Source organism: Helianthus annuus, chromosome 9 (assembly GCF_002127325.2).
Source record: "Helianthus annuus cultivar XRQ/B chromosome 9, HanXRQr2.0-SUNRISE, whole genome shotgun sequence".
Taxonomy (NCBI): Eukaryota; Viridiplantae; Streptophyta; class Magnoliopsida; order Asterales; family Asteraceae; genus Helianthus; species Helianthus annuus.
Genome location: NC_035441.2, coordinates 97,029,476 through 97,101,564, shown reverse-complemented (window position 1 = coordinate 97,101,564; position 72,089 = coordinate 97,029,476). Strand labels below are relative to the sequence as shown.

Sequence of the window (72,089 nt, the reverse complement as noted above, 5' to 3'; positions counted from 1 at the left end):
AATGTTTTAAGAAAACACCCATCTAAGCACAATACCTTCCTGCATCCTGCTAAGAAACCTTTTTTGACTCCATCAAAATAAACAAACAATCTAAAGAATGTTTCACAACTGGCCTCTGGATCTAGGTTAATGAAACCTGGTGGAGCAGTTTCTAACCTAAAGGTTGATGATGGATTTGCTTTCTTTAGAACTTCCAGGTAAGAACCAATTTTACTGTAATGATCTCTCATTGAACCATGAAGCTTCTTGTGTGCACTTGATTTAGCCTTGTAAGCTAACCACTTAGTTATAATCACCTTAAACTTCTGTTTAACTGCTGCTTGAATCTCCTTAGCAGACCAATTTGGCTTGGCCTTAAACAAAGGAAGGAACTCATCCCCTAAGAACTTGGCAGTTAGCTGTCTATTCTTGATCATGTTTCTCTGGAAGTTGTGTTTGTTCTTCACACTTTTAATCATGTAACACTCTTTGGCTTTGTTTAGTGAACAATATAGATAGAAGAGACACCCTGGTACACACTTCACAGCTAAACGACCTTCTTCCTTTTTATCACTCTTTGCAATGATCAGATTCCTGCCGTTAGTCACAGCATATTTTCTCACTGCCTCCTTAAAATGATCCCTTGATGCAAACCGTATTCCAACTTTCCATGTAAACTTTTTCCAGTTGGTCTGTTCATTTACACTTGGAGCAGTTCCTTTGTACTTCTTACCTCTTATATCATCATCCTCACTCTCACCAGGAGTAGCAACATCACCATCAGATTCTTCGTAACTACTGTATCCCTCTACATGTGCAATCCCTGCATCATTAGACTCACTCAACTTACCTTCTTTATCATAAGGTTTAGTACACTGTTCAACTAACTTCTTTTTAGCTTCAAGTTCATCCTTATTAGCTCGTTTAATGGCATCTTGTGACTGTCTCCATTCAACATCTTCTCTGTCTGAATCTGAGAAAGCTATTTCATCATGAACCTCATCTTCATTACCATCCTCAAGAAAACCATCATCTTCATCTGAACTTGACTCTTCTGTCCCAGTTAAGTCAGCTTTATAGTCACTGTCTTCATTGTCATCTTCATCTGCACACTCTTCTACTAACACCTCTTCTCCAATAGGCTTCTTTCCTGAGGCTTCTTTCGATACACCCTCTTGAACAATAGACTCCTCATCCAAATCAAATGCCCATGTAGCCTCTTCTACACTAGGCTGATTGTTCAAACCAACTGGTTTATCAGCAACAGCCTCCTTTCCTGAGGCAGTGGATCTAGATCTAGGGACTTCAAGTACAGGAGGGTTACCACTTTTGTCAGATGCCCTACTCACTCTACTGACATGGATTACTTTCTTTTTGGACTGGATTACAAGTTTTTTGGGCCGGCCTCTTCGTTTAATGGGTTGGGAACTGGATTGGGCTTGTGGATTATTGGGTGGTGAATAAGATTGGGCTTGGGGTTTACTGGGCTGGGACCTGAATTGGACTTCTTGTTCATGGGTAATTGGACAAACTTGAATAAATACCTCCATGAATGGTTCAGACCATGTTCGAGCCTTTAAAGCAATCTCCATAACATCATTATCATTCCTAAAAATCTTGAATTCGCCAGTATCAGCATTTAATCCATACATGTAAAAATCCCTACTTTCATAACACCCAGTATCCATTGCATACTCTAACAACTCAAAGTATGCAATGTGATCAACATCCATACGTATCAACCTAGATTCACCTCCAATATATTGAGGTTGATCAAAACTAAAATCCAATGATCCACCATACCATAGCATCACATCGATAACCTCCATCAGTGCAATCAGTGAACAATACCAGAAATATTGACAGAAAACTTACCTCGATCAGATTAGGGTTTGATCGCCATTGATCGCCATTGATGAACTTGAGAGCTTCTAATATGATATTATCTTGGTTAGAGTGAAGTGTTATGATTTTTGGGGATTATAAACTAAATATTGACAGGGATGTTCCACATAAGCTCATTATGCCACGTATGAAATGCCACATCAGATTAAATTGCCACATAGGCTCATTATACTAACCTGGTTAGAGAAGATTTAACGACGGGGTGCCATGACAATCGATGTGTTAAGTTGGGAGTGCTCTGAGACAAAGTGAAAGTTGAGAGTGCCATCGGCCAAATGGCCATAGTTGGGGGTGTTTAAATCCATTAACCCATTATTTTTTTCAACCGACCCATTACAATAAATCAAATTCATTCATTTTCAATTAATTTTCAAATTTTGTTTCAATTGAATTCAGTAACTGTCCCATATGGACTTTATTTAATTTGCTTATGTACCAGCTCAATTTTATATGGTGTACACTTTATTTGGTTGTGTAGTTGAAGAATTTGTTTACCAACCTCTCACCATTTCACTCTCATTTCCTTCTTCAAATACATACAAACAAAATGAGTGCACCAAATCCGTTTATGGATCTTGCAAAACTTGAAGAACTAATGTCAGATGATATTGAAATAATTGCACAACAATTTTTGGAGCTCGACAGTGATGAGGCCATCGGTTCTTCTCGACAAAAGGTGAAACGCAAGTACATTGAAAGGTCTCGTGAAGATGGTGATAATCGTATGTGGAACGATTATTGGAGCTTAGACAATATTAGTGACATAATGTACGCATGCATCATATTGCATAATATGATTGTGAAGGATGAAGGCCATGCCATATCTAATTGGGCACGTGATGATCATGAAGATGACCCACCAAGTTACAATCATGGAGGTGTGCCCGCATTTGAAGCACTGCTCGAAAGGTTCAAAAATCTACGTAGCGAGGAGGCGCATCATGCAATCCGTGGCGATTTGGTGGAACACCTTTGGGAAAATCGGGCAACCCGAGAGTAGTTAGTGTTTATTTTTAAATATGTTTGCTTATTAAATCTAGTTTTCTTTAGTTTTTATGTAAGGATATTTCTTTGGTTTTATATCTATATATAATTAAAAATTTAGTTATATGAACTATTTTACAACCTTCATTAATGAGACTCTTAAATACATGAGTTTCTTAAATACATTCTTTCTTCAAATTAATAAAATTAATATTATAATTGTAACAGACTAGACTTAAAATCTATATATACTTAAAAATTTAGTTATATCAACTTTTTTACAACCTTGCCTCTTAAATACATTTGTGTCTTTCAATACTATATTATAAAGCATTTCACAAGGGTTCTTGCAAAAGTTAAGTAATTACAAGCTATATTGCTTATGGTACAACACTTTATTATCATAGTAAAAACTAAAAAGGGCAAAATTGCATTTCTGCATTACTATTAAATGAATAAAATTTATAAAGAAAATTCTTATTAATTTAGGCATTTATGATAACCAGCGACACTAAATTCATCATTTATTCAATTCAATGTCAATAACTATGAAACCCTTCATCATCCAAACACACAAAATAAGACTTGATAAATCACGTTTCTTTTCTCATCGTCTGTCTCTATAGGGTTGTTGTATTCCAATCACCACAAGGGGCTTTACCAATTTAATCTGGGTTGTGATGGGTTCTTGGTGGTCTGAGGTAACCGATCGACGGAAACGGGTAGAGCACCAGTGAGTTTGAACGAATTAAAATGGATGTGCACAAGTAGGATGGACGGTTTTAGGTTCCGGCGACACATGTATGGTTAGGGCTCAGTGGCGGTTGATGGTGTTCTACGAACAACAGTGGGTGGCGTTCCGGTGGCTATGGATTCCAGCAATGGAAGGTTTAGGGATTTAGGCTTCTGTTGTTTCCGCCATTCTCGGTACCTTCTACGCATGTGGTGTTGGATGATGAGGTAAATTGTTACAACTGCTTACATTCACTTGCATCTATATTGATTTTGGTTATTGCTTCATTAATGTTTAAGACTGAAAGGTTTACTTATGCCTACCAAGTGCTCAATGAAATGTGTCATCCAAGTTTGCTGCAATTTGTATGTGCAGATTTGTATTTATATCAGCATGTATGGTCTTTTTAGTGATGATTCCAACCCTTCACTTATAAAGGGCTGGTTTGCCACCCAAACTTCATTTAAAAAATGTATAGTTGCTCGCAAATTGTTTTATTTAAACAGTTAGAATATTATGTAATAATATAGTTATGTAAATTGTAATGACAGTTAGCATGTCAATTATTGTTGTAGTTCAATTAAAAAGAGCCCAGTAAGTCTTTACATGTTGAATTTGAACATGACAAAAAGTACAACATGTGTATTTCACAATCTCTTATTTTACAATGTTATCCAATGTTTGAGTGTTTACTTTTGAATTTTTTAGGTATTTTGGAGAACTCCTCATAAGTCGTTTAGACAGGTATATGACTTGCCTTTTTTATCGATTGACTTCTTTCTAGAATATGGTTTGGTTTTGTTATATCTCTCTTTCTTTCGGCATGCTTGTTAAGGAGGTTAATATAAGACCATGGGGTATGGTGGGGCTTGGGTTGGGCCATTTGTTGACACGTGGAATGGGAGCCCCCGCACCGCCTGGTTACGTGTCCTCGGGGTATGGCGGGGCGTGGGTTGGGCTTGGGTTGGGTGTGGCAGATTGTTAAAAAAATAATACAAAAAGAGCAAGCTAATAAGAGCAAGCCAGCTAGCATGTCCCCCCGCCCCACGCCCGGCTTGAAAGCCAAGCCCCAAGGGCCACGCCCCAACCCAAGCCCACCCGGGGTGGTGCCTTGGGCGTTTTCCCCCAACCCACGCCCAAACCCCCGCCCCATACCCCATGGCCTAAGATATTATCTTGTAAAGTTTTATGTTTCATTCTACTAGATCATTTGATATAACTACAAAACGGGCGGATCAGGTAACAGATAAAAAATCAAAACCGATAAAAAATAGGAATAAAAAAACCTGGTAACGCATCACTTCGAATGTATAAAGACATATAAGGGGAGAAGTTGGCTTTTGAAAAAAATAAACTTGGTGTCGTTATAAATGGAAAGGCAACAAAAAAACTTTCAACTATAACTGACTGATTTCCATAAACAATGTAATTGTGCATATTTATTTTGGATAACCGTCTACATAAATGTTTCGTGCTTTTCCTTCCCAGGCCTGCTTATGTAGATTCGGATTCAGAAGAAACAGTTGACAGTGACCCACATGAAAGGTATACCGTCTGCACTTAGTGTTAGTAATGAAAACCCGTACTACTTTTCGATGCATATATACGTAAACATAGTATACCATTTTTAATAGTTTTCTTTTCGTTATTTCACTGCAGTCAGTTGGCTGGTGATGGGATTGGGGATGACGGTGGCATGCGTTAGTTAAAGTTTGGTCTATTTGTTATCCAATAAGATAGGAAGGCGTGCGAGAGTTTATGCGTTTTTCCTTCATCTGTTTCATTTTTTTTTTCTTGGAAGACATCTTTTTTCACTTCTTTTTAGCCGGCAAGTTTTGCCAAGGAAACAATTTATGGCCCATGGTTTAATAAAGTTTAAGCACGCCCCTTTGTAGGCGTATTCTCTTACATGTTATGCTTTGGCCGTGTCAGACGTCTTACCACGAACAAACAATAGCTATTATGCATGTCGTGCATCGCACGGGCTTTCTTCCTAGTTTTTAGAAAACTTACGGTGGCCTTATTTTGAATATTGTACCATTCTTGCATTTAATTAAAATCAAAACCTCATTTATTTTCATGCATTCTTTCAACAGAATTAATACACTAACTTCATTTAATATTGGTTTAGGTTTAAATAGACTACTATTTTCATAAAAGCTAGCAGATTCTCTTTCCCATACAAAAGATAACAGATTCTCTTTCATTTTCCTACTTCCTATCACCACCGTAAATTCAGTTTACATTTTATATTATTTAATTAATTAACCAACTTCATTTACTACATTTAATTTACTTACCAACCCATTGAACTCTATTTACCTTATATTTAGTACTATCCATTGAATCACCTAAAGAACACATAACATTCAACAACTATCACCAAATTTCTTCACCTATATCTATTTAAAAAAATGAATCCAAAACCTAAACTTTACTGAGTTGTTGAATCAAGGTAGTGCAGATAAAAACCCAAACTTACCACTTCCAAACTTTGGGTTTCCATAAAAAAAACTAAGCCAACCTATAACAACCCTAACGTAAACCGACACCCTTATAATTTTTCTGACACCCTAAAAATATTTAAAATATCCCAATATGTCCTATAATACACCCCATACGTGAAAATTGGCCCCGAATACCTTAAATATTAATAAAAATAATAAAAAAATGATTTTTGGGGTTTAGGCAGGCCGCGTAAGCCACCCCTTAAGCTTACGCGGGCCGCAAGAGATCAAGAACGCGGCAGAACCCTGTGCTGACACGTGTCCCCTGCGTGTTGAACCTATTGGATGACCCGGACAAGCTACGCTGTTGACCAGCGTTGACGCGGGCCGCGTAAGCCTATGCTTACATTTACGCGGGCTGCGTGGAAGTCGAAAATCAGCCCTATAAGTAGAGGGCATCGGATCTTCAGTCTGCTCGTTCATTTTCATTCTCAATCACAAAATTCTGAATAGTAGGCATTATACTCGGGTATAATACCCCCCTAAATAGCGAGGTTCTGCTCCGATGTAAGTATCATAACCCCTGGAGACGTATTAGATACTCTGCCCGATTGATCCAGGGTTCTGTAACGGCTGTCGTGGTTCTGCCCGACGTAGTCGTTGGAATGCCGTCTCGAGGAGGGTATTACTAATGTTAAAATGGGTTATTATACTAACACGCGTGCATTTGTGTAATTTATAGATTGTCACCAGGAAACCCTTACAGATAATCTAAGACAGCAATGCGAGTAATCTCCTTTTTGCAAACTGTTTTTACAAAACCTCACTTAATTAATTATACGTTAAGAAGTTATTGAGTATTTGTAAGGATACAATTACAGTCGGTAAATTTGGGGTTTTGTATATAAAATTTGTTACTACCTTGCGAGGAGTAACATGACCATAAGTTGGAACAACAGTACCGTGTGGTGGTAATTGATATGACTTGGAAACAAATGTAATTGCGGATGCGCCCTCAATACTGTACTATGGTTTTTATTAAAAACTTGATTAAACTGGGATTCACTCACCAATATTTCCCACTGACAAAATGTTTTTAAAACGCGTTTCAGGTAACAATATGTGAAAGCCAAATAGAAGCCAGCTGGACAGCACTGAATGCTTGGAAAAGTGGCAATAAAGTTACCTAAAAGAAATAGATTTTTTCTTAAATAAAGATAGGATGTATTCCTATGAAAATGTGCATACTGAAAACTTGGGTTTTACCCATGTGTTTAATATTATGAAAATGCGGTATTTTACTCTGATAAAATATTTCCTAACTACGATCCTGATGTAAATTTCGCTGCTAAATTAGACAAACAAGATACCACCAAAACTGGCTCACGGCTCCCGTTCTCAGGGTGGGATCAGGGGTTGTGACACAACCATTACCAAATTTTGGTTCTCAACAGTTTGACCAAAATTCTGGAGTGTTTAAACAACAAATGATGTTTCAGCAGTTCCAACAACAAATGATGTTTCAGTAGTTACAACAACAAATGCAACAACAACAACGTCAGAGTCCTGCTATTCCGAGCACTGAAACATCATTTGTGGAGACGTATCATAACCCCTGGAGACGTATAAGATACTCTGCCCGATTGATCCAGGGTTCCGTAATGGCTGTCGTGGTTCTGCCCGACGTAGTCGTTGGAATGCCGTCTCGGGGAGGGTATTACTAATGTTAAAATGGGTTATTATACTAACACGCGTGCATTTGTGTAATTTATAGATTGTCACCAGGAAACCCTTACAGATAATCTAAGACAACAATGTGAGTAATCTCCTTTTTGCAAACTGTTTTTACAAAACCTCACTTAATTAATTATACATTAAGAAGTTATTGAGTATTTGTAAGGATACAATTACAGTCGGTAAATTTGGGGTTTTGTATACAAAATTTGTTACTACCTTGCGAGGAGTAACATGACCATAAGTCGGAATGACAGTACCGTGTGGTGGTAATTGATATGACTTGGAAACAAATGTAATTGCGGATGCGCCCTCAATACTGTACTATGGTTTTTATTAAAAACTTGATTAAACTGGGATTCACTCACCAGTATTTCCCACTGACAAAATGTTTTTAAAACGCGTTTCAGGTAACAATATGTGAAAGCCAAATAGAAGCCAGCTGGACAGCACTGAAGGCTCGGAAAAGTGGTAGTAAAGTTACCTAAAAGAAATAGATGTTTTTCTTAAATAAAGATAGGATGTATTCCTATGAAAATGTGTATACTGAAAACTTGGGTTTTACCCATGTGTTTAATATTATGAAAATGTGGTATTTTACTCTGATAAAATATTTCCTAACTACGATCCTGATGTAAATTCCGCTGCTAAATTAGACAAACAGGATACCACCGAAACTGACTCACGGCTCCCGCTCCCAGGGTGGGATCAGGGGTTGTGACAGAAGGTGGTATCAGAGCTAAGCCACTGATTCAGCCACAGAAGTTTTCTGCTGACACCAAAATTTAAAGTGTTAGGAAATAAATTACGGGAATACATGTATAATTGTATTTTCTTGTTATGTGTTATCTGACTATTTGTTAGTTTATAGTATGAGCGACCAAGGACCATCTGACGCGTACCGTCAATTGTCTGGTTCGCCTAGAAGCGAAGGTGCCTCTTCTCAGCCTGCCCTCTCAGGGTACTCTGCTGATACGGAAGAAGGAATATTCATATTTAAGGCTCAATCTGAAGAGCCATTTCCTCAGAAAAAGAGGGGATGGTTCAGTAGGGGAGCACATGAGCGTAGAAAGCGTATGAAAAAGTTACAAGACCAGAGAGCACTAGCCGCAGCCAAAAGAGTAAACGATGCTTATGCCCAGGATATGCTTAATAGAGGCATAGCCAATATCCATATTTTAGCAACCACTGCAACTGACCCAAACCTGGAGCAAATGTTAGCACCCCAACCACAACCACCAATTCTTGACCAACCCATGGAAATAGAAAACCCTGAAAACCAAGTAGAAATGCATGATTTTAATCCGGAAGAAATACCTAGGGTACCTGCACCAAATCCCCTAGACCAAAATTACGACCCATGGTGGGACGACAACAGGGACTATGTGCAACATTACCCCATCCATGAAAATTTGCCCATGCCCAATCTAGGAGCCTACCCACGGTTAGATTGTCACACCCCAACCGATGGCGGAATCATCGGGGCGTGGCACTGAGCGAAACAGATTGTCCAGAAGTTTCCACAACAACTATTATTACAAATTCAGTTTAATGATACGTCCCATACCGTATCCCAAATAAATAAACAAGTTATCATAGAAGCAACTAGGCAAATAAATTCCGTTCCGACAACTCAGATTTAATTATTACAAACCAAATGAATAAAAGTATTGCTGGAAGTCATTAAGACTTATCCGGACAAGATCTACAGACAGCTAATGCCATAGACCCCGGATCGGACAACTCCAACGGCTCCATGACAATTGTTTATTTGCTTCTAGAGACCCCTAGGTAGACCTCTACCGAAAACTATTTGTTGGGCTCTAAAGCTTTATTATTGCCTCGTTTTCCTAGCAAGCTAACACCTTAAACACCTGTCACATACGTTAAAATAAAGTCAATACATATAATGTAAAGGTGAGCATACAAGTTTGATAATAGCATATAGAGTTCGAATAGTTTACGCATAACCAGGCACGTACACAGAGGAAACGATGCATGTTAATTATCGACATGGGACCATCAATACCAACGACTGCGGGTTGACCGTCCGAGACGGTTCGCAATACATGATTACCACCGTAATCCATGCAAGTAATTGTCCTTAACAACCCCCGTGTGAACGGGTGCTGAGTCCAAACTATAGTACTATGTTGCTAAGGCAGGTAGATAGCATTCCATGTGTAAACATAACAAACAACATTCATTTAGTCAAGTAGCACATGCAAATGGTCAGCGTTCAAATAGTTTGTGTTTGATTGTGATTTGATAGGTAACGTATGTAACACCCAAAAATGCTAAAAGCAAAAAGGGATCGAGTATACTCACAGTGATGGGTTGTGGATTGAAGGGAGCGCTGAGAGTAAGATTAGCCTGAATAGTTCGATAGCATAACGATAAGTAACGCTAAAAAGTAAACAAGTATGGATGGATCGAATGGGTTGGTCGATCGAACGACAGGTTCGATCGGACGACCTGTTCGATCGGCTGGTATATCCGATTGGACAGTCCTGTTCGATCGGCCGGTTGGCTCGATCGGCTGGACCATTCGAGTGGATTGTTTCTTCCTCTGGTGTGTTTGTGTTTGAGGATTTGAACTTTTGAAGTTTTCGTTGCAGCATTTGAGAACACTGAAGTGTTCCTGCCTTTCAAGTCGGTCGATCGAGCGGTTCGCTTGATTGGCTAGCTCACTCGATCGGCTAGCTTACTCGATCGACTAGGAATTTCAGGAGTGGTCCTCCACTGAATGTCACTCGATCGAACAGTCTGTTCGATCGGCTGACATTCCCTACTACGAACGAGTTGTGAAAACGATTAAGTGTTGAAGCATTGTATCTCATGATCCGAACAGTAATGTTTACCAATCGAGTGACCCATTCGATCGAACATTACTTCGTCAATACTATACTTCAAAGGTTTGGAAGGGTGGGACGCCATGTGCTAGCCGATCGGCTGGCCCGGTCGATCGGCTGGTGTGTCCGATCGGCTGGGCTGTTCGAACAGCCTAGCCGTTCGGCCAACATTTCTGACCTGGTCGGCCTTTCGTCTAACACTTGGCTGTTTGTTTATTTGTCATTCTTTCAAGGTAACTTGACAACGTGTTGAACTATGATAACCTCCGTTCCTACTTGTTTCCTTGGCTCGGACAGGAATCACCCAAGTCCGGCCGGTGAACGGTTCGGGATGTCGGTTTTAGAGTTTAACCCGAAATCGGTGAACCTTGTTTATAGAATCTGAGTCTTGAACTTTTTTAAGTATTTGAATGATTAGTTAGCCGGTTCAAGCTCCGTTTCTACCGGTTTGAAAGCATTGAGTGTAAAAGAGTTGAAAGAAAGTTGGAAATCCTTCTTTCAATCCTTCACATCATGAAAATGTTTAGATCTATGAAGGATCTTAACTTGTTTATGTGGAAATCGGTTAGATCTAAGCTAATCATAGTGGAATGAGGCCAAAACATGGTGTTCTTGAAGAACACCATGATGACATCACCCAAGAACACTCAGATCTTGATGATTTTACGGTTAAAATCCAAGTTTTGAAAGATAGAAAGGTGTAGAATCAAGTAATGATAAAAAAACGTACAAGAATTAGAGTGAAAACTTACCGGTATTGAGAGAAATCTGAGAAAAGGTGAAGAAGATGGCTGGTTCGGTCAGAGCTTTCCAAAAATGGAAAGTATGACAATGACAGCCCTATTTATAGGCTTCCAAAAGAGGAAAGTGGCAGCCGATCGGCTGGGAACTCCGATCGAGTGGGCTGCTCGATCTGCTGGCAAGATGCTAGCCGATCGGCTGGCCTGTTCGATCAGGATGCTTCCTGTTCGATCCGCCACGCACTTCGAGTATTTTGCGACGATTTTCGACGTTTCGATTTCGATGGACGATGATACGGATACGATAGAGTTCCTAGTCAAATTACTTTTAATCCCAACCACTATATCTAACATACAGTCTTCTATAAGTCACGTTTCGATGTCGGTTTCGATTGAGTTCGATTGCTTTTCGAGTTTCGATTCGATTTTCGATTGATTTGCTTGAATACCACACCAAACATAAAGTAAGCACGCACAAGTAACACATAAGGCACACACACATGTATAATAATACCACAATTCGCGTAATTCGAGTCTCGAGTTCGATTGATTGTTAGATCGGTTTGATTGCGGATTAGGTTAACTTTATCGCATTGTTACTTCCTATCATTCACAGTCGTAGATCGGTTCGCATTAAAACACATTCGATTACTTCGGTTCTTGCTGATTACAACACTTACTCCACATAATACAACTAAAACACAAAATCGACTATCTACAGTCAAAGAAAGTCAAAGTTGACTTGGACTTTGACTTTGACTTTGACATTCGAAAACACGGGGTGTTACATAGATCCTCTAGATCCCTATTATGATAACGATGCATTCATTAGGGAGATATTAGAGAATCCTTACTATCACGGCCCCCGACCCGGTTTAACCCGTTTCGGGAGCCGCGGGACAGAAAATCCCGTGGTATTTATTTTTATAGCGGAAGTCTTAACAGGATCGTTTTAAACTTGAAAATTTTTGCCCGAGTATTATTTATTTACATTTCGGATAAACCCCGTAAATATCATAATTTCATTATTTTACAAACATGTTTATTTATTTTATTTGAGCCACCACTTCAAGCTTGATAGTGCTCCGTAGCACGTGTACTTAATTCAGTAGGTCACCTGAAACATGTTGTAAAAAGGTTTTGTCAGCGGGGAAATACTGAGTGAATTATTCATTTTGATAAAATGACACATAGTTATAAATTACAGCATAAGAGCGATTACTATGGCAGTATCTTAATTAATATCTGGTCTTGCCACCCGTGTGACGATGGTCATACCACTATTGGGTCCAGTCACCCAATTAGTGACGTTTTGTCACTGTTAGGTCTTATTAGCCTAACCCATGTTAGGGCTTATTGCCTAACCGTGAGAAATTAGTAATGTGCACAATACCCCACTAACCAGCGGTTAAGATAACCACGACTTAATCCCTGTAATTATAACACTTTGAAAATAATTTGAGGTATTGTAATACTTACTCACAAACGGTGAGAAAACAATTTAAAAAGAAGAATGACTCACAAACTGTGAGAAAAGAGTTTATAAAAGAGGAATGACTCACAAACTGTGAGAAAAGAGTTTGTAAAAGGGGAATGACTCACATTGCAGATTTAACGGGCAAGGTATAAGCCTACTGATTAGCCTTGATTAAACCTAATTTAACATAATGCACACACACAGGTTAGTAACTAATACAGCAATTACGTCAATTCACGAGATTAAACCTTCACAACGATTAATTAGTGCAATACTCGATAATTCAATTGGATTCACAACGAATAACAGAGCATAGTCCGAATTCGAACAGCATTCTAATATTCAAGTCGAAATCACGACGAATAATCAAAGTACAAGCTCAATTGAGCAGCATCTGGACTATCGTTGGATAGTTATAATCGATCGGACGTTGAATCGTAATAGCGATCAAGTTATTATCCTGATTGCGGCAGCAATTCGAGACCCGTGTGTGTTTGTTGTATTGTTTCTGCTATAACTTGACGTACACAGCGAGTTTTTACGTCGTTTCAAAGACAGAATTCAAGTCCCAGACTCCTCTATTTATACATGAAATTTGACACCGTCGCGTAGCGCGAGGGGTACCCCCCATGGGCGTCGCGCTACGCGAGTGGTAACCTATGTTCATAGGGTAGCTACGTGTGTAACTAGGCTTGCTGTGTTGACAGTTTCATAAAATTCGATTTTGATAGAGAGTTATGAAGATAATCGTTGGCTAGGGTTTATCCCCCCCTGAGTTTTAGGGGCCCTGATCCTGATTCTGATTGTTCTGGAAATTTTAGGGTTAGTGCAGAGTTACTTGGGTTTCTCAATTAGGGTTTTCTTAATAGCTAATTACCTTCCTAATTATGGATTTTAGTGACAGTTGTTACATCCTCCCCACCTTAATAAAAATCTCGTCCTCGAGATTTGGATTATGATATTTTCTTGGGTTGTGTTTCTTCTTCTAATTAAGAGAAACAATGTATCGTGGAATGGAATCAAAGGATATTTTGAGGGTATGAATTTTGAAAATAAAAATGACTTATAGGTACAATTGGATTCAATATCCGAAATGAATTTTCTTTGATCAATTAAGGAAGGTTCTGAATTGATAAATATCTTATTTGTGAATGGAAGTATGGAAAATGATTTGTTAATGATTATCCGAAAATCAATATCGTTTACTTAAATGGTACTGGACAATAGAGTTTAGTGTATCATAATCTGAGTACATAATTGTACCAAGAATATGACAAATCAAACGAATGGCGTATGAATAGGGTTTAGCACATGCTACAAATCTATTCGGACGCTACAAAGTGTTTGTAATGATTGAAAGAATTTAATAATGATGACCGAATAAATTCACTGTTTTCGAAATTGAGAGTTTCAAGGAAGCGAATCTGGATATTTCAAAAGATGAGACATTCCGATGAAATGATATAGTTTCCAAGGTGATTATGTTTAAGCCAGAAGATATATGATGTATAGATTTTTAGAATGAATGTGAAGAACTTTTTGGAATTAATAAAATTTCTTTGTCAGAAGAAAACTTACTTTGATTGGTACCTAAGGAAGACTTAAGATTGACAGGTTCAAAATGAAATGGAAACATGAAAATGATTCGTCAAATATTGAATTATGATATGAGAAAATCAATGTGCTGAGATGGGTGATTTGTAAGAATACATGAGAAGACAAGTGTATTTTTGTCTTAATACATAATTGTATTCAGATGATTTTAATCAAAATGTTTTATTTAAGGATAGGTGATATTTTGATTTATTAAATACCTTTTCCTTTTATGTTATCATAAAGTAGAATAATAAATAAATATAGATAGGTTTAAAATATCAAAACCCGTGGTAAATTGTGACAAAATAATGATATATGTTTACCCAATATTCTAGAACTTACGATTACCATTTTTTTAAAATCAAGTGTGTTTAACTATAAGATTTTATAATGAGGTATTTTAAATCATAAAAGTAAGATAATAAATGTTTATTTTAATATCAAGCATACTTAAATATTGGTTTGTGTAAATAACATTTGATATTTTAATATATATATTTTATAAAAGAATATTTCTATAAGATGAACATTTATTTATAATATGTCTTGTTCATGAATACTTAGACAATTATTTAGATAATTTTATTCGTCCCTTTAATTGTTCTATGAAAATATATCTTCTCTTTACAGTACAAAGTATATATATATCTATATATATAATATAAAATATTTATATATATATAATTGAAATTTACTAAATAAGTATGATGACTTAATTTATATATATTAAATAGTTATTATCATTGTTGGATATTGGTTAGTGCTGTCTTGTTTAAGCATAGGTGATCAGTCCATGCCTAACTAAGGCTACGCTATCCAATACCTGTCTTGATAATAACCTTAATACCTAAAAATACTATTAATACCTACTATTATTAATATTTTATTACAAATATTCACCAAAAATAAATAATTTAAACGAGATTAGCGCAATTTTTAAATTTTGTGAAGAATGTCACCACAAGGTGATCGTAATCAAAGAAATGATGTGATGAATTCGAAGACTAAACAAGCATGCTATGGTTCAAGAGAATTGAAGTGCTTGTTGGGACTATTTTGAATATGATGGCTTCAATCCATCATATGGGATTTTGAATTGAATACGAAAATGCGAGCAAGTTCAAACAATTGAACTTTGGTGTAAACAAAATGAGTTCAAGAAAGTTCTGACATGGTTACAACAAAACCATGTATACCATTAAAAGGAAATCGAGTTTTTCAAAGGAAAAATTTATCGATCAAATATCAAAGAGTAATCATTTTGCAAAACGCGGTAATGCAAAGATCAAGTATAATGAAATGATATTTGAGGTTGGATAAAACAATAATTTGGAATGAAGCCTTCCTAGGGTCTTATAACTCATATGAACCACATGCACAACAAATAGTGTATGGATTTACCAAGAAACGAGATAGATCACTATTTGCTATTATGAAAGAATTCTTTATGGTATGATGACCATTACAAGAACACGAAAGTCAACTTATTATAGGCAGAAGTCGGAATTGCTACGAAGGGAATATAAGAACTTTTATCTGAAATTTTGTGTGATAACCGTTGTTAAGTGCCATTATCAAGGAATGTCGAATGAACTGAAATGGAATAGGGAATTTGCAAAGGTATGTGACTCCTTTTTCAGTGATAATAATTATGACTTAGTTTAGACTGTGCACCAATGATTGTGAAATCTTGTTCCAATGTACCTCAGCAAAATGTAGATCGTTTATATGATCACGTGGCAAAGTGCTTCTTTTTGATTAGTAGTTTTCTACTGACAGAATTAGTATTGGTGTCATCGTGCTTAATTTATACTTTTCAAAGGTCTTGCCTTGGAAAGTCGTGTGTGATATATTTCAACGTCTGTGGACGTATATTTTAAGTTTCATGTGTTTTCTTGTGCATTAGCACAACTTTATATGTTTCTTACTTGTGTATTGTAAATTTTTATACTTTCGACGATATCCCATCTTTAAAGGGTTCTCATTGTATGAGTTACGAGGTAAATGATCAAACAAAATAATGTTTGATATTGGAAAAGAGATTCCTGATAAAGAATTCTAGACACGGATGCTTGTGTTTTATTTCAATTTGTCAATTCTTATGTTTTTGGAATTTCCTTATAGATATACCTATCTATATAATCACATATTTCACATGCTGAAATAAACATACCATTTATCAGGTCAATGTATTTAACAGATTCATATTTCCAAGAACCACTCAGGTATTTGGTCATGATACTATTTAGGGAAATCTTGTCACTGATTTGACATATCCTTTACCCCGTCTTATCCGGTTCGCGCCGGAGCGGTAATCTCAATATGTCCGGACAAGCTGGAGAGTCTGCTACTCTAGACCCAGTTTTGCCGGAGAAAATTTTCTATTTCCCATAAATAGTATCTTTTCAAAAAGTGCCTCTTTCATTAGGGCTTTTATCCAGAATCAAGAAAATTTGTATTCCCATAACATATCTTATTCTAGACCAAATAATATCAGTAAGCAAGAATAAATAGCAATTAAGTGCTATTGCCTGCTAACCGTCATACCAGTATCCATTATACTTATATAAGTAATTTACCTTAAAGTTTATTTTAAGGCAAAATTCTTAAGTTCAAGTCTAAATACCATCCGGAGTGCTATCAGATAATATTAAGTTTCTAATTCTCCGTTTCACTTAGGTATTATCATAACACCTAATTGTGTAAACCAGTGACTTAGCTTATACTAAGGCATCTTTTCTTATGTTCAAGTCTAACTGCTATCAGCTGTGCTACCATTTAATAGAAATCTCCTAACTCTTTTTATTTAAGCTTAAGTATTATTATCACAACACTTATAGGCTTAAAGCAGTGGCTTGATCAGTGGCTCTGATACCACCTTTTTCTGTCACGGCCCCCGACCCGGTTTAACCCGTTTCGGGAGCCGCGGGACAGAAAATCCCGTGGTATTTATTTTTATAGCGGAAGTCTTAACAGGATCGTTTTAAACTTGAAAATTTTTGCCCGAGTATTATTTATTTACATTTCGGATAAACCCCGTAAATATCATAATTTCATTATTTTACAAACATGTTTATTTATTTTATTTGAGCCACCACTTCAAGCTTGATAGTGCTCCATAGCACGTGTACTTAATTCAGTAGGTCACCTGAAACATGTTGTAAAAAGGTTTTGTCAGCGGGGAAATACTGAGTGAATCATTCATTTTGATAAAATGACACATAGTTATAAATTACAGCATAAGAGCGATTACTATGGCAGTATCTTAATTAATATCTGGTCTTGCCACCCGTGTGACGATGGTCATACCACTATTGGGTCCAGTCACCCAATTAGTGACGTTTTGTCACTGTTAGGTCTTATTAGCCTAACCCATGTTAGGGCTTATTGCCTAACCATGAGAAATTAGTAATGTGCACAATACCCCACTAACCAGCGGTTAAGATAACCACGACTTAATCCCTGTAATTATAACACTTTGAAAATAATTTGAGGTATTGTAATACTTACTCACAAACGGTGAGAAAACAATTTAAAAAGAAGAATGACTCACAAACTGTGAGAAAAGAGTTTATAAAAGAGGAATGACTCACAAACTGTGAGAAAAGAGTTTGTAAAAGGGGAATGACTCACATTGCAGATTTAACGGGCAAGGTATAAGCCTACTGATTAGCCTTGATTAAACCTAATTTAACACAATGCACACACACAGGTTAGTAACTAATACAACAATTACGTCAATTCACGAGATTAAACCTTCACAACGATTAATTAGTGCAATACTCGATAATTCAATCGGATTCACAACGAATAACAGAGCATAGTCCGAATTCGAACAGCATTCTAATATTCAAGTCGAAATCACGACGAATAATCAAAGTACAAGCTCAATTGAGCAGCATCTGGACTATCGTTGGATAGTTATAATCGATCGGACGTTGAATCGTAATAGCGATCGAGTTATTATCCTGATTGCGGCAGCAATTCGAGACCCGTGTGTGTTTGTTGTATTGTTTCTGCTATAACTTGACGTACACAGCGAGTTTTTACGTCGTTTCAAAGACAGAATTCAAGTCCCAGACTCCTCTATTTATACATGAAATTTGACACCGTCGCGTAGAGCGAGGGGTACCCCCCATGGGCGTCGCGCTACGCGAGTGGTAACCTATGTTCATAGGGTAGCTACGTGTGTAACTAGGCTTGCTGTGTTGACAGTTTCATAAAATTCGATTTTGATAGAGAGTTATGAAGATAATCGTTGGCTAGGGTTTATCCCCCCCTGAGTTTTAGGGGCCCTGATTCTGATTGTTCTGGAAATTTTAGGGTTAGTGCAGAATTACTTGGGTTTCTCAATTAGGGTTTTCTTAATAGCTAATTACCATCCTAATTATGGATTTTAGTGACAGTTGTTACACTTACCCATACCAGGCCCAGTACCAGGAACCCACACCTCAGATTCCGAACCCAGTCCTAGAACCTGCACCCCCAATGAGTGCAGACAATGTACAAGAACTTAGGACTTTCGGTGAGGAAATTTTAGAAAGCAGTGAGAGAATGAGACAGGTGGGAGAGCGTCTTGTATGGAAATACGACGAACGCAATATGGATTTTTGGATGAATCCATATCCTTGAATTGATAGTGGAGAAGGTTATAATAATAATAATAAAATAATATATAATATATGTGTTTGAAAAAAAAAACTACGGATGCCTATTACTAGTGGTTTAATTTTTAAATTTCAGTCGGTATTGTAATTTTTATGTCAGTACTGGTGTGTAATAGATGCATACTATATGAATAGAGTAAAGTCGCAATGCTCGACGCTTTTGACCAAAAGTGTGTGACATGTGATTGGCTATATTCAATTATTATTGGTGATATTAATATGTGGTAAATGTTTAAAATTCAGATGGACAACGAAGTGAATTAGAATGATAACCACTCGAATAACAATAATCTGAATAACGAGAATCCGAACAACAATAACAATGGAAACCATGTGGATAATAGTGTCATCCAACATATAGTGGCACAAGGAATCATAGATGCGATGCCATTTATTATCCAAAATGTTAAGGAAGCCGAAAATAAAAGTAAGCATAGCAGTAAGCGACCAACTGAACCAGAACACAGCGTGAACAATGGACCCGTTCTTCAAGTGCCCATTCCCAAAAGAAGAAGAACCATGTTATATGGTTGTTCTTATAAAGAATTCTGGTCCTGCAAACCAATAGAATTCTCGGGCAATGAAGGACCCATTGCAGCTCTACGCTGGATAGAGAAGACTGAGGCCGTTCTAAAAATAAGCAAGTGTGCAGAAGAAGACAAGATAATGTTTGCTTCTAATCTGTTTAAGAACTCAGCCTTAGAATGGTGGAACACTATCCTCCAGTCAAGAGGAAGTGATAGGGTATATAACATGGAATGGAAGGAGTTCAGAAATATGGTAGAAAGGAAATTCTGCCCTCCCAATGAAAAGGAGCAGATAGTAAGGGGTACACTACTACATTCTTTGAATATGCTAGAATAGTGCCAACCCTTGCATCACCTGAACCGGTATTAATCTCCCGTTACATCTGGGGATTAATTGGAGAGATTAGGCATGTAGTCAAGGCAGCTAGACCCCAAACCATAGAAGAAGCTGTAGAACTAGCGAATACCTTGACAGATGAATTAATCCGTACTAGAGAAGAAGACCAGAGGAGAAACCTATCTCAAAGGCTTACTCAAGAATTCCGTTCTGGGAATTCCAACCGTAGGAATGTAGGTTCTACCTCTGCACCATACTGCAGAACATGCAGAAAGAAGCATTCAGGAAAACGCTCCACTTACTGCAATTTCTACAAAGTACCAGGACACAAGGAAGAAACCTGCCGAAGGAAACCAACTAATGGATTGTGCTTCAACTGTGGAGAAAAAGGTCATATCAAGCCAAACTGTCCGAAGTTAGCTCCACCTGCAAACAACAAGAACACTAAAAATGCTAGAGCATTTGTTCTAACTGCAGATGAAGCCAAGATGATTCCGGGCGTCATAGCTGGTACGTTTTAAGTTAATGATATTTTTGCTAAAGTATTATTTGACTCTGGTGCAAACCAAAGTTTTATTAATACTTCGTTTTGCAAACTTCTAAATCAATCATTAACTAAACTACCACAAGAATGTCTAGTAGAGACAGCAAATGGAGAAATCGTTAAGATTTAATCTTACAGGGAGCAAGAATAGAAATCTTTAATCAAAAATTTATTGCAAACCTTTACCCAATGAATCTGGCAGGATTTGATGTCGTGTTAGGAATGGATTCGTTAACAACCAATAAAGCTAATATTTTATGTGACCAAAAGTCAATTTAAGTAAAATCGCCAAGAGGTGAAAAGATCACAATTAAGGGAGATAAACCATCTAGATCCACTAAATTCATCTCCGTGATGAAAACTGCAAGTTGTATAAGAAAAGGGTCTATAGTGTATTTGATTTCTATAATCACTGAAGGAAAAGAACTAAAAGACATCCCAGTCGTGTCCCAGTTTTCAGATGTTTTTCCAGAAGAATTGCCAGGACTACCGCCAGACAGGGAAGTTGAATTCAGAATCCACCTACTACCAGGGACAGCACCGATTGCCAAAGCACCTTACTGTTTGGCACCTGCCGAAATGCAAGAGCTAAAGAAACAGTTAGACGAATTGTTGGAGAAAGGATTTATACATCCAAGCTCATCGCCATGGGGAGCACCGATACTGTTTGTCAAAAAGAAGGACGGATCAATGCGTATGTGCATTGACTACCGTGAATTGAACAATGTCACGATTAAGAATCGGTACCCATTACCAAGAATCGATGATATGTTCGATCAACTGCAAGGAGCTCAATTTTTCTCTAAAATCGATTTAAGATCAGGATATCATCAACTAAAGGTACAGGAAGAGGACATTTCTAAAACTGCTTTTAGAACAAGGTATGGCCATTATGAATTTACTGTCATGCCATTTGGTTTAACCAATGCCCCATCTGCATTTATGGACATGATGAACCAAATATGTAAGCCATATTTGGATAAATTCATAATTATTTTTATTGATGATATTCTAATTTACTCTAAGAGTAAAGAGGATCATGCAAAGCATTTGCATGCACTTTTAAGTCTATTAAGAAAGGAAAAGCTTTACGCTAAGTTTTCAAAGTGCGAGTTTTGGTTAAAACAAGTACAGTTTCTTGGACACTTAGTCGATCATGAAGGAATTCATGTGGATCCAACAAAGATCGATGTAATTACCAAATGGAAAACCCCTGAGTTACCAACTGAGGTTAGAAGTTTCTTAGGATTGGCCGGTTATTATAGAAGATTTATTCGAGATTTTTCTAGAATAGCCATTCCCTTAACTAAGTTAACCTGTAAATCTGTTAAGTTTGAATGGGGACCAAAACAGGAAGAAGCCTTTAGAATTCTTAAGCAAAGACTAACCCATACACCCATACTAGCGTTACTAGAAGGAACTGAAGATTTTGCAGTCTTTTGTGATGCTTCTAAGTTAGGTTATGGATGTGTATTGATGCAACGTCAAAAGGTGATAGCTTACGCATCTAGACAACTTAAGAATCATGAAGAGAATTATTCAAGCCATGATCTAGAATTAGGAGCCATAATTTTTGCCCTTAAGATTTGGAGACATTACCTTTATGGTTGTAAGTTTACCATATTCACAGATCATAAGAGTTTAAGGTATGTTTTCGGGCAAAAAGAGCTAAACATGAGACAAAGACGCTGGATGGAGATTCTTAGTGATTATGATTGTGATATCCAGTATCATGCAGGAAAAGCCAATGTAGTGGCAGATGCTTTGAGTCGAAAGTATCACGAAAAAACAAAAAGAGTACGTTCTCTTAAATTAAATCTACAAGTAGATTTAAATGATCAGATTAGAAAAACCCAAGAATCAGTAATCAAGGATGATACTGAAAAATTAAAAGGAATGATTAAGGAATTAGAACAAGGAACAGATGGAATTTGGAGATTCCATAAGAAGAGAATATGGATACCTAAATTAGGAAACCTGCGTCATCGTATATTAGAAGAAGTTCATAAGTCTAAATATACGATGCATCCAAGAAGTGATAAGATGTACTAGGATTTAAGGAAAAATTTCTGGTGTATAGGAATGAAAAGGGATATATCAGCTTACATTTCTAAGTATTTGACGTGTTCCCAAGTCAAAGTTGAACACCAGAAACCCTCAGGATTACTGCAACAGCTAGAAATGCCAGTGTGGAAATGAGAATTGATAACAATGGATTTTGTTACCAAATTACCCAAAACAAGAAAAAGTAATGATACAATCTGGGTGATTGTAGACAGCCTAACCAAGTCATCTCATTTCCTACCAATGAAGGAAACTTTCAATATGGAACAATTAGCCAAATTGTATGTAAATGAAATAGTTTCATTACATGGAATTCCTTTATCAATTGTTTCTGATAGGGATAACCGTTTTACCTCTCATTTTTGGGCAAGTTTCCAAAAAGCAATGGGAACCAAGTTGAATCTAAGCACAGCTTATCATCCTCAAACGGACGGACAAAGCGAAAGGACAATCCACACAATGGAAGATATGCTTAGAGCTTGTGTAATTGATTTCGGGGGTAATTGGGATGATCACTTACCTTTAATAGAATTTTCTTATAATAACAGTTATCACACAAGTATCAATGCTGCACCATTCGAAGCACTTTATGGACGAAAGTGACGAACCCCAGTCTGTTGGGCAGAAATTGGGAAAAAGCAATTATCTGGACCTGAGATAGTACAAGAAACAACCGACAAGATTATTCAAGTCAAGGAACGACTGAAAGCTGCATGTGATCGACAGAAGAGCTACGCTGATAACCGACGTAAACCATTGGAATTTCAAGTAGGAGATAAAGTATTATTAAAAGGCTCTCCCTGGAAAGGAGTGGTAAGATTCATCAAACGGGGAAAGCTAAGTCCCAGGTATGTTGGACCTCTTGAGATTATTAGAAGAATAGGACCTGTAGCTTATCAGCTACAACTGCTAGAAGAAATGGCAGGAATACATGATGTATTTCATGTATCAAATCTCAAGAAATGCTTAGCTGATGAATCATTCGTAGTACCTCTTAAGGATATAGAGGTAAATGAGCAACTCGAATTTGTAGAAAGGCCTCTACAAATTGAAGACATGAAGGTTAAGAATCTCAAACACAAGAGATTAGTTCTGGTCAAAGTGAAGTGGGACTCCAAAAGAGGACCTGAGTATACATGGGAACTCGAATCAGAAATGCTAAGAAAATATCCACACTTGTTCCAGTAGACCTCGAGGATAAGCTCTAAAACAAGGTGGGGAGGATATAACAACCCTAACGTAAACCGACGCCCTTATAAGTTTTCTGACACCCTAAAAATATTTAAAATATCCCAATATGTCATAAAATACACCCATACGTGAAAACGGGCCCCGGATACCTTAAATATTAATAAAAATAATAAAAAATTGATTTTTGGGATTTAGGCGGGCCGCGTAAGCCACCCCTTAAGCTTACGCGGGCCGCGAGAGATCAAGAACGCGGCAGAACCCTGTGCTGACACGTGTCCCCTGCGTGTTGAACCTATTGGATGACCCGGACAAGCTACGCTGTTGACCAGCGTTGACGCGGGCCGCGTAAGCCTATGCTTACATTTACGCGGGCCGCGTGAAAGTCGAAAATCAGCCCTATAAGTAGAGGGCATCGGATCTTCAGTCTGCTCGTTCATTTTCATTCTCAATCTCAAAATTCTGAATAGTAGGCATTATACTCGGGTATAATACCCCCCTAAATAGCGAGGTTCTGCTCCGATGTAAGTATCATAACCCCTGGAGACGTATTAGATACTCTGCCCGATTGATCCAGGGTTCCGTAACGGCTGTCGTGGTTCTGCCCGACGTAGTCGTTGGAATGCCGTCTCGAGGAGGGTATTACTAATGTTAAAATGGGTTATTATACTAACACGTGTGCATTTATGTAATTTATAGATTGTCACCAGGAAACCCTTACAGATAATCTAAGACAGCAATGTGAGTAATCTCCTTTTTGCAAACTGTTTTTACAAAACCTCACTTAATTAATTATACATTAAGAAGTTACTGAGTATTTGTAAGGATACAATTACAGTCGGTAAATTTGGGGTTTTGTATACAAAATTTGTTACTACCTTGCGAGGAGTAACATGACCATAAGTCGGAATGACAGTACCGTGTGGTGGTAATTGATATGACTTGGAAACAAATGTAATTGCGGATGCGCCCTCAATACTGTACTATGGTTTTTATTAAAAACTTGATTAAACTGGGATTCACTCACCAATATTTCCCACTGACAAAATGTTTTTAAAACGCGTTTCAGGTAACAATATGTGAAAGCCAAATAGAAGCCAGCTGGACAGCACTGAATGCTTGGAAAAGTGGCAATAAAGTTACCTAAAAGAAATAGATTTTTTCTTAAATAAAGATAGGATGTATTCCTATGAAAATGTGTATACTGAAAACTTGGGTTTTACCCATGTGTTTAATATTATGAAAATGCGGTATTTTACTCTGATAAAATATTTCCTAACTACGATCCTGATGTAAATTTCGCTGCTAAATTAGACAAACAGGATACCACCAAAACTGGCTCACGGCTCCCGCTCTCAGGGTGGGATCAGGGGTTGTGACACAACCATTACCAAATTTTGGTTCTCAACAGTTTGACCAAAATTCTGGAGTGTTTAAACAACAAATGATGTTTCAGCAGTTCCAACAACAAATGATGTTTCAGTAGTTACAACAACAAATGCAGCAACAACAATGTCAGAGTCCTGCTATTCCGAGCACTGAAACATCATTTGTGGAGCCTCAAATCTTTAGTGTTGAGGCTACTCCATCCACCCAAAAGAAAACGCAAAAAACAAAAAAAAAAAACACAAAAATTGTGGAATCATCTTCTGAAGTGAGACACATCAAATGGACCTTGGAAGAAGAGGTTCTGCTTGCCAAGGCCTACGTGCACGTTTCTGAAGACCTGGTTTTCGGAAATAGTCAAAGGGAGGGTGTATTTTGGGGACGAGTTTTAGAAATTTTCTTGAGAAGCCCTCAAGTTTCCTAAGAGAGGACCGCCCATAACTTGAGGTCACATTGGCACATGTTTAAAAGCAAGGTGACCAGGTTCAACGACCTGTACATACGCAACAAAAACAATACAAAGAGTGGTATGTCAGACGAAATGTTGTTGTGGGCAGTTAGAGAAGAATATGTTGCTGATAGAAAGAATAACCCCACTGGACAACAATTTCAATATGAGCATGTTTGGAGGGTTGTGCAGGACCACAAAAAATGGTCCGGACCAATCAAGGTATACGGTGCTCAGCCGCCCAAACGCACAAAGACAACGAGCACTAGTGAATACACCCCGGTTGGTACTCCTTCCAATGCTCATACCATGGCCTTCGACCTTAACGCCGATACATCGTTGTCGGTGGAGGATTATGGCATCTTACTAGGTGATGATGTCCATGTGTATGATGATGATGATGAAAATGTTGTTCATGTTGAGGTTGAACCAACATAAATGCCAACCGGGAGAGGCAAAGCAAAGGAAAAGGACCAGGTTAAGAGGAATGCCAAGGCATGATCTTCTTACCAAGAAAAGAAAGAAGAACTACTTGACCGGTTAAACGAAACTCTGTCTCTTAAGCAACAAGCGATTGGTGATTGGAGAGTTCATATGACAGACTACTTGGAATTTAAAGAGAAAAAAAATACTTTACATCCCGATTGCCGACATGGACCCGGTTCAAAAAGCCCGACATGACACTGAGTGTGCTAGGATTGAGGCAAAGTATAACATGGATTGATCGAGAGTAGTTTATGTTTATTTTTAAAATGTTTGTTTTTAAATCTAGTTTACTTTTGTTTTTAGGTAATGCAATTTCTATGTTTTTATGTTTTTTTTTTTTATTTTACTTAAATTATTTATCTTAATTATCTAATCATTTAATTTATTTGAATATATTTTAATAATTTAAGTAAGTGAACTTAAAAAAATGGGTAAACTTAAATAAAAAATAGGTGATGATGTGGAAAATGTAAGGATATGTAAGGATGTTTGTATGGTTGAAGATGAAATTGGTGGTTTTTAATGATTTGTAAGGATTTTTAAAGATATGATGGGGCAACTGATTAGGCAACTAAGGGCGCCATTTGCATTGGAGATAGTCTTATAAATATATACTTTTGTTTATAACGTAAATATCTGAGACCAAACCATTAAAGGGATTAAAATTCTTTCTTAATAAATTAGAAAACAATTTAACATATAATTTATTTAAATAAAGTACAAAATTACTAGTAAATAGTATATGCAATTATACACGTGTACAAATCAGGTTCAAACCATAAATTAGTCCGGGTTAGTCAAAACCGGTTCAAGTTTTGTCGGTTTTATTGATCAATGTACTCTGGTTTTGGTTGAGTTTAATCGGTTTCAAGACAAGGAATATAAACCACTTGAAAACCTACGTGTTATATCGGTTCCAAAACTGGTTATAATAGATTTCCGCTTCAACCCCTGGTTCTATGGCTCAACCCCCATTATCGGTCACCGGTCAGCCACCCTCAACACGATTATGATATCCTGAATAGGGCCGCCCGAGCCTAGGGTCTCTAGTCTGACCAGCCGGTTCAGTTCTGTCCTAAAAACTTACCCGGTTTTAATTCTCAAAGAAAAATACCGAACGTAAACAGTATATACGGTCCATGAATCACGACCCTGGTGTGTGGCCGTACAAACAACCGTCAATTGCATACATTTCAACCAGCAATTGATTCATGGAGGAAACCCCCACTGTGATTCCACCTCCTCCGGCGACATCTAATCACGCTACCGATGCAAAGACGATCGCCAATTCATCGAAAACAAGAGAAGAAGGCGAACTTTCTGCGTCGGAAAACGACGTACGTCTGTAAAACCCTAGCCTATTTTACTCAATTTCTGTATCTATATGTTTATTATTCGATTTGTGTTGAATCGGTCGTTGTAAATGTGTTTATTTAACGCGATTTTATCAGTAACAATGGCGGAATTCATCGTAGGGTTTGTGTGAAAGTATAAAACCGTGGCTGTGTTCGTCTTGTAGGAATTGTGGTTGTGTATATGTTTGACAGTGTTTTGATTGTTTTGTTTAGGGTTTTAAGTTGGTTAGGGTTTTACCTGTTTATTTTTATTTGTGTTTTGCATATATAACAGCTGTTTTAGGTTTATATAGGTTTATAAGAAGCTTAATCAAGCAGTTTTGTAACATTTTAGTTAGATTTATAAGAACATTGTTTACCTAGATGTATTTAGGACTATCTTATTTTAATAATTTTGGTGTTACAATAGCATGTTTCAGCTGTTTCGCTTAATTTGTGGTTATATTTTGGTACTCGTATTGAAGTCCTTATGGATATGAAACTATGATGCATATGTGGTATTATTGGTCGGTTGTTAATATATATGTTGAAGGATTTATAGTCCTTATTGATCTTTTTTTCACGTCATACGTTTGGTGCATTTCTCGTTATAGGCGCGGATGTAATAAATTTATAACCATTTCAATTGTTCTGTATTGGGAAACCTTATTGTGAGTGGAACTTTCATTTTTCTTTCTGATGCTAATACAATGAGTTTCTTTCAGGAATTTGCAGGTTCTCGGTTCACTGTTGGAACCATTGTTCCAGCAGCTCCATTGAACAAGGGTACGAGTGTTGTTGAGAAGGGTAGGTTGGACTAGTCATCTAAAATCGGTTTCTTTAAAAAGTCTATAAAACAGACTCATTTTTAGGCTATTCTAACATGGTCATTGATCTTTCGTAAGACATGCCATATGCACTCACACAAATTCAGGTTAGACACGAAGAAACACATAAATGAATAATACTATTTAAAAGGAGATATAAAAGATTACTTGAAATGAATAGTACTTTTTGTGAGCTTTTAATACTATTTAAAAGAAGATATAAGAGGAAAAAGCTAATCAGTTTGGCAAAAGTTTCTATTTACGGTCATTAGAAAAGCCAATGGACCACGTAAACGATAATCAAACTTGTACGGAAAATAGACATGCGTAAACAATAATCAAACTTGTACGGAAAATAGACATACGACTTTTACCTTCATCTTTACTAGTAATTTCTAATTTTATGAAGATTCTTGTGCTATGTGCTAAGTAATACGTGCATATAATCTATGACCCTGTTCATATCTATTTTGAATCAAAACATGTTTTAAAATTAAACACTACTCAATACCTTTCTTAGCACTTCCGTTCATAAAATTTTCATAATGACATAACTTTCAACGGTGCAAGTAGTAGGCATGGACTCATAGGCTTCTTGAAGCAATGTTATCAAGTCAAATATGATGGTTTTACACTCTTTTTACCTCACATGTTTGTTGAAAGTTACATTTTCAGTGAAAATGCTGATAAATAGGGGCGCCTGTTTTAATGTTTTCTGCATACTTAATAGGGGTATCTGCGCCGATTCATAATCCTGCTGTAGCTTCAAGAACCGTGCATCCAAACAAACGTAAAGGTACGGAGAAGAATCGAGTACCATTCGTGATTAGTTTCTCAGATGATGACAGTGGTAGCGACTCCGAAGAATGCAAGAAGGGAAGCACGATGGAATCTGATGAGATGACATGTGGCACTGTGGAGAATAGAAAGTTTCCTACCTCAATGGTGACTTCACGGTCACAGATGGTGCAACAAACTTCCAAAATTAACACCAAGAGTCCCAAAAAATTATCCACCAGTCGCACATTTGTCTCATCAGTGAACAGAGTGAATGGAACCAAATTCAAGAACGGTGGAAGCACATTTGTTGGGGCAAAAAGTCATCTTAAAAAGTCTAATCCCCCTAGCATAATTAAATTTGGTCAAAACATTCATATCAACAGCAATAAACTCCAAGATTTACGGCAATTGATTGCAATTCGTGAAAATGAGTTAAAGAGTAAAGTTGGCAAACCTGATAAGGAGGTAGCTTCAAGTTCAAAAAAGAATGTCCAGGATATGAATTTGAAAAATATTGCTGTTAAGAGCAGAAATATTTTGGAACGTGTAGTTGTTGAACCAAAGGAGCCAGAAAAGAAACGCCTTGCTGTTAAGAGCAGAAATATTTTGGAACGTGTAATTGTTGAACCAAAGGAGCCAGAAAAGAAACGCCTTGCTGTTAAGAGCAGAAATATTTTGGAACGTGTAATTGTTGAACCAAAGGAGCCAGAAAAGAAACGCCTTAAAGTTAATGAATCACCTAGAAATGTTGTAGTTTCTGTTGGTCAACATGATAGGCCTCCTTCAGATTCAACAGTAGCAGCTGGAGTTGCAATTCCTTCAGAGTCAACAATAGCAGCTGGAGTTGCAATTTCTGTTGGTCAAAATGATAAGCCTCCTCCAGAGTCAACAGCAGCAGCTGGAGTTACGATTTCTGCTGGTCAATATGGAACTTCTGCACTGGAAAGTGATGGCTTGAAGGGTAGATATGACGGTAACAATTGTGACAAAGAAATACTAGGTGTGCCAGGGCAGTCCAGTACAATGCAGCAGCAGATAAAGGAAGTGAAAAATCGTGACATCAAGAATCTACCAATAGGTTCGGAGAAAGTTATTAATTAATTGTTTATTTATGCTAAGTTTGTGTTTGTCATTACTATAGGGGGCATGACACAAGGCAACTGTTGGCTGTGTAGGTGGTGGCATAATCAGCAATAGCAGGCAGCATAACGGGATCACAAATCTCGGGGAGTCTTCATCACAATTAATGGCTAAAACTGATAAACCTTCTCCACCTAGACAGGTACAATGATTATTGGTTAACTAAATTTAAGCTAGAAATGCATCTAATGTGCAGTTTGGTATGTAAGTTATAATAAAAAAATATTTTTTAAGAAATTAGTCTCTAAATTTGTGTGGTGGAAGATAGCATGACACTTGCACTCATATCAACACAAAGCTATATGTGCTAGATATCTTTAAAAAGGTTTATTCTGACGCAGTTAGGGCACACTTAATGTTGTGCCATTATAGACAAAATTAGTTTTTATGTTATGACTTATGATGATCCGGATCCTAATGAATTTACCCTCTGCATGTTAAACACTCAAGAATGTATGCCAACATTAGTCACTTGAGAAAAGATACAAGATAATTAGAACTATACAAATACAATAAAAAACAAAAGGAATATTAATAATGGCTAAAGGATGTGATTGAAGATACTTAATACAAGAAATCAAGAAATTATTCATACTTTCCATTTGTCCTATTATCTGTTATGTGATAGGCCTATAGGTAAGATTTGTTCGACATTCATCTTTATAATGAACCTGGATGTGAAATATATATTGCAAGGGATTTCGTACCAAAGTGTTTGTGTGCGTTTGATTGGAATAGTCTGTATCTTATTGGTGAAATCTGTTGGATTATTGAAGCACATTGGTGTCTTTGATTTTTCCTGCCTACAATAGCTGTGAAGCATGAAAACAGGATTTATAAATCTCAAACAAGCACACACCTAAGTAGAAGAACATAGAATAAGATTACTTGCCTTTTGAGTGGTGGTTATTTATGTATTTTTTAAATTTAAATCAGTCTGGTTCTGGATTCAAGGTATCTAGAGCGTTTTTTTGTACATACCTAATTATAATAATCCAAATTCTTAGCCTCCGTATTTAATTCTCTTTATATAGTTAAGCTGGAGTTACAACTTACAATACAACCCCTAGGCAATTTTATGTCTTGGGAATTGGCATGCATTTTTTTTGTTGTTGTAAAAAATGGAGTTTTTTCTAAACCCCATTGCACACATGGGCCTTTGTTTCTTCTTTTAATTAATCTAGGGTCTACGATGTCTCAAATAACGAATTCAAAGGGCTGAAATTGGAAAGAGTTGAAATCGCTATTTGAGATAGTGGATTCAAATTTAACTTGTATTGCTTTTTTTGTTTTTCATTTTTATTTAACAATAGCATTTCCCTTGAAGGACTTTTATTACAATTTAATCCACATTAAATTCCAACGTAGGTTAAAAAAACTATATTTTTTGATACAAGTTGGTTTTCAGTAAAGTTTATATCGAAATGTATACAACAAATAGTTTAATCAAAACTGTGTATTTAGATTTTTTAGATATTATTTATTATTAGAGAAAAAATATTAAACTAAATGTTAAACGGAAAATTGGAAAAAGAAAAACAAAAAGGAATCAATGAATTTTCTTTCTCAAGCCTAATAAAGTAGTCATTAAGGCCATAAGGGAGCGTTTGGTCTGGAGAAAAGAAATCCGATAAAAAGGAACTAATTAAATTTTTCTTATTTGATAAGAGGCTGAAATGTGAAAAAGGATAAAAAGAATCAAAATCATTTCCCTCACCTCCCGTTCCAGCTCTCTAAATTTGGTGGAGAATCCAAAGAAACGAAATATTCGGTTCCATTTCTCAGAGAGAGCGAATATTTGCTTTAATAAAGAGGTGTGTGTGTTAGACAGATCACGGTCTTTGCACTTGTCACCAAGTTGGGGAAAGTTTCTGAAACCCTAATTCTGCAGCTCACCGCCATCCGCTGCTCCCCCTCGTAATCTTTTTGGTTAATTTTGTTGAATTGCTGAATTATAGATTATATCTGTTCGTTTTTGTGTGTCCAAATTTGTTAAATCTCTGTAGGTTTTAGATACCGCTAAATTCCAGGTCATGTCACATTCAACACAGGGTTCAACATTTCTATATACATGGGCTTTCTGATTTGTTTCAAGATCTGTTAAATCTTTTTTTCTAGATTACAAGGGTTTAAATAACATGATCAAACACATACTGATAATGGCGTTATCTTAATTAAATTAATTAATTCCATTTCTATTTCTCTCTTTTAGCTATCAACTCACTTAACTACTTGCAAATTATGAAACCTTAAAATGCCTTTTTATGCAACAATGTATTGACCTGACTATGAGCAACTACTTTCTTGTCAACCAATGAAGGGTTCTCTGATGAATTCAAGCTTTTGGAGTCATTTTGGTGCGACAACTGGCGAGATGGACATCAAATCATTATTGGAACTCGAGGAATTGCAAGATAAGGAGCTGGACGAAGCACAAGAGCATAGACGCAAATGCGAAATCGAAGAAAGAAATGCTTTAAAAGCTTACCGCAAGGCTCAGAGGGATTTAGCTGAAGCTAATAGTAGATGTTCCTATCTTTATCATAAAAGAAACTTGTTTTCCGCTAATCTTCGGTCTCATGTGATGGAAGACTCGAATATGTTCTGGTCAAACATGTCACATCAGCATCATACCGATGCTAATGTGAACTCTATAACTAACATGTCAGAAAATAACGTTTCACATCATCAAGTGCCGAATGAGTGCGATGAACCTGAACCTAATACTAGTGGATCAGAGCCTGAGGAGGAAGGAAAAACAAACGATGTAGACTCTTCACTTCATGCGAATAACAGTAATAGTAAGAATATTTTAGCTGAGGATGAACATGAACAGACATCTGCTTTTGGGCTCAAAGCTGGTGATTCAAGCTTAGATAGTCATGTGGAAGGAATACGTAGCGAAAGGAATAACGAAGTAAATAATAATTCAGTTACCATTGACACCAATGAGGACTCATTGCTTCTAGAAGCAACATTGAGGTCTCAACTGTTTGCAAGATTAGGAAATAGAAAGCCTAAGAAGAATGAATCGGGTACTGCTAGTGTTGAAAAAGAGGATGGCGAAATAATGGAAGATTCTGAAAACATGCCATCTTCTGAGCCAGAGAAAGAACACATTTATGATACCGGAGGTACATTTTGTTTCTATTTCTTAGTATTCTGGCGCTCATGTTTTAGTCATTGTTTATAATTCCTAACTTATTTTTTATTTTTATTTATTCCAATAAGAAGATATTGTGATGTCAGAGAAGGATCCTGTTGATTATGGATCTTTTTTGGCTGAACCAGTTCTGAAGAGCTCTTTCGGTCATGTAAAGTTTACAGCTACGGTTAGTTCTACGCAGTCACACACTGAAAAAACACAGATTCACACCGATGACATTGTTGGTGAGAAGAAAGTTGTTAATGGTGTTTGTGGGGCCCAACCTATTGAAGTATTGGACCTTTATGTCAGTGAAGTTGGTTCGTATTCTAACAACTTACCGATCAACCCCTTTTGGCCTCTATGCATGTTTGAATTACGAGGTAAATGCAATGATGATGAGTGTCCTTGGCAACATGTCAGAGATTATTCATCCAAAAACATCGATTCTAACAGCAATGGTACGAAACTATGAACTATGAGCTCCCTGCCTTTTCTTTTTAAACCTTTTTTCGTTTGCTCTAAGATTTCAACGTGACGTTATTGTTGCAGATCGTGGGTCCCTTTGTTTGGCTCCACCTACTTATCTGGTCTGCTTAGACAGTTTGAAAGCTGATTCACATCCATACAAGTATCTTGTAGCTCCAACCATAGAACACCGTTGGAAAAAGTCTTTTAGTGCTTTCTTAGTTGTTTCAAGCTCAATACTTGCAGATCCGAACTCAGATGAACGATGTCTACATGGTCCTGAAACACGCATTGAGGTCCATGGGGTTTGGAATAGACAATCATCATATTTTCATGGTCAAAATGTCAAAGAGGTCAGCCCACGTGTTCATATTTGACGTTCCTTATGTTTTCTATGTTCTAACATATATATAAACGTTATGTTTGTATAGGGTCTGAAAGATGAACATATGGATGGTATCTATCAACGCCTTGAAACGGCCTTTCATAATCTCAGTAGAGAGGTTAGCAAGCAGAAGGGACGTACAGAGGTAATTACGATGTTAGCGCCTCTTACATTTATTATTGTTATATTGCGGATATTATATTTTTAATGTTCAACAAAAATTTTGCAGTGTCTTATAGTTCTTGCCCGAGCCCTTGAGGAACATCCTACATCTGTACTTCTCTGGATTATATATTTACACATTTTCTATAGCAATCAAAAGTCAATCGGAAAAGATGACATGTTTCGTTATGCGGTATGTACTTTGCTTTTTTCTCCCCTTTTCAACTTTATATTATTACATCAAATCAGTATATTGTTTTAATAGAATAGTTTTTGATCATTTATAATACATTAATCATTTAAAGATATAAAAAGATTATCAAAAAGTGTTGCAGGTCAACCTGACCCGTTTTGAGCCATATGCAAGAGTCGCCTTTTTTAACCTGAACGCATTTTGACTCTGGTTAGGGATGTAAACGAGCCGAGCTGAACTTGAGCTACGCTCGTTTAACAAAACAGAGCTCGTGCTTGGCTTGTTACGAACTTTATATTCCAAACTCGATCTTGGCTCGTTTAATATCTATCTATTTATTATTTTATTTATATACATATAATAGCTGTGTGTTTATAATCATAGTTTTATAGCCGTATATTGTTTAGTTAATCTTACCATTAGTATATGCTTAATATTTTTTAAATTACATGACAATTATCATATCTATATAAATAAATGGCTCGTTTAGGCTGCGAGTCTAGTCAAGCTTGGTATATGTAGCTCGGGCTTGCGCTCATTTATTAAAAAAAGCTTCAATTTAGGCTTGAACTTGAGCTTGCGTCTCGTTTAAGCTCGGCTTGATTCGAGCTTTTGTACCCCCTACTCTTTGTCAATATTTTTACAGCGACACAGGCTTTTTGTTAGGGTGTTCTCCCCTTTTTTAGTTTAATTTCATCAATTTTCTTTATTTTTTTTGTGAAATTAAAACATATTGGTTTTTGTATCCAGATTGAACACAATGAATCATCTTACGAACTTTGGCTGATGTTCATCAATAGTCGGGAAAAGCTCGATGATAGATTGCTTGGGTATAATACTGCGATATCTGCACTATGTCGTCACGCATCTACTCCTAATCGGGATCCGAAGCTCGATAGTGAGTGCATCTTAGATCTCTTTTTACAAATGATAAATTGCTTATGCTCGTCTGGTGAAGTCAAAAATGCTATCCAGCAAGTGTACGGGCTGTTATCCTCTACAAACATGCCCACTGATCCGCACGCACCATCTTTGCCCGATATTCAGAAATCCTTAACAATTCCTGACAGGTGCATCTTATGGCTTTGTTCCATGTTCCTGCTATTGTATAAAAGATTACCCGATACCATTATCAAACAATTCGAATGTCCGAAAGAATTATCCACAATAGAATGGCATTCCGTCCAGTTAACAGATGTTGAAAAACAGCAAGCGATCACCCTGCTAGAGCTCGCCCCCGAGTATATTGATAGCAATAGGACAGCTATATCAGCACAACGGTTTGCTCTTAATCACGTCAGATGTACAGCTGTCGTTAAAGGAATTGATTCTTGCAAGGACCTGTTGGAAAAGTATCTTGGGTTATATCCATCCTGCTCGGAACTTGTTCTTTTATCAATTCGGGTCAATGGGGTTGACTCAACTGAGTCAACATTTGCAGCATTTGAAGAGGCTTTAAGTAATTGGGTTGGAGAACCTGGTATACAATGTATTTGGAACCAATATGCCGGATATGCCCTTGAGACCGGAAACGTCGATTTGGGAAAAGAGATAATGGAACGATGGTTTTGTTCTATTTCCAAAACTTATCATTCTAAGCCCGGGATTTTGAGTGTGAGTGCATGGATGTCTAGTTTGACCCAGACCGATATTGTATTCGGGCTGCTTAATCTCTCACTACATAAACAGTTGCAAAACGATCATACAGAAGCCCGTATTGCCATCGAGCAGGTGTTTGAACTTGCTTCTTCTGATGATTACAACCATATTGTGAAAGAGCATGCGATGCTTTTGCTCAAAAAGGATTCTGCTTTCGAGAAAGCCCGTTTAGTCAGTTTCTTGAACATGTTGAACCGTTACCTAATGGACCCCCGTGCTTTACCAGCTCCTGATTCACTCTCTAGAAGCTTCATCCAAACCATTGGGAATCCAAAAGTTCAAAAATTCGTTAACAATCTGTTGTGTCCGGTTTCTTCCGATTCATCCTTGTTGAATCTAGTTCTTGAATCATGTTTTGGCCCATCTCTCTTACCGTTTGAAGCTTTTGAAAGACCAACATATGTTATTGATCTAGCTGAAGCTGTGATGGAAACGTGGCCCGCGAATTACGTGCTAGCACTTTCAATCTGCAAGAACCAATCTGATGCAAATGCCAGCATATCTTTCTGGGCGAGTGCGCAGCTGATCGATTCTCTGTGTCAGGCGGTCCCGGTTGCACCTGAGTCTGTATGGGTTGAGGCAGCTGGTTTGTTAAAAAACGTGGCGGGTTTCAGGTCAATTTTGGAGAGTTTTCACAAAAGGGCGTTATCAGTTTACCCATTTTCATCGAGGCTATGGGAATCGTATCGCAGGTTATATGATGATGCTACTAATCAGGCAAATGCAGTAGTTGAAATGGCTCGAGGAAAAGGTATAAAACTTTGACAGTGGTTATAACTGTGTTGTGGTTAATAGATAGAAATTGTGGCTAAATATCATGTTACTTGAAGACTGGTTGTTGTTGACCAGGAAAAGTCAAACTTTACATTAGGAAGTCTATGCAAATGGCTACACTTGTCTTTAGGAAATACAATCAAGTGGTTTATTTTTTTCTGAAGTCATTTTAGTATTTCGGTAGCTTTAATGTGTTTTCGTGCGAGTGCTATGATTGATTTGATATATTTGTTGCATTATTTCGGAATGTGTCATGCTAATCTTTTACAGGTTTAACCGTTTAACCTGAGCACTGAGCACAAGTTTGGCTAAACGGGTGTTTTCTGGTAATCTGGTGGGATTAAGGGTTGACCTGTTTAACTCGTTCACGTTTTAAATTTTATGAAAAAAATGTGTTTTATGCTAAAATTTTTACAATTTACAAAGAAGTAGACCTTCGATATTTTACTTTATGTGAAAGTTTTACATATATTTGTACTGTTTGTTGTAAATTTGTAAATGTAAATAAGTTTAGAACTCAATAAAAGTTTGGGTTAAACAAGCCTTGTTCATTTCAACCTACACAGTCCCGGTGTATTTGGGTTCGTATGTCAACACTACCTTTAGGTTCGGATTTGTGTTGGGATGGTCCCGCCAACACATGCATAAAGCTCCTAGCACCCATGATTTGTTGGCTTGGTTTGGATTTGTGTCGGGATGGACCCACCAGCATAGACATAAACCGTTTAGCACCCCTAATTTGTTGGCTTGATACGCGTAGTACCCAACTAAAATGAAAACTTCTACGTGATTTTTTTTTTAAACTGTGTTTGTAACATTTTAATTTGTATGCAAAAATGCAAAACTCGCACGGGAATTCGAAGCACTACAAGTTTTCACAACTAAGGCAGGTTCCTCTAAAAAGAATTTTTTTTCCTAAGAAGTGTGAGAAGATATAGGAATTGATATGTATACATCATGTTTTGGACTTACGCATGATATTTTGGTAAAAAAAAAAGACACTAAACATAACAATTTAAAACACAATGCAATGTATTATAGACATGAAATTTAAAATACAACTAAAACATACTGCTTAACACTTAAAACACACAACTTAACGTTCTTGGCATGATGTTTTAAGTTTTAAGCCTAGAATTCATTGCATTGTGTTTTAAATTGTTATGTTTGGTGTTTTTCTTGCCAAACAACCCAAAACATTATTATGCCTTAGTCCGAAACATGATGCCTACATGTCAAATTGTCAATTCCTATGCTTTCTCACACTTTTCACGGAAAAAAGTCCTTTTTACAGGAACCTAAACCCATATATATACATATACTAGTTTAGTTACCCGTGTGATACACGAGCTAAACTTTTCAAGATGAGAGAGAGAGAGAGAGAGAGAGAGAGAGAGAGGGAGGGAGGGACATGGTGATGACAGCGGCACACGTGCCAAAAGGTAATTGGTTATGAGGTGTTAACTAGCTATTTTTGAAACTTTGACCAAGTGTTGGCTATTCTCATGATTTTCCCTTAATTGAACATCAATATGGAAGTAAGAAAGTCTAACCATGGTGAAAAGCTCTTTGCCAGTTATGACAACTATATAACTAATATCTTTGTACATATATGTTTTAATTAATGAAATTACATAACATCACTATTCATCCAGTTTAAACATCTTAACAATTGGATTGCTTTATGAAAGTGCCTATATCATAACAATATTGTGTTGCCCGCGGGGCTCTAAGTTAACCACCTGGCCTCCCCATTCAATCATCAAAGCATTGTTGGACAAATACGAAAAAGAAGAATGATGGCTAACGTATAATCATCCTAAATTGCATCCACCAATTCCCTTTTGATCCTGAGAAAACATCAACAAATTAGATAGATTATTAGTTGCAATTATATGTTGATATTTTTATAAAGCATTAACTATTTATTTATATAATACAAAAGCAAAGAAAATGTATGCCCGACCGACTGACTGACTTGTTTGACCTGTGGAAAAAACATGTTTCAACCTAACCGTTTTGACCCACTACCAACCCGCCCTAACTGTTACCTGCGTATCTTAATTGATTGATTCTTTTTCAAGAACATGAATTGGTCTTTGATCTTTTATAGTAGTTTTGATCCAACAACCCACTGCTTGAGGACAAACCCCCATCCATAATATTTGCATCTTCAACCGTGGACTTACTTCTGACCCAAGTATGTCATTCACTTCTTAGTTGTCGGATACAGAGTTTATGGTCCAAATCGTTGTTTCAGGAATGTCCAAGTAAAATATGCTTCTTCCACCCCCTATGCAATCACAAATTTATTCAGAAACCCACACACAACACAACCTTTTTAATTAAAACATGTTTAGATCAATTAATGAAAAATTCCCTTTAGCATTGGTTACAAAAGAACATCCCTGGCCTAAATAACTTCCAACATTGGCACTTGCTTTCGAATGAAAATTCACTGCAAAACTGTAACCACAGACATCAATAGATGCTTTATACTTCAAAAGGCATACAAGTATAAACAATTCAGTTCAGTTAATCGCATTTCTCTTGAAGCGTACGACCACATTTCCTGGTTAACTTTTTTTTTATTGATTTGGTTTGGCGTTCCTTAGCGTGTATCAATCAATCTTGTTTAGTTGAAAAGAAAAAAAGTTAAAAAATAAATAAATAAATAAATAATACATGTCATACCTGCAACCACTATTTTATTTTTTCTTCTTCTGGAAGAAGGTTAGGTTAGGGTCTCATCTTCACATTTTCTTCTTCTGAACCAGCCTAGCTAGCATTCTTAAATCTTAAATATTACTCTCTGTCATTCATCTATGCCCAAATACTTAAACAAAGAACCGTTAAACGAATCAAAAGTCAAGTAAGTGTTCCTAACTCACCCTATGCTAAAATGAAGTCCGTTAAACGAATAATAACATATGAGTGGATTCACGAATAATAATAGTAAAAACTTGAAGAAGTTCTTTCAGAAGCAACAAATATTGTGATCTACATTCAAGAACAGATTTAAAAAACACATGACATGTGTTTTATAGTTTAAATCATTTGTTGAATTGACGTCCAACATCATAACATTTAGTTGCCTAAAAAACACCTAATGCAGACATTAATTATTGCTACATGTATTTGAAAACAAATGGAGCTCAGAATCACCTACTCGTTGGAACTAATTAGATTTATTTCACCGGAAACTAACGATTTCGCCAATGATTCAATGAAGCTTGGTTTGTCCTCACTGATGCCGCCTTTTGGGTTCTCTTAGAGACGCGAATCTAAGTTTATTATCCAAGTGGTGGTGGCGGTTCAAAACAAGCCAAGACTTCCTATGGCGAAAGGTGGTATAGTCCATTCATGGAAGTGGTCGGGGTTGGACTTATATTCCGGTGAAATTAACATTAGGCGGTACGTGAAACAAATATCGAGTGTCCCGGGTATTTTGGAAAACATTAGTTCTGGGCCTAATCTTTTTGTTAAAGGAAATGTTAAAAGTGGTCACAGTGTTTTATTCTCGTATGATTGGTGGGTCTCGGACGATATCTTACAAAGAACGTTTCCTTTATTATTCGCCTTGGAAAAGAAGCGAGTTTGTGTGGTGTCCGATCGCCTTCTCCCATCCAGACAGCAGCTGCAGTTTTGTTGGGACCGGAAACGAGTCTCATTCTCGGTGGAAGAGCAGGTACAGTATGCTGACCTTATTTCTTTACTATCGGATGTGACTTTATCCCCAGGAGTTGATTCTTGGACCTGATCGACGGGTGGAGAAATTGGTTTCTCGGTGCGTAATGTGAAGGATTGGATTTTTGATGCGACCAATACGTTTCCGGTTTCAACTTTTGAGTGGTGTAACTGGGTTCCCAAGAAGGTTGGGATGGTCGCGTGGCGTGTTTTCCATGACAGATTTCCAACAGCAGATGCTTTGGCACGGCGAAACATTCCGGTAGCCACACAGGTATGTAGTATTTGTGAGACAAACATTGAATCGATTGATCATTTGTTTACGGGATGCCCGAAGTTTATGGATGTGTGGCAACTTGTTTTTTCATGGTGTCGTGTTCCGAGTTTCTTTGCCTTCCATGCTCGTGATTTACTATCATACCATTTGACGGCAAAGAACGGGGCTCGTGTTAGGAAAGCGTTTTATGCGGTGGTGTTGACGACTTTTTGGAGCATATGGAGAGCGAGGAACAATCACGTATTCAATCATAAACAAGTGTGGGTTCGGAAAATTATGGAGGAAATCAAGGTCATGAGTTACTTGTGGATTACAAACCGTTCAAGAATGGCGGATATGTCTTGGGATTCTTGGGTAGATTTGATGCAATTAAAATGGGATAGTTTGGGGTTTTTGTATTTCGGCCGGATGTATTCGGACACATTATCGCAGCTGTTGGATTTGTGCTAGATTCTCATACCTTCTGTCTGTCTGTCTTCGGATGTGCCAACAACTTACTTAAAATTGGGGTTATAAATACAAATATGTAATTTTTCAATAAACTAAGCTAAGACATAATAAACATCAAATACCAAACACATACCTGTATGTAATCTTGTTAGTAGAATTTAAAAGAAGATGATGAACAATCACTTGATTAAAGTAGGTGACAATAACTGAGATTTGTGTTTTTTAATAGGATTTGGAGTTTGTGTTTCAGAGAGAAAGTAACATACATCTAGAATGGTTGTTTTGGATATTTTGGACTATGCGGGTGTTTGAGATTTCTTCTTAAATGACTTATTGATTTATATAGAGCTAAAAGTTCTTTTTAAGAAGGAGGGTGTTTGAGATTCCTTCTTAAAATGACTTATTGATTTATATAGAGCTAAAAGTCCTTTTGAGAAGGAGAAGCTTAGCCAAACATTATTGAGAAGTCAGGAAAATGAGAAAAGCTTAGCCAAACACAAGCAGGAAAAGGACTTTTCAAGGTTTTTTTGTCTTCAAGAAGGAGAAAAGGAGAAGTCACAAATTGTGACTTCTTGAGAAGGAGAAGTCCTTCTGAGAAGGAGAAGTCAAAAAGCTTAGCCAAACATGCCTTATATATAGCTTGGAATGGATATGAAAAGAGAAAAAACAGAGAGAGAGGGGGTTCCCAAAAGTTTGACTTTAGGGTTTTGTTTTGAAAGATGAACTGACAGTTATTTTAACCTTCCTTTATTATATAGAAAGAAGACATGTTAATTAATTATTTATACATCGAAGAGTTATTGGACAACTGGGTTGCAGATCTGCAAAGGGTTAGGGGCGGTGGGTGTGGCCGGAGTGGTGGCGGCAAGATGAGGTGGTGGTGGCAAGATGTGGTGGTTAGGGTTTTAGGGTTAGGAAATTGGGGAAGACGAAGTGTATATATAATTTTTTTGGTTTTATTTATTAAACATTTAGATAAAAACATGAATTGACCAAAATACCCTTAAGTGAATTAACTTAACTGAAATTTTTAATCTGGTTAGTACTAAAGGATGTAGAGTGTAACGGGTTTGCAAATAAAGGATTGTTACTGTAATTATTGAAGTTAAAGGCTATCCGTTGCAATCTGATACAAACATAAAGGACGAAAAGTATAATTTACCCTAAATTTAAATATGAATTATTATTTAAACCTTAAATTTAAGTGGGATAGCAACTAAATCTATTTATTAAACATGTTATGTTTTAATTATTGGAAGAATGGAATATGTCTCACTTATAAACCTCCTTAATTGCATACATCCCCAAATCAAAATCAAAATCAAAATTGCAAGTATCAGTCACATGACTAGACAACAGTAAACCATAGGAAACTAATGTAATAAAATATCAAAGCCAATTATTTCATCCATATTCATGAAGTAACCTAGATATAGAGATAAGAGTACCCTTGTGAGGTCATACAGTTTTCCAAAATCTACAATCAGCAACGGGCCACTTGAAGACCCTCTGATTATATTCAAAACTAAAAGTCCACTCTCAACATTTGATGGACAGCCCATTACAAACATCTTATTACGAACTTGGGTGACATTTTCCTCTGCCTTATCCACACGGCCACACTGAAGCTAAAACAGGTGGCTGGCTGTCTGTAAAAGGGGAATGTAATTTATATATATATATATATATATATATATATATATATATATATATATATATATATATATATATATATATATATATATATATATTTTTACCCATGGCTTTATAGCCTAGTGGTATCTTGGGGGTGAGTTAAGACTTTGGACCAATAGGTCCTGGGTTCGATTCTCACAAGGGGGTTTTTCTCATATTTATTGGGTTTCCTCCTGAATTGGTGTATAGGCATTATGCCTAGTGGAGATGGATATGATCGGGTGGTTCTGCTGGTGGTACGATGATACTCCAGTGGTCCGTCAGTGATCCAAATTTGCCGTTCAAAAAAAAAAATTATATATTTTTTTATCTACCAAGTGAGTATCTCACATGTTTTAAAATAATTGTAAAGTCCAAAACATTAAGGCCCTGTTTGGTGAATCAGAGCCTCTAACCGAATAAGAGGCTCCACTCCTTTAAATGGTTCAGTGTCTCCTCAAATCTGAATGGTTAAGAGCTTGAAATCTTCATTCAGATGCCATTTAGATATGAAATCAAACATCAAAACCTCTGACCAAATCAGAGCCCAAGTTGGACAGTGGGTAACGAAAAATTCAAACCTAAATGGCTAGATTCATTCTTTAGGCCTCAGGCCCAAAATCATTATCAGCTTAATCGAACCAAGCCAATGCCAATAACCGATTAATCAAAATTGTTCATTTTCAAATTCCATAGCTTAGTTAGAACTCGAAACTGACCCATGCACGCCCTTGCCTGGTCTGCTATGCGGTGTGTTGGTCTAAAAGCCCACCTTCCAATAATGTAGTAAATAACCACAACTAAGAACTTTTCAATACAGATGTACAACTTAACAAATTTTAATTAAAATTAGTACACATTATTACCCTAGGTAACATGACTTGAGGTTGTAATGTTCAAACTTCAAATATCAATTACAAAATTTGGTTAACTAAACAACAAAACCGATTAGTTATGGTTTTACTTAATGACCGCACCAAACTGACCCATGCTCAACGATAATTTAAAGACATGTTTTAATAGTCCTGAGAAGTTGGTCTAGTGGTTAGTCATTTGGTTTTACTCCTTGAGGTCCCAAGTTCAGCTTCCACTAGCATCACTTTGAAGGACATTGGTGGTGGCAATGAAGTTTAGAACTAGACCCCTCTTTGGAGGTTGCCAGTTCGAAACCGAGCTGAACCGGGTTTAACCGCACTGAGCCTTCGGGCGGACGGGTTTTCCCCAGAACTGATGCTTGGTGGCTCGGGTATGCATCCAACTCTAACCGTTATGGAGGAGGGGATGCATTTGCTCGATTGAGGACATTACAAAAATGCTTATCCAGTGATTTAGTTGGCCGTTAAAAAAAGAGACATGTTTTAATAAACTACATGACATGTTAACTTTAATTTTTAAATACATAAAAAAACACAAAATACATATTATCACATATAACAGATACAGGATGTACAAAATACTCAAGTTTATTACTGATCCGGTGCTTTTCACTTACCATGCACCCTTGATCCTCCTTTCACAATTACCCTGTTTGCATCTTTAACCTAGAAGATGGGGCCCCACAAGTAATCAGCTGCATCAGCACCTGTGAAGCCTTCATCCTACCATGTTGATCCTCCACCGTCCGATCAACATATCTTGCTCCATTCACTTCCTCCGAGCTCGAATTCGAAGGCGGTGGAGACGGAATCTCTTCCGTCCCCACCGGCATCACCACCTGCTCCTTCATACCTCCATCAACACTCCGCCGCCTCCGTTGCTCCTCAGTCTGTGTCGCTGCATCAGCCGCAAAATTCGCAGCCAGTTCTCTGCTTGATTCGCATTTCACAACCATGTATTCTTGTGGATTATCAAACGAGCTCCATGATTGATTCCGTCTTCTAATAATAGCCACCGGTGCAGCGCTGCTATCGTCTACGGTGTGGTTTGATTCATCCGGTGGTTGAACTTGAAGAAGCTCTGATCCTTTGAGGACGTAATCATGACCGTTTGTTACGTCGATTAAGTCGTCTTCTGATAGATCATGCCATACGTATCCGTTTTTGTAGCTCCTGATCATGAAATTTGATATTTAAATTGTGAATTAACAAAAATTAAGTCGATTTGAAATAAGTTTTTTGATGTTGTGTACCGTTTGAATGACCATGAATACATGTTTGCCATTCCTTTTCCTCTGTGATAATTCAAGGTATTCATAACATCTATGAACAAAAAGAGTATAAATTTAATTAGAGTTAAATGTCATTTTAATGCAGTTGGTTTGGGCTATTTTGTCAGTTTAGTTCAAAGGTTTCATTTTTCACATGTGTGTGTCCAAAAAGGTTTCACCATTGCCATTTTAGTATACTGCGTTAATTTTATCCATTTTTTCTGTTAACGAGAAGGGCAATTCAGTCATTTTATATGTAATTTGTTAACTAGAATCGGCAATTCGACCATATAAAATGATCGAATTACCCTTCTCGACTTCTTGTTGTGAACCGTTTTTGAACCCACAAGGGAAAAATGAAACTTTTAGACTAATGTTTCTGTTATTTTCTTTCATTTATGAACACAACGAACGGGGTTACCTCTAAGGAATAGACCGTCAAGAGAAGAGAGAGGAACATCGATAAGATGCGGATGCTCAATGTGACCGTTTCGAGTGAGATAATAGAGAACTGGAACTTTTCTGGGTGCGATGACGGCAGCCGGAGACGTTTTAGGTGTGATGAAGTTAGGGGTTGAATCAGGAGGAGCATTGAGCATGATGTTTCCAGTAGTAGTGGTTCGATTGCGATTCTTCTTGGGCCTTCTGGAGATGAAAGTCTGATCGGTGGCCATGTGAGTGAGTGAGAGGGAGAGTTGGAGAAAGTGAAAGTGAATGGCGGGTACATTCAGTTAGTTTATTTATGGGGAAGAGAGAAACATTCTACTGTTTCTACACAAAAGATTGCACACCACTTCTATACTTTTATTACATATTTAAATTTAAATGTAATTTTAGTCATTGGTTTCGGTCATTTTACTAGTTTAGTCTAAAGATTTAATTTTTCGCAAATGGGTCTAAAAATGTTTCATCGATGTTATTTAGTTCATTGGGTTAACTTCATCCATTATTTCGGTTAATGAGAAGGATAATTCGATAATTTTATATGGTTGAATTGCCCTTCTAATTAACAGAATTTCATATAAAATAACCGAATTGCCCTTCTCGTTAACAGAAAAAATGGATGAAATTAACCCACCCAGTGTACTAAAATAGCAACGGTGAAAACTTTTTGGACATACAGACGAAAAATGAAACCTTTGGACTAAACTGACAAAATGGCCCAAACCACATGGACTAAAATCGCATTTAACTCTTTATTATATTACTTTTTGTATTAATAATTAATTATTAATTATTTTTATTAGATTGTTGCTTGAATCAAGCATTTCTACTGTTCAGATTAGAAAATTTGGATTATTTTAAGAATCTAAAGTATAATTTATAAGTCGATGACGATTTATGCTCACAATTTAACTAGGTGACACTTTTAATTTTTATGTTAGGGGCACTTCCAATTCCATGATTATCATAGATTTAGACTTGCTTTCCTCTCCATTTCGATAATTAAAAACATATGTTTCATCATATAGCTCATAACCAACCATGTAAGCGAAATTAGGTGTGAATCTATGATGATTATATGAGTGGATTGTGCGTGATAACGAAAGTAAAAGTTAAGAATGTTACTAATTAAGTTGTCAAAATAATTTATTATTAAGCTACGAGTCAAAGTTTAAATTATTAATATGTTTAATGTATTTTTTAGAGGTACGTTAGGGGGTAATATTTTTTGGGTCCTTTTCAATATGGATCATTTTTTAAGGAACTCTCTAAAAAAATGATTTTTCTTTATATTAACAATAGTTGTATGATATTGGTGATTTTAGTTTTTATTATAAGTAGTGATGTAAATGAGTTGAATTTTCTTCATTTGTTAAGAAGATAAATTTATTTGTATTTGTTTATGTTAGTTCGTTAATATTTTATATCAGTAAAAATAATTTTAAAACATAAATCTAACATTTTAAAACCTAGGCCTATATTTGAAAATATGGTCTAAATAACATCATTAGATAATTTATTTATTCAAAAACTAAATCAACTGTCAAAATGATTTTCAGAAAAATACAAGCTTTTAAGTTCTTTAAGCGAAACCTTTTCCATAATTCACTTTAGCTCATCCAGCTCATATATTATTTATTTATATCAAGATATTATTAATTATAAAATCTGATACTTTATTTAACTAAACATGTATGTAAATAGATATGTAAAATGAATGCTCACAAACGAAATTGTACGAAAAGAGACATGTGCTCAGTTAGTCAGTTCGTTAGTTTAATTATACGGAAAAGAATATTGTTCATAATTGTTCAATTATTAAACAAACAAACTTAAACGAATACCGAAAGCTCTATGAGAAGGTCACTAGACGTTAGGTTTGTTTACAACCCTATTTATATGTTCACCTTGTCCTTGTTGAGTTACATTTGAAATGTTGGACAAAGATGTCTATGTACATACGTGCATATGTAGTTTGTGTTTACAGTCCGAATTTTAGGCTAAACCTTGATTCTTAACATCGGGAACATTCTTTTATCTCGCTATATGAAAAGCAAATATGAAAGGGAGCCAATCCAAACCATTAATAAGTTTTGTTTTCACAACTTCAGAAGTAACGTGAATTTCTAAACAGGAAATTTATGAGTTTGGGTTTAATATAATTAATTTGGATGGAATCTATGCGAACATGTATAGCTAAGCAGGTTGTATTCGGGTAGACCTATTGGATTGACGAATTGACCTGTTTAGTTTTCTATCTTTTTTAATATTATCGTTTGTCATAACTTAATATGATCGAGTATTCTATGACAAAAGATAAAAAAAAAAAAAAAGCATAGATTCTACTAATAGTCTAGACTTATTGTGTTATGGACATTTTTTTGTAAATTTGTAACTTCACAATATTAAAAATTATTAGAAAATCAAATTAAATAGGTTGTGTTCACATCTGTGAATGTGTGTATCTTGTCCGTATGACATAACTTTCGGGTTTGGGTTCTGCTAATCCAACGACTTTTAACACTCCTGTAAAATGTCACCACCTTATATTGAATTTATAAAAGCAAGTTGTGATATCCAAATACAAAAGGAGGTTTATATTGAATTTATAAAAGCAAGTTGTGATATCCAAATACAAAAGGAGGTTATTAGATAACTTGCATTGGTTGTTAATACAAGAAGAAAAAAGATAACTTGCATTTAGGGGTGCAAACGAGCCGAGCCGAGCCCGAGCTCGGCCAGGCTCGAGCTCGAGCTCGATTAACTTATGAGAGCTCGGGCTCGAGCTCGGCTCGATTCGAGCTTTGTTTTCAAAGCTCGAGCTCGGTTAGTTTGTATTTTATCAAGCTCGAGCTCGGCTCGGGCTCGGCTCGTTTATTATCTATTAATTAGTATATTAAATAAAAATAATATAAATAATAGACTTTTTAGGCTTGCGAGTTCGATAAGTAAAGCTTGGGCTCGGGCTCGTTTACTAAATAAGCTTATTTTTAGGTTCGAGGTCGGCTTGTAAACAAGTTTAAATAAGCTCGGCTCGACTCGGCTCGTTTACACTAAGGCTCGATAAGGCTCGATGAGCCTAACGAGCTTCACATGTGAGGCTCGAGCTCGGGCTCGATAAACAAACGAGCTTTGTTTTGAGGCTCAAGCTCGGCTCGGGCTCGATAAGGCTCGGCTCGTTTCGAGCTTTTTCTCGAGCCGATCTCGAGTAGCTCGCGAGCCGCTCGGCTCGTTTGCACCCCTACTTGCATTGGTCCTCAAATATCACTTCTTTTTTTGCAAAGCTTTTTATGTAACGGCAAACTAATCTACTTCTAAATACTCATATACATACATTTTGTAGGATTTGAAGTCTCCACCTCATTTATATTGATAGAGAGAATACACCTTACCACCTAACTACACAGTGCTTTATAGTTTAGGCTCGTTAAAAGCTTTATATCATGTAAGATGTAACACATTTGGCTAAAAACAACCATAAGATATTGGAAAACATTCTTGTTAAGAGTAGATTTGTAAAACTGTCAAAACCCATCAGCACCTAGCTAACCAATAAAACTAAGTATAACTAGCCTTACACTTCAAGTAAAGATACTCAGTTTTCGAAACCATAGTTTTTTGTTTGTTAAACGTATTACTAATCAAAATATTTGTATACTTAGTTCACTAATTTGGCTCTTTAATCTTGAGTTTATAATAATACATTTAATGTTAGAAAATCAAATTTACCTTTTTTTCAAGCCCGAAACAATACAAAAATAAGATTAACATAAAGAAGTACAATATACTTTGGATTCTACATCAATAAGTCTAGAAAGTGCATGAATATCAATTCCCAAAAACACCCATGTCCTTTTTTTAATCAAGAAATACAAATAGTATAAAATATATATTAGAAAATCATAATATTCATTTGTCCCGTTATGATGGGAAGGTGTCCAAAATTAGAAGGACAAAGGGCCAACATATTTCCATAATTATATCAAAAGGGTTATGATTTCTTTGTTGTATTTATGCAAGTAAATTTAAATTTATCATATGGCTCAAATACCGGAGTTCACTATATTACAAATAATCTCATTTCCCAAGTTGCCCCCCGTGAACCTCATTTTTGTAGCTATATTACATTTATGTAATGCTTCCAATTTCAGGATAATATTGTCATTCCTAAATTGCAAGTTTGGACTCTAAAAGAGTCAACATCAATGAATTGATCAAATACAAGTACCTAACAACCACATTTGCTATTAACTGAGGTTCGGCTACAAAGTCCATTTTTCCTACAAAGTGTACAAAGTTATAAAACACCACAATTTCAGCCATAAAACACAATCAAAACCCACAAATAACAGAGTGAAGATCACTAAAACACAATATCCAAACCTTAACAGTCCATAAAAACTTCAAACACACCATTGTAGAACTATGAATATAAAACACAACATGATAACATAAAACACGCTAATGTTAGTCATTCGAAAGTCAAAGCCTTATCATCCAAAACACAACATAAAACCCACAAATATTGCGTTTTAGTAATCTTCACTTTGTTATTTGTGGGTTTTGAGTGTGTTTTATGGCTGAAATTATGGTGTTTTATGACTTTGTATACTTTGTAGGAAAAATGGACTTTGTAGCCAACTCTCATCCTAACTTTGATATTAATCCATGTTTAACAAGTTTATTTAACTTTAATATTAATCCATGTTTAACAAATTTATTCCAAAATGATATAATCAACTTCAAATCATGGTTAGAATCAATTTGCCATGTTAACTTTTTTAACGATGAGAACCTGTTACAGGTAAACTCACAAGACGTCGTCAATACCCTGTTAACCAATGAGATCATGTGAACAACAGCTTGCACTCAGGGGCGTAGCTATATAGAAGGGTACGAGTTCGGCCAACCTGTACTAAACGTTTTTTAGTGTTATATATAGGTGTATTTTAACATCACACTTGTAGAAATTTCGCCATCGAACCCGTAGAATACTTTAAATCGAACCATGGAAATTTTCCGAACCCGTAGGAAAAAAAATTTGGCTACGCCCCTGCTTGCACTGCACATGTAGGCTTCAAGAGGTTATGGTGGAAAACCAACGAAAACAAGATTCGAACCTGAGACCTCTCCTAGAGGGAATCACATGCTTACCACTGCACCACCCTTTAAAAGTTATGTTACAATATCTTTGTGGTACATATTAGGTATCGAATTGGATCCGGACCTTCGATAAATCCGACACAAAACCTGATTTTGATTTTGTAACATGACAAAGTATATAGCAATCAGAAACATTTGAATCACCAGATTCAGCCATCATCATATGATCTTCATTTGACTTTGGTCAAACAAATAATGATAACTGATAAGGATAAGGACAGGAAGCATAAAATGTCTATGTCCCTCATAAAACCAACTACATTGTCAAAACAAATTTTATGAATCCAATTATACAATAAAATAACATGATGACTAGCAAAAAAACATGTATTCCGTTATCTTAGTTTTCGAAAAATGTAGCATGCAAACGTTAGCCGCTACTAAACATCGGTGCAAGTCAAGTTTTGCAAACGAACCTTTGTTTCAGTCTGTGCAGGATCGGGTCAAGATAACTAACCACCTTGGGTATGTATCGAAAAAAAATGGTGACCATGTCGTGGTCCAGGGTTCACGTCGTGACAAAACCTGAAAAAATCCATGGGTCAAAGTTAGCATAGTTGTCTACATACATATTATATAGTATTAACCATTCCGTGAAAAATGCTAAAGTTTGTCATTGCATATAAACACATAATCAAAGCAAATTATTAGGTTATTCTATTACAACATATTGGGGCCCAAAAATATTCCAAATTTCCAACTAGCTCATTTGTAATGATGATGATGGGTGAACAGGATATTTTAACAAAAACTTGATGTATATACATGTAGATATAGAGAGAAAGATGTTCAATACAAAACTAATTGGCAAGTTTTATATATTATTAATATAAAAGTTGTGATTATCTTGGTGAAAAAAAAACTAATTTAAGTTGATATTGTGAGAACCACATAAAACATGTACCTGTTGCTTTAACTATGATACACAAGACGGTTATGTAAGTTGTAACTGCATAATAACTACATCTCTCTCCCTCCCACTACATCTTATGGCGCTCTACTTTAAATTGGTTATGTGTTGAACGTGCCGCTATATATATTGATAATATAGAAATCCATATTGTCTAACAAAACAACTGACTTTGGCATTTTGGCATAAAACTAGCCTCTTAACTTGCAATGAACGTAAAACCAAAATAACCGCAACCAATCAAGAAACGTGATCACTAAATAACTTTACTTTCAAGCTCACGTTAAGGCTGTACATGAAACGAACACTAAGAATCGTGTAATGAATACCAACATGATGGTGAGGGGAACACTGAGTTCAACACTTATTAAGTTTATAATCTACTAGTCTCGATCAAGTAGAACAATGTAACTTTTGATTTATAAAGCCTACTAAATACTAGGAGATATTGTAGACCAAATGCAACCATATAACGATGCATAGATTCTAATCATGGCAATGAACAAACAAGTAAATGTAGCTTAAAACAATCAGGGTAATAGTTGATAGATCCAAAAATAAAAATTATACTAAATATCCGGATCTCATATAAATATTGTCATAATGTCAGACTGCCTAAAGTAAGTTGGGGAAAGTTACTGTACAAATAAAGTTAACGTGCTAAACGTACGAATTGCATGAAAAAGACAAAAGCACGCGGTGGCATTTTTGTAATTATCTGCTTGTAGGGTAATTATCAAAATTACTCTACAAATGATACTGTAGAGTAATTTTGATCTTTTGTAGAGTAACTTTGTAAAATGTTCATGTAGAGTAATTTTGGTCTTGTAGAGTAATTCTGATAAAAAAAACTATACTTCAGCAAAAAACCTAACCCCCCCCCCCACACACACACCCCCAAACTAAAAGCTAAAAACTAAACCGTAAAGCTGAACCCCATAACTAAATGCTAACAAAATTACTCTATAGGATCATTTTACAAAATTACTCTACAAGATCAGAATTACTCTACAGGATCATTTTACAAAATTACTCTACAGGATCATTTGTAGAGTAATTTTGAATTGTATGTTGTTTGATAAACTTGCAGGGTAATTTTGATTCACTTGTAAAGTAATTTTGATGCAGAGTAATTTTGATACACTTGTAGAGTAATTTTGATAATTACCCTACAAGAACAAAATTACTCTACAAGAACATTTTACAAAATTACTCTACAAAAGATCAAAATTACTCTACAGGATCATTTGTAGAGTAACTTTGATAGTTATCGCCTTTTTTTGTCTTTTCCTTTGGTTCGTACGTTTTGTACGTTAACTTTATTTGTATTTGATCTTTTACCCAAATAAGTTATCTAAAATGGAGATAAAAAAGTATACATCGTTTAGAAAGGACAAAAAGGTAAACTTAACTAAAGTAACTTGTTTCAACAATGATCATATATGGAATAAAAAGGAACTTTCAACTTACTTGATTAAGCCGTAAAACCACTTTTTTATTTGTTGGGACACATCGAAGAAACATGACCCTTTAAACCGCACTCGTAGCAATTCCTCCTCTTTAGCTTGCCATCGCTAACAACCGCCGTAGTTTTAACTTCCTCAACTACCATGTCATTAGCTTCTTTTACTGGATTCGCCACGTCAGCAGCCTGTTTCTTTGGGCATAACGATGATAGATGACCCCTTTCACCACATTCGTAGCATGTTCTCCTTCTTAGCTTACCTTCGCTAATCGAGCTCACCGCATTATCACTCACTTCCTTACCAACAACTGCCACATCAGCTTTCTCAACTTCCATGTCATTAGCTTCCTTTACTGAATATGCCACCTCAGCAGCTTGTTTCTTAGGGCATAACGATGATAGATGACCCCTTTCGCCACATTCATAGCATGTTCTCCTCCTTAGCTTACCTTCACTAACAGAACTCGCCGCATTATCACTCACTTCCTTACCAACAACTGCCACGTCACCTTTCTCAACTTCCATGTCATTAGCCTCCTTTATCGAATTCGCCACATCAGCAGCTTGTTTCTTCGGGCATGCCGATGATAGATGACCTCTTTCACCGCATTCATAGCATGTTCTCCTCCTTAACTTACCATCGCTAACAGAACTGACCATGTTATAGTCAACCTCTTCACTATCTTTGACCGCCACAGGTGCAAAAGTTTCACGGCGCGTGTTTGCCACATCAGCAGCTTGTTTTTTCGGACATGATGAAGAAAGATGCCCCTTTTCACCGCACTCGTAGCATGTCCTCCTCTTGAGCTTACCATCAACGTTATCAACCTCCTCATATTTGTCAAACGCCACATCATCTGTTCCGTTATCTGTGTGCGCCACATCAGTAGCCTTTTTGTTTGGGCATGACGAAGAAAGATGACCCTTTTCACCACACTCATAGCACGTCCTCCTCTTCAGCTTACCGTCACCAACGTTATCACCCTCCACGTCATCAAATGCCACATCATTAGTTATGTTACTTGTATGCGCCACGTCAGCAGCCTTTTTGTTCGGGCATGACGAAGAAAGATGACCCTTTTCACCACAATCATAACATGTTTGCCTCTTTGCTGTTCTTGCCACGTCATCATTAACATTTCCCTCATTTTTACTGATAGTGGGGTCCACTTTCGCACCAGGGTTTGCGGATTTTGGTGGGACCGCACATCTAACTCTTACGGGTCTCCCAAAAAGAGGCTTTTGATCTAGTTTTAACGCCATTGTTAATGACAAACTATCGGCAAAATCCACGTGAGCGAAACCTTTGAATTCTCCGGTTTCTTTGTCCTTGCCAAGTCGAACAGAAGATATGGTGCAATCTGAGAAAAACTTCTTCAATTCGTCTTCAGTCATATCCCATGATAAATTTCCTACATAGATTCTGTTGTAGCCCTTTAACATTGCAGGGGCAAAGTCGGAAACTTTTTTCTCTCGGGTTGCTTTGTACGGTTGAATCTTGAGAGACAGTCCACCCCTGCAACAAGAGATAAAGTTCTTGATCACATTATTAAATTACTTGTAACCACAGGTAGAAACCGCTACTCCATTCACTTATGAGTTAGGAATGGTCGGTTCAGGTCGCTTCCACATGGGTAAAATGAAAAACAAAAATATAGCCGAAAAAGAAAACAAGCAAACGGGTCAAATGAAATTATAGTCACCCAAAGCGTAGTTTTAATCAACAAAAAGCTCCTGAGTTTCTTATTTAGCGAACTTAATTATTACTGAAATAACACAAATTTTTGGGTCAACTTGAACGGCACCAAAAAAAGTATGCATTTGACCCAAACCCCTTTTGACCATGATATCGGGCCTGCCCATTTTGCCATCTGTTTCTGTAACAATCATTATCTTAAGACATAGTTGAGTCACTCACATATCCGACCCATCAAGCGCTAGTGCTCTCTTTGCTGCAGCTTCAGTCTGTGATAAAAAAAAATAAAGAGTGTGGCTTGACGTTATATCATACAAATAATAACTTAATGCAACAAAATGTACAAAATTAAGCATAATAAATTTGTGACAATTAGTGCACCTCTTTATCCTACCCGAAAACTTATCATGGCAATTCCATTAAACTTTCCGGTCTCCGGAAACTTTAGACAATCTATATCAGTAATGCTTCCACATCCTTCAAAGAAACTTTGAATATCATCCACAGTTGAATAGTATGGAATGCCTCCAACATAAATCTTTGTACAAATACTCTCATCTTCTTTACTGAATCAAACAATTAGCATAAAAAATTAATCAACTATTTTATAAAACACCCATCACCAATAGAATTGTTGAGATTTAATTGCTTTATAGTCTTGTTTTAAAAAGCACAAAGCACATCAAACGATAGGGTCCCCGAAGCCAAGGCACAGCATCACGTACCTGTGACGCAAGGTATTTATAGATTCCTATCATCACGTACCCAAAATTTAGATACGTACGACCCTATATAAGATTTGGTATAACATTATACGTACAACCTCCTTGTGCACAAAATCCACCCATGTACAACTGACAAGAGGCGTGCCTCTATGCGCCTCTTGTACATCCATCACCTCAAGCAATCAGAAGCGCCTGGGCACGCCTCTCACGCTTTTTAAAACCAACTTTATAACAAATGGAATAGTTGAATGATCGAAATCAACAATATCTAATCTGTTTAGTCAAAAGTTAACTCACCCTTCAAGGCCAAATACACATAACAAATTAGAGCTCATGTCCATCGTTTCATCGCCTTTTCGACTTGATTGTTTTAAACCTCCCACCATATGAAATAGCTCACAACTAAATAACTTCTATCTATGTTTTATATAAGTATGTATAGAGGCCTAAAGTTTGATGTTGCAGTAGGAGTGGTGGGTTCATTGGGGAACCAACTCAAACAAACTCCAATTGAACTCATTCAAGTGATGTTCGAAGTTGGAACTGGCTCGTCGAACCCTTAAGTTAAACCCTAAAGTTAAACTATAAACCCTAAAAGGTAATCCCTTAAGGTAAACCTTAAACCCTATAGTTAAACTCTAGATCTTAAATATATTCCCCGCTTTTTTTTTTTGAGTTCCCAAATGAACCTCCATTTGTTGTAGTAATCTATTTTAATTACACCAAAAGATATTTATGATGCGTGCCGGAAGCCATGCACACACCGCACATGAAGAACACTCCTATTATCCTATATAGTTGTTAGTTTGCTGTTATTAATTTCTCTTTCATTGTTTGCTTACTTTACATAATGGTCTCATGAGCAGTGAGTCAGTTGCGTTAGTCTCTTAGCAGTGGGTCAACCATGTTTAGTTTAGTAGGTTTTACTTCATGTGCTAGCTATGCAGTTAATATCGGTAATATATCGATCCCCTAGTAAAATATCGGTACCGATGATATCAGCGATATTGACCGATATATCAACGATATTTGACCGACAAAACCGATATATCACTGAATTATTAGTATTAAATTGCTATATATATAAATTCTGCATTATATTAAAATTACCGATATCCTGGATATCTCACCAAGATAACCTATATCTCAAATATCAGTCCTTGACCGATATCTGATATTTTACCACATTAACTGCATAGTGTGCTAGTCAATTCCTTTTGGTTTATATAGCCTATATAAGGCTAGTTTAATTTGCAGAAAAAGTTATGAAGAAAAAATGATAAAGTTAGTCCAATAAAACCTCCAAATTCTCTCTGGTTTCCTACTCTATCAGTGTACTAGTTTAGCATACAAAATCAAACATTTACATAAACTTAATCAAAAATAAAACAATCTGCAGATAATTTAATGCAAACTACAAACAAAACAACAAATACAAAATGGGTATCTATCTAAAAACATATAAAATCATACCTTGTATGAGTCTGAGTCTCAACTTGAACTTGAACTTCTTCTGTTACATCTTGTTCTTCACTTCCTCCATTTTCTTTCTTCAAAACTTCATCATCCTTCTTCACCACCTTCTTTTTCTTAATTTTTTTCTTCTTTTTCTTCACCACCTTCTTCTCACTTACCCCCTTGTCTCCTACCACTTTCTCCCTCTTCCTCTTATTGTTCTTCTTCAACCCACCATCACTTTCTTTCTTTTCGCCATCATTTTCTTGATCTGGGGTTTCTTTCAAAGATGGGTTTTTGACTCTTTTAATCTCTCTTTTGGATAATTTGGGCTTCTGGGTCACTGAGTTCAAGAGCGATTTGAATGACTGGTGGGTGTTTGAGTCGGTTTGATTGGGTTGGTTTGGTTGTGACTGTGATTGGGTTAATGATTCGGCTAGTACGGATCTTAGCTTTTGCTTTAGCTTCTTGTTTGATAGAACCATGGTGAACAAGATTGAGCAACAATGGTGTGGGGGTGGAGAGAGGCGGAGGGGAGATGTAAAAACCCCAAAATCTAAAACCCTTTTTTTGTTGTGGAGATGTTTGATGGGTGAGGCGATTTAGAGCCTAAAGTTTGTCTTAGTTGCAAAATAAGTCCTTGTTTAAGTTCATTTTATTGTATTACGTTATCGTGTCGGGTTGGCGACTTGACTTGGTAAGCGCTTGTGTAACTGTATATTTATTTGTGTTAAAGATATTGACAATAACCTTAACACGGTACATGTAATTAGTTTAATTAAATGGGGTAAATAGGTTGGCTGATTGTAAATGTGTCGTAATGGATTTGTCGTTGGATTTTTTGGAATGGTGAATTGCGTTAAAACGCAACTAGTAAGACGCTAGAAGCAAATGAACAACAAGCTACAAGATGAATTTACACCAGTCATTCCAAACTAGACTTTTAAACGGATATCTATCCTTGATCTAAAGATACCCCAAGAGATTGGATGTCTTCCACGGTTTTAGAGATAAGAGTCGGTTTATTAGAGAATATACTTTTGTTATTTGTCTTTCAAATGCACCAAGAGGCCGTGAATATAATTCCTTGAAGCATTTTCATTTCCTAACCATCCAGTTTAAAAATATTTGTGTAACATAATCAAATCACAAACTGCAAAAACAAAAAACTGGAGGAATGCTACACTTTGCCAAAACAAAGCGGCAAAATGACAAGACGTAAGAATATGCTCAAAGGTCTCCTCACAAATCACCACATAATATACAAGCTACCGATATCACTTGAATGTTTCTCTTGCTCGGGCCAATAGAGTTGGTAACTGGTCCATCTTCGCCTTCCACACGAAGATGTTAATCTTCTTAGGAACCCAACTATTCCAACTCATAACGAACGGAGTTGCTAAATGGGATACATTGAATAAGAGAGTTTTCATATAAGGAACTAAAAACTTCCATGCAGCCATGTCCAAGGTCCGAAGATGAATCATATAGTTGTTTGTGTTACATATATCGCTAATGACAAACTTAAATGTGAGTAACCTAAAGACGACTAGTGTAACCTATTTATCTAAATATGTTAAATGAGTTGACATGTTGTAATAAAATTGTAAATGGGTCATAAACGGTTTGACATTTTTACCTTACTAAATATCTTTTATTTTAATTGTAAATTGGTTCAAGGGTTAACCTATGTAACTAAACACGTCACACCCCAACCGATGGTGGAAACATCGACGCGAGACGTAATAGATTGTTCAAAGACATCATAGTACTAAATTTGCGATAATATATTAAGACTCAAAATTTTATTTCATATAATCAAATCAAACATTACGTTGTTCAAAAAGGAAATACAACAATTGGAAATTTCATGACTAAAACGTCATTATGCATAAATAAATTAGATGAGTATCTAAATCTATCCTAAATAGTTTTCTTGTGATAGCATTTCATATGTTTCCTGCAACATGTATAAATATCCGTCAACACAAAAATATGTCGGTGAGCATATTAGTTTGGTTACATAGCATAAGTAAGAACGAAATCTCAAATCCACATGCTTATATCATACTAAATTATGTATCATACTAGCATGTAATAGCTAAAAATCAATCCAAAGTTTGGCACTAGCATAACCTTATCACCTAAGCAAATAAGATCGTAAAGAATAACAAAACGGGGTGGTGTGCTAACCCTAGCGCTATACATGTTAAGGGAGGCTTGCAAGGTTAATGATAGATAGCTAAGCGTAAGAATAATCTAGCATGTGTTTACAATTAGCATAACATATAAATATGTTTAAGGATTGAGTGTTTGAATAAGTTTGCTTGTGTGTGTGTGTTTATGTGTTTAGTATAGATCCATGTTGCAACCCAAATAGTGTTGAAAGCGGAAAAGGGTCTAGTATGAATTTACGTTTTTGCGAAGAAAATTCCACAAAATGCGAGCGAGCGAGTTTGAGGGATGGAACGCCAAAGTCACCCTAAAATGGTAAACAAAAGTGTATGAGTATAAGGATTTGAAGATGGGAAAGTCAAAGGAATTTACGAGTATGAAAATGCATATCCCGCCTAGACACTTATTTGGACACTATTATTAGTGTATGTTTTTCATGAGTGTTAATCACCCATTAGAAGCCCAAAATAAGGAGTCTAGGAGTAGGATATTTCCACCTTAACACATAACATTCAACCATAGGTTGGTTGATATTATGGCTTGGTTTTGGAGATAGTATTATATGTATAGATTATTACTTATATAGTTAAGCATTTGAGGTTGGGTAATCCACAAACCTTAAGAGTTTCACCATTGCAAAAAATCACCAACATAGTTGATGATTCTGATGGTCATGAGTACATGAAAGAAATGCATAACTAAAACTAGTTATTTTGCTAAGTAACCAAGTGAGGGATGATGGAAGTTTAGTTGTAGAACCAAGGTTCTCAGCATCACCATTTGTACCTTAACACAAGTCTTTCAACATTGCTTGTTTGGAGACTTGGTTGGTGTCACTCACATAATTGTTTGTGGGTTACTTAAAGACTTAAAAGATATAATATGGAGGCATATGAACCTCAAAGTTTCTAGACTATAACCTTAACACAAGTTCTTCAACATGGAAAATTGTTGGTGACTTGGTTTGGTGTGATAATGTTTCAAAAACAAGGCAAAGAAAAACATATGTATAAAGTTTAAGAATAATCCCAACTTGGACCTCAAAAATTGTGGTTTACCTTGGTAAACAAGTGGTGATACTCCTATAGGTTTTCCAAGTATGGGGAATAAAAAAACAAGAAGAAAAGTGCAAGAAGAAAGCCAAAACTCATTGTCTTGATCTTTGAGTTTCTGCTCAAAGTTGAAGAAATGAAAGATTTAAGAGTGTTTGAAAGAGGTTTTGAAGTGGTGAAAGTATTTAGGAGGTGTTAGGGGTTAGTATTTATAAGTAAGAGTAGGGTTTGGGGCATTAAAGGAGTTAGTTGGGCATTAAAAGAGTTGGTTGGTGGTTAGAAGGAGTTGGTTGAGGCATTAAAAGAATTTGTTAGGTGTTAGACCGTGGGGTATGGTGGGGCTTGGGTTGGGCTTGGGTTGGGGCATGAGTTGACACGTGACTTGGGGGGCAGACATGGGCTGGCCCACATTCAACACGGTATGGTGGGGCGTGGGTTTGGTGGGCTTCGCTGGGCTGGCCCGCTAGGCTATTTGAATATTTTTAAAAACAACAAATTTAATTTTTTTAATATTTTTAAATAAAGAAAATTACATAAAAAAAAATTCTAACGTTTTTATTTGTTTTTTATCTCTTCTCTCATCTCCAAGACTAGTTGCAACTCGTCACCCTCTAGGTGATCAATGGGCTGGGATAGAAATTTCAAATCATCCCGTCTTTGTTTCAGGGCATCTCTAGCAGCATCTCTAGCTTCTTTGCTCTTTCGTTGTTCGGCCCTTTGTTGTTGGAAGACGTTGAATGTATCTAACTTGTATGCAATGTCATCCAACTGATCGCTGTATATTCCCCTACGCAAGCCCGAACTCCCATCTGAAGGCGATGCCGTACCAGATCTTGATTTTTGAGCACGCCTTTTTGCGGCATCTCTTCCATACTCAGGCCGGTTTAGGCTTGGCGAATCATCCAAAAGGTCCTCAAACTCTTGATCTCGTGCATCAGATTGGGCTTGGGACGAGGCCCTTGACCTTTTGGAAGACGTGTTACTTTCGCTACCACTGGGGATATTCGCCCACTTTGGATGGAACTTACAAATCTCCCAACAATGCATGAAACGGAAGTCGGTCCCCCACATTTGATTTGAATGCAAGCAATGCATTTGTCACAATGTCGGCTTCGGTTTCACCACTTTTTGGGTTTTGCTTTGCTTTATTTAAAAACCACTATATTTTGTAAGTTGGCTGCTAATCTCACTCCACTTCGAGGATAAGCTATCGTTTTCACGATAAGCCTCCCTTCCCAATTCTTCATGGAATACTCTACTAACCGCTTCCCACAAATGGGTTCGATGTTGAGAATTTCCTATTTTAATAAAAACAAAATTTAATATATTACAAAGTTATATAAAAAATAACCATTAATAAAAACAAAGTTTAAGAATACCTAAACTTGGATGTTGAGATTGTTGACACCAAACCCTCGCCAATGCAAGTTCTTCAGCAACGACCCATTTTTGTTGTTTTCGTTTGACGGTTTCAAGTGCTTTCTCCGCCTCGATTTTTTTCTTATGACTTCTCTTTTTGATGGGTTTCGATGTGGAAGGAGCATCGTTGGGTGGTTGAGTTTCGGGGACGGTTTCGTTTGTGAAAGGTCGATGGAGGTTGGTGAAAGGTTGATGGGCGTTTGTGTAAACGGGGTAGGTATCGAATCCTCGGTGTGTGGGAAGTTAGTATACAAACGATTCCCAATATACGATACATAACTCGCTTCAACGGGCATAGAAGAGTGTATGAAAAATGGACGAAGCATTGGACTATTGGGTGGTGGGCTAGGATTATTTTCTTAGAATGCATACGGGTTGTTCGGGTCATAAGCACGATTATGAGGATGCATTTTTTCGTTTTGTAGAAGGAGAATTGAAGATGATTATAGAAGATGTGGTTGAATGTGGTAAAAAATGGAAGAAAAATGTGAGTTTTATAGTAAAAAAATAATTTTTTTAACATAGTCTGGCCAACGGCTAGTTTGGTTTGTCCATTGAGAGCCCGCCATGTCAGCTTGTCAAGACCGCCCCACGCCCGGCTTGAAACCCAAGCCCCAAGGGCCACGCCCCAACCCAAGCCCACCCGGGGTGGTGGCTTGGGCGTTTTCCCCCAACCCACGCTCCAATCCAAGCCCCATACCCCATAGTCTTAGAAGGAGTTGTTTGTTATTTTATTCTAAAAACCCACTGTTTTGCATTTTTTAGGTATTTTAAATGTATGCAAGCATGATAAATAATAAAAATGGCATTCCAAAGAAAATAGAATCTCGATGTGTTACTTGGTTTTGAATTGGAATGTGTATTCATGAGTATTTATGTTTTATGCAAGAATTAATTTGGCAAAAACAATAAAAAATTATTTCCATTATGATCAAGTCTCGAAATTACAAAGAAATGATGAGATAAGAATTACATTAAAATGGAAAATAAAAAAAGATACAGAACGTTACAAAACAAGTTTCTAAGAACAACTCAAAAGCACGTTTTAATTCATCATGCTATACATGTTAACTCAAAAACAAATAAACAAGTTATACATGGAAACAAATAACCTAAGTATGCCATGTTCGTAGCACAATAATAACTAGTGTAAATTATACACATTAACTTGTGTAAATTATACACAATGGGAAGTATCGTTTTCAACTTTAGTAATCTTTATTACCGACCAACATAATTCAGCAAAACATGTTACATGTTCTAGTCTTTAGCGTGTATGTTTTAACTGTAGGATCGATCTGTGACCCAAATGAGTCGTTCAGAAGAGTTCTTAGACTATACGAAAGGCGGAAACAGACGTATAGACTCAAAACAGCTTGAATATCACTTTAACCTTCTTGTATATTGAATTGACAGAGATTACGGTTACAAAAAATACCGGCAGCACTTCGGTACAATATTCTGATTCCCCACCAAATGACATGACCACAAGCCTATTTATAGTGTTTCTGATTCCCCACGAAAGTGCTATTTTCTGATTCCCCACGAAAGTGCAATTTTCTAATTCCCCACGAAAATGTCATGTCTATTTCGGGGGAAATCAACATTTTGTCATTTCGTGGGAAATCAACATTTAGTCATTTCATGGGAAATCAACATTTAGTCATTTCGTGGGAAATCAACATTTAGTGCCCTAATCTAAACAACTATATACAAGACTCGATACAAGACGAAGACGACAGACGGATGCACCAACAAACTCCCCCTCGGATGTTGACGGAGTCTTCAGTGTCGAGTCTTTGCATCTTCAGTCTTTATCAGTCTCTGGACTTCTCTTTGAAGTATTTGACGCTGTAAGTATCCTTCAATCTCTATCTTCTTGTCTTCATCTTCAACAAACTCCATTCCTCGGATGTTGACTTCTTCAAATTCATCAGCACCAACATACACTCCCTCTCAGATTTTGACTCTTGAATCTTGCTTAGGATCGACAAACCTAGCTCTAATTCAACCTACATAAAACTCTACCGCAAACATAAGTTTTATGATGAACATTTAAGCATTCAGACACCACTTGTAGATCCTATCACAAATTGGTCTATCAATTAGTTTCTGATGAACCACTTGCAGGAGAAATATATTTAAATCTCTTGATGACCACTTGTAAGATATGTTTCAAAACATACTCTCTCAAACCAAATGTCGTCATGTTTAGCACTTGAATTTTGAAAATCAGCTCTCCAATACCAGTTGTCGAAAATCTTTTTGGATTTTCAAAATTTGTGCTAAAACACACTAAAATCTTTTTGGAATTTTTGAATATAAGAAACGCAGAAAAGGAAAAAAAGAAAAAAAATTACAAGCACTATTTTTGTGAGTTTGTGTAAGAGGATCATATCAGTTTTTGAGACAAATCACCAACACCGTTAAGCTTCATTTCATTTTAAGTTCTAAACAATTCACCTAGATTGTCAGTATACTGGTCCATTTAAATTTTCACACAAAATTCAACTGATCCGAGATACGATATTAATGTCTTAGATACTTAAACTTATTCGCGTGTCCCACTACTTGAATATACTCCCGTATCCAGATCTCAATATTCAGTCTTACAGGTGAGTATACCTAGATGATATCTGTAAGGGGTTAGATGCGAAACCGTGAGAGCTCAGGTCAGAACTTCCGTTCAGCAGAGAGATGACGGCTCGACTTTAGGTGTGTCCCCTTTAGAGGATTTTTTGTTTCAACAGCAATGACTATCAATTTTATTGTTTCATCAATTTGCTGAGGACAGCGCTATATTCCAAGCATTTGCAGAAAGTATTATACAGGGACTAGGTCAGAATTTCCATTCAGCAGAAGTCTCGGGATAATACCCCAGATATCACTAAGCATAAAGACCTAGTATCTCAGAAAGAGGGACCTTTCAAACAAGATTTCGGGGGTTACCCATATATTCAAGAAGTTGTTCCCCACGATGTAAGCAAGTTTGAATTTAGGTTTATATCTTGTCACAATCTACTAAATGTGTAAAAACCTACTGGCATACCCACAGTGAGATTGTTTATCACATTTTAACTTTCCATTTCTTTAGCATGTTATGACAGTCCACTGATGTACTATCATTTCCTCTTTTATACAACAAAACTCATTTTTGTTTTATCATGTTTTTGGCTTTTTCAAATTTTCTAATGTTTTTGGATTTTCTGAAATTTTTACTCCCCCTAAAATGCAAACATATTAAAAAAAATTTGAAAATAAACTGTACAAGAACTTGACAACCGATATCAAATCGCCTCATTTCGCCATTCTCTTGGCATAAACAATCAGAACTCCCCCTATCAACAAACTATTTTCCCATTTAGATTTCAAAACACTTAAGTTTGTTTCAATCAAAATGGTTTTTCCGGAAAATAAGTTTAATTGATTTTACCACTTGTAGGTATATCAATAATAGGTTCGGGGATGTGGTTCATCATATTGTCTTTCAACCACTTGTAGGAAAATGCAAGTACAAATTAATGTCCTTGATTTACCATATGCAAGTATGCATAATCAAATCTCCTAACCACTTGTATGATGACATTACCGTAGTAAATTTCTCAAGAAAGATGCCGATTCATGATCCATGATTACAAACTTGGGATCTCCGGCAAGTCAGGTTTTTCATTCAAAGAAAATATCCATCCAAGCCTGACCAGCCTTGGGTGTCACCGAGTCACCATCACTCGGTTTCTTACCTCCTCTCTTCTTCTCATAAAACTCTTTAACCCCTTTGACTTTTCGGTCAATCATCTTACCAAAGATATGTTTTACCTTGGGGTTAAAGACCTTTTCCACATCAAACACCTGTTTATCAGAATAAAATTGGTTAGAAATTTCAACTTTACCAATTTTCTTCTTATAATTTTCAGCCCGAAGTGATGGAAAATTCTCATCATCCACAGTCGGAACTGATTTATCATCTTTCAAAATAGCTTCACATTTTGAAACAACCTGTGGCTCATCTGACTTTGTGGAATCAGATTCATCGCCAGAAGATAGCTCCTCTGATTTTGAAGAATCAGAATCATTGCTAGAACTATCACTTGTTTTCTTAACAACCCACTTTTGGTTGTCAAATCTAGCTCTTTTCTTGTAAAACCTGTTTGAACTTTCACCAATCTCAAATTTTGAATTTTTGAATAGTTTTGTTCTGTCAATTGGTGGTTCAAACTCAACAATTTTCTCTTTCAGTTTAGAAACTCCCTGTTTGGTTTGAATTGCTTGCAAACAGTTCACTGCAAAATGACCAATTCTACCACATTTGAAACAGGTTCGAGTTTTCTTCTTCTGATCAGCAACCTTCATTTCTTTTTGCTTCTTTGCAAGGAACTCTCTGTTTGATTGTTTCCAAAATTCTTTCTTTTCTTCTTCATCTGTTGACATTCCTGAAACAAATGTCATTTTGGATTTAAAATCACGAACATATTTTTCGTTTTTCTGTTTTTCTGTTGGAGTAAAACCAAGACCTTTCTTTTTGAAATTACCGTTATGGTTAGATTTCTTTTGAAAACCCGAACCAGAACTGTAACCTTTTTTCTTGTTTAATCTCTGTTGAACTCTTGAGGTGTATTTTTAGGTTTTGCATTAAGACATAAGTCTTTTATTTCAGAAATATTAATTTCTGTAAGTTTGAAAACCTTTTTTATCAATTCGGTTTTGACACCTCTTATTGGAAATTCCTCATCAGAATATAATTTGTCAGAATCATTCAAAGTGTAAGCAACTTTAAACGGTTCATCATCCAAATTAGATTTTGATAACAAGAATTCTTTGTCATAAACTATTTTGCCCTGTTTTTCTGTTTGACCAGGAGTGCTTGACTCAGACTTTGACTCTGAACTAGACTCCGACTTTGACTCCTCTGTTTCATCGTTTTCTAACACATGATCCACCACTATCTTCATCAATTGAGATTGTTGATCAGTGTCAGATGATGTAAACGTGACATCAATACTTTCTGGTAGATTGACTGACGACTCCGACTCCCACTGTAAGTTTGTTGCCTTTTTGACTCTTTCATCATTTGGATTTCTAGCCAAATATCCATTTTCCAGCGGGTGTAGACACTTGTTGTAACTGACATCTTGTTTCTTACCAGAATTTTTCTTAGTGTCACTTTTCTTCTCTGTCTTCTTCTCTGGAGTCTTTTCTTCAGCATCTTTTTCTTCAGTTACTTCATCTTCTTCCCATGCCTTCATACCTTCAACAGTGGGATATATCCTGTCAATGACATAAGAAGTACATGAGTAACTTTTCAACAAACGATCCACTCTTTCAGTTTCAATTCTTTGTAACTCAAGCTTTTGTTCAAGAGCAGCACACTTCTCGATGTAGTTGTTCACACCTTTCTGTTTGATCATGAACGCTCCCTGAAGTGTCTTCATTGCAGTTGCTTGCTCTTCACTTGTATCATTGTACATGTTCATTTCTTTGTTGAGTACATCATAAGATTCCTTTAATCTGTTCATATTGTGAATCAAAGAACTGTTTTGTTTCTTTACAGCTTCACAATTTTCACAAATCACTGGACTCTTCTTTGCAATGGCTTCTTCATTAATCTCGAACTTTGGAACTTCTTTCACTTTTTGCCTTACAACCGGTACTGATTCATCATCACTACTCACTGGTGTCTTTACCTTTTTCTTTTTCTTCTTGGATTTTTCATCTTCACTATCGCTTTCAGCCATCATCTTCAGATGTTCTGCCATTCTTCGTGCATAATACTCGGTTCCATCATCATCACTGTCTTCTTCGATTTTGGCAACAAAAGCTGTGTGAACTGGAGTTTGATCAGGAATATAATCATCCCAAGTGAAATTATCCCAGCTAAAGCCTTCGGGTAATTTCTCATCTTCTTGATCAATCACAAATGCTTTACTATCAGTTGAAATATATTTATCCCAGTTGAATCCAGCTGATGGCTTCTTCCCTTCTTGATTAACTACACAAGCTCTTTTTGAAGAATCTTCAATTACATTTCTTCCATGTGCAGTTTGTGCTTGATGTTGATGTTGTTGAGATGGTTGTTGTGCATCTTGATGGTAAATGGCTTTTCGGTAGTAGTCATTGTTGTTGAATGGATTTTGAGCTCCACTTGCCTCACGATTAGTGCACTCCCTCTTGAAGTGTCCTTTCTCCCTGCAACGAAAACAAGTGACTTTAGATTTGTCAAAACCTAAAGTAGAAACATTAGCCTCACGAAGATCATCTCTTCCAGTGATCTGTTTGAATTTCTCAGCTCTCTTCAACACGCTAGCCAAGCACCATTTTATATCCATTAGCTCCATCTCTTCAGCATCGATCTGGTCATAATCCTCCTTAGTCAGCATTGGATTACCGACCCGACCTGCAACAAAACTACCATAAGATTCTAACACCATTCCCAACAAATACATGTGATTCTTAGCAACTTCCTCAGTGTAATCTTGATCATTCTCAAGATTTAATACAATGTTGCACTAAAGTTTTCTTCCATTCTTTGTTGCAGAAATGTTTGGATCGAATGATGGAAATGATGAGAAACTTGTACTGCTGCTTGATCCTTTAGATGAACTTCCTGATGAACCTTTAGCATTGAAAGCAGTTTTCACTTTTGGAGACAAATTTGTGGTTTTCTCATTCAATCCTGCCTTGTAGTACAATCCAATATCCTGTTCACCATCGAAATCTTTCATTTGAATAATCTTTCGTCGCTCCATCTCTTGAGCTTCCAGCTTCTCAATGAATTTACTCAATGTGAGCGTGTTGAATCCTTTCTTGTTTCTAAGCATCATCAGATATGTGCCCAATGTTTTGTGTGGCAACGCATCTGCAAGTTTTTCAATCAACTATTCATTATCTTTTTCGATGCTTAATCTTCTCATGTTGGCTAAAATATTGCAATATCTTTCAATAATTTGCTTTGTGCTTTCATTTTTCAACCCTCGAAACAAGTCAAACTCTTTCTTCAGAAGTGATTTCTTGTTCTTGACCATCTCCTGACTACCAACAAACTTTAACCTCAACGCTTTCCAAATAGAATAAGAACTTCCATTGTGTTGTAATAAGACCATGATGTCTTCTTTCACAGCTTGTTGTAGCAGATTTAGCATCATTTTCTCATCTTCGTATTTCTTTCTATTATCAGCACTCAGATCTTTAAGAGGAATAATCTCCTCATCATTATTTGTCGGTCTCACATACTTAGTTTCCACACATTCCCAAGCATCTAGATAGTTTGCTTGTACCCAGTTCTCGAAACGGCTTTCCCAACCCTTATACTCTTTGATGTTCATTAGTTTGGGAGGTTTTTGCATCGTCCCTGTTTCGTTTTCCAACATCGTGTTCTGCGCAATACTCATCGGGGTAGCAAATGCGTTGTAAAATTCTTCATCCATGTTTCAGATTTTCAAAGTTCACAAAACACAAGCTTTCTTGTCTCAAAAATACTGGTTTCAAATGAGCTGTATCACCTTGTAAAAATACCTGAAACAAACAAATAAACGATCAGTTTAAAAAGACTGAATACGTAAGAGTGTGTTGATGAAAATCTAAGACTCGTGTCGAAGATTTGTGGACTCGTTTCAATGTTGTTGAAGTGAGATAACTGAATGAATGGGCCGATAAAAAGAATTCATGATATATGGGCCGACAAACTTAATATTACTCAAAATCTGATTGGGCCACCTTTATCACTCACTTGATTGGACCGTTTAGTTTAATGTAAATCCACTAAACTGACAAATTCACTTATAGGATCTGATTGTAAATCCACTAAACCGAAATATGATTGGGCCTTCACGTTAAACAACATCTCATTGGGCCAAATACTTGTACAAAACAACATCTCATTGGGCCTTTACTGGACATTCACATGGATCGAAACATCAACACAGGAGTTGCAAACAGTGACCGACAACTTCAAGTTTGAATCAAGATTAATCAGCGGTTAATCAGGGATTAATCGACGCCTAGTCGAGGTTTTTTTACAACCATGGTTTTAACTAAACATTTGGAGGGGTTGGGTGGCGGCATTGGGATTGGGATAGCATTTGTCGTGGGAGAGGTAATGGCGGCAATGACTTACGACTAGGTGGCATAATAGTGAGGTGACCATCAGACCCTTTTGTAGTTAGCAAGTTTTGTGACAAATTAATAGTAGCACAGATTGGCTTATGTAATTTGAGTGAAACCAAATTGACTCAATATATAATTTACAAAACCCAAATAAACCCATAAGTATATTATTTTACCCAGGTGAATCCATTTCTTGATGAATGGATCAACCCATAGTGTAGATAATTGTAAATTTAATGTTAATCAATTAATCAATAGAGAATTGAAATTTTAGAACCCTTCTTAAGTCCTTATTGATTGTTTTGATTATGTACTTTGGCTACATTAACAATGATCAACCTAAGAATCAAGTATAATAGATTTTGACACCTCAAGACACCACAAATTAAAGGACTTTCACCAACATTAATCCATCAATGAATATACCAACTGTGGGTAATTTCATTGGTGAAGCTCGGTGAAGAAATTAGGTGAGGATAAAAGTTTCACCAACATATTTTAAGTATGGCATTTATAAATTCTAATAATTATAAACAGTTTCAACATATTTGATTTATCCTATAAAGTTTAATTTTTGTAAGACTGTTTTGTTTTAGCACGATTTATTTTAGGGGGTTATTTCTATCAAATTCTCATCAACCCATTTTTTATAACTGTTAAATATATATGTATATATAGAGAGAGATAGAGAGATAAATAACTAATGTATACAGTTGTATCCACTTGTTTGTTCCAGGATATAAGAATCCTTACCCATTGCAACTTACTAGAATAGTTAAATCATTTTGTCTTCCTATAAATAGCCACGAGTTGTAATATTTCAATTTGAGAAATACAAGTATTCTCCTTAGATATTGGAGTTGTCATTGAGTGACCAGATTTTATTTAGTTTTCAGTTTGTTTCATGGTATCATAGCCATGAACTCTGATTTGTGAGGAGAAATCTGTTAGAGAGTGTTGTGCATTTGATGTCTGTTAACTTCGTCTTAATCGAGTCTTATGTCTAGATAGGATAAACAAGCACACAACAGGGTTGAAATTAGGGTTTGTATGTGTAAAAGTGGGTAATTCCGCTTGAAAGTGTCTATGTGCATTTCAAGCGAAATCACAAAGTTAATTCCGCTTGAAATGAACATTGACATGTTCAAGCGAAATTACTTATTCCGCTTGAAATAGTCATGTCAAGTTCAAGTGGAATCTCCACATCTATATATAGCCATGCTGTTGTGTCATTTGGAGCGGAATCAGGTCATATGTTCTGAGTAGAGGTGTTGTCCGTTTGTCATTTGAACGTGTAAAAGCTCAGGATTGATCAATAGAGAGATAATTAGGAATGAACAAGCTGTGTTGACATCTTTTACATTGATTCCGCCTTTGTACTTGATGATGAACTACTCATACTGACTATTTAGGGTCATACGATGGTCCAACAGAGAGTCAGTACTCTATGCTAAGAGAGTTGTACCCACTTGGAGCTACCTTAGAAATCAACATCAAACCTTTTTCTTTAAATCTCACCTCCACACCATTGTAATCAGCACCCCTCGAAATGCCGTCCATAAATTTTCGTTGTCAGAAAACCACCCATGCATCGTCGTTTTCGTCCCGTGTGCCCGCGCGTCCAGCCACCTCCCGCCGCTGTTCTCATTTTACGGCCACCTTTTCGCCTTCCGAACAACCCTGTGTAGTTTGTTTTCTAATCCAGGTACTTTGATTCTGCATCAATTTTTTCACATCATTTTTCTGAACCAAATTTTTCGTATCAAATTTTCAGATCAGATTTTCGCGTCAGAATTCCGTGTCAGATTTTCTGATCAGTTTTTAAGACCAAATTTTTCAGATCAAATTTTCTGGTTTGTCTTTCTAACCTTTTCCGAATCTGGTTATCATCATATTTCTGGGCTCTTTCCACTTTAGTTTCTGAGCATCAGATGTCTGGTTGGTATCTAGGATTTCTGGTCTAACATTATATAACACCTCGCAAAATCATGTCCAATGTAGTAACGACACGTGTCATGAACTTTAAACGTGTAACGAATTGATTACGAGGGACTAAAGTTGACAAACGAGGAAAGTATGTGTGTAGAAGGATCCAAAGTGTCAACATTTGAAAATTTTGCCTTTCAACAACCCTACACGATGTTTATACTCTTAAACGAATGAATTGTGAAACATATGAAGCCGTTCGGGAAAGAAAGTGAAAGTTTACAACACGCGAGGGTTAAATGTGTCAACATGTTAAATTAATACCTCTGAGTGACCTTTTAATGAACCCGGAGCCTTGTAATGA

The 72,089-nt window shown here is 36.5% G+C and overlaps 4 protein-coding genes across 8 annotated transcripts; 2 read left to right on the top strand and 2 right to left on the bottom strand.

Moving 5' to 3' along the window:
* The first annotated feature begins 27,006 nt into the window (after positions 1–27,006).
* Positions 27,007–37,144, top strand: LOC110877762. Of its 5 annotated transcripts, XM_022125959.2 has the most exons (11): positions 27,062–27,431; positions 28,154–28,235; positions 28,986–29,599; positions 29,669–30,113; positions 30,211–30,317; positions 32,496–33,309; positions 33,407–33,781; positions 33,873–34,141; positions 34,220–34,318; positions 34,403–34,528; positions 35,279–37,144. In XM_022125959.2, exons 1-11 carry the CDS (start codon positions 27,306–27,308, stop codon positions 36,950–36,952), a joined length of 4,731 nt encoding a protein of 1,576 aa, XP_021981651.1. In that variant the 5' UTR covers positions 27,062–27,305; the 3' UTR covers positions 36,953–37,144. The 5 variants fall into 5 exon arrangements, with proteins under 5 accessions (XP_021981649.1, XP_021981651.1, XP_021981650.1 ...); XM_022125957.2 differs by having other exon boundaries at positions 27,007–27,431; positions 28,986–30,113; positions 33,410–33,781; XM_022125958.2 differs by having other exon boundaries at positions 28,154–28,214; positions 28,986–30,113.
* A 3,154-nt stretch (positions 37,145–40,298) lies between these two features.
* On the top strand, positions 40,299–41,375 carry LOC110875752. Its single transcript, XM_022123955.1, has 2 exons — positions 40,299–40,649; positions 40,764–41,375. The coding sequence occupies exons 1-2, from the start codon at positions 40,299–40,301 to the stop codon at positions 41,373–41,375; spliced, it is 963 nt and encodes a 320-aa protein (XP_021979647.1).
* Positions 41,376–44,427: 3,052 nt separating this feature from the next.
* LOC110877760 lies at positions 44,428–45,956 on the bottom strand. The gene is made up of 3 exons (XM_022125955.2): positions 45,617–45,956; positions 45,178–45,247; positions 44,428–45,097 (listed from the first exon to the last, which is right to left on the bottom strand). The coding sequence occupies exons 1-3, from the start codon at positions 45,867–45,869 to the stop codon at positions 44,569–44,571; spliced, it is 852 nt and encodes a 283-aa protein (XP_021981647.1). The 5' UTR covers positions 45,870–45,956; the 3' UTR covers positions 44,428–44,568.
* A 5,062-nt stretch (positions 45,957–51,018) lies between these two features.
* On the bottom strand, positions 51,019–57,637 carry LOC110877759. Its single transcript, XM_022125954.2, has 5 exons — positions 57,072–57,637; positions 55,268–55,439; positions 55,096–55,142; positions 53,183–54,693; positions 51,019–51,327 (listed from the first exon to the last, which is right to left on the bottom strand). The coding sequence occupies exons 1-4, from the start codon at positions 57,536–57,538 to the stop codon at positions 53,208–53,210; spliced, it is 2,172 nt and encodes a 723-aa protein (XP_021981646.1). The 5' UTR covers positions 57,539–57,637; the 3' UTR covers positions 51,019–51,327; positions 53,183–53,207.
* Positions 57,638–72,089: the final 14,452 nt, after the last annotated feature.

Coding starts and splice junctions, on each gene's coding strand:
- LOC110877762 (XM_022125956.2), top strand. CDS start 27,306: ATGGAGGAAACCCCCACTGTGATTCCACCTCCTCCGGCGACATCTAAT. Junction 34,142..34,219: donor ATGGTCAAAATGTCAAAGAG/GTCAGCCCACGT, acceptor ATGTTTGTATAG/GGTCTGAAAGATGAACATAT. Junction 34,319..34,402: donor AGCAGAAGGGACGTACAGAG/GTAATTACGATG, acceptor AAAATTTTGCAG/TGTCTTATAGTTCTTGCCCG.
- LOC110875752 (XM_022123955.1), top strand. CDS start 40,299: ATGGCGAAAGGTGGTATAGTCCATTCATGGAAGTGGTCGGGGTTGGAC. Junction 40,650..40,763: donor CATTCTCGGTGGAAGAGCAG/GTACAGTATGCT, acceptor CGTAATGTGAAG/GATTGGATTTTTGATGCGAC.
- LOC110877760 (XM_022125955.2), bottom strand. CDS start 45,869: ATGGCCACCGATCAGACTTTCATCTCCAGAAGGCCCAAGAAGAATCGC. Junction 45,248..45,616: donor TGACGGTCTATTCCTTAGAG/GTAACCCCGTTC, acceptor TTTTGTTCATAG/ATGTTATGAATACCTTGAAT. Junction 45,098..45,177: donor TATTCATGGTCATTCAAACG/GTACACAACATC, acceptor TTTCATGATCAG/GAGCTACAAAAACGGATACG.
- LOC110877759 (XM_022125954.2), bottom strand. CDS start 57,538: ATGGTTCTATCAAACAAGAAGCTAAAGCAAAAGCTAAGATCCGTACTA. Junction 55,440..57,071: donor GAGACTCAGACTCATACAAG/GTATGATTTTAT, acceptor TGTTTGATTCAG/TAAAGAAGATGAGAGTATTT. Junction 54,694..55,095: donor GCGCTTGATGGGTCGGATAT/GTGAGTGACTCA, acceptor CTCTTGTTGCAG/GGGTGGACTGTCTCTCAAGA.